Raw genomic sequence first — 72,089 nt, 5'->3', positions numbered from 1 at the left:
TTTGTTGTCGATGCTTACTTATAAATGTTGCTCCAAATTTTCGAATAGGAGCATTCCTGATAAAGGTATATCTAGAAAAGTGCATCGACCCAATTTATGAATTGACATTCAGTCATCACTTACTGAAGACCATATGATCTATATTTGTGTATTGTGTAGTGCAATTAATCACTTAGCAGCGGTCTGGTGAAATACCCATATTTTTGAAACATCATCATTTTCCTTTAAATGACAGTGTAACTATACTCACGTCAGTATTTACGTTTTGTCCATCTATCAAAACAAATAATAAAGTTAACTTAATTAATAACATAATAAATAATGCAATACCTATTAACTAGTAAATAATTAATATTTGATTATTAATATCCGAATAATCAATGATAACAACTTCGATTTTTTCCTCGGCACATGAATAGCTACTGTAAATGAAACGTAAATAATTGAGAAGAAAATCGGTTAATGATAATCACTCGGCATGTAGAAAATATTGCATGATACTCGAAAAATAGTCAAAGACAATCATTTATGCGTAGTTCATAAAAATACTAAAAGATATGACCTTATACTTTTAGTAAGGATAAAATTTAAGAAGTAAACACAACGATATTAATCGTATCGGCACAAGGGATGACAAAATGGGATGACTTTGCTATGTACAGAATTGATCCGGAAACATTAATGTTCACACATGAATAAACTCATCATAGATACCAGGACCAAATTTTGTATATACGCCAGACGCGCGTTTCGTCTACAAAAAGACTCATCAGTGACGCTCGAATCCAAAAAAGTAAAAAAAAGGCCAAATATAGTACAAAGTTGAAGAGCATTGAGGACCAAAATTCCTACAAGTTTTGCCAGATCCAGCTAAGGTAACACTACAAAAGTTAAAAAGTCTGAAAAGACCAGTTTTTGTCTGAATTAGCATGAATTTTTACTCGACATTCTTAATTTGCCTGAATAATTTTTAAAAATTCTTGACATAGTATGAATTTGTCTAATAAGGTTCTTGATTTTTCTTAAATAGTGTCTTGACAGTATGAACATTGTCTTAAAATTTCTCGACACTTCCTGTATCATCTGATAAGAGTCTGGATTAGTCTCGACCAATTCTTGACTGTCTTAAATTTGTCTCGATATGTCTTGACATATTCTTGACATTCTTAATAATGTCTGAATATGTCTTGACATATTCTTTACATTCTAAATAATGTCTGAATATGTCTCGACACATTCTTGACAGTCTTAAATATGTCTTGACACTATCTCAACAGGATAAATTTCGCCTGAAATGTGAACAGACTTATTATTCCTGGAGTAGATGATAATTTATTTTTAATCTTTGGGAATTATTCAATTTGTTTTTATGTTAAAATAATTAATTTCATAATTTTGATGAAGAAAATTCATTTTAATTCAATTTTTCATCATCAAAATGATGATTTTCATTTTCATCTATCAACAAACTTTTTAAATTGTACTGGCATGGTCAGTCAACTGATAAGTTGTATGGCTGATTACAGGTAAATCAGTAATTTCTATTTGACAGCTGCATGTACTCTGGGGTGTGGAATACCTTAATTTTATGGGGAACATCCTGTCTATGTGTATTCCAACAGGTGACATTACACAAATTGTTCTTGTATTAAATGAATGATTTGTATATCATCATGATTTGCTCTTTATATAAACCACATTTTGGTACAATAATTATTTAATTACCATATAAACATTGAGTATTGTGAATGTTTAATGAAATATGTCTACAGTATGATTGGTTTTAATCATTTAATTTATAAGATTTAGGAATCAAAATTTGTAATTATTTAAAAACCCACATTTAAATTATTTCGTACTTAAGATTTCATAGCTATATTTGCATTTGTAATAATATTTATATGTCCAAATTTTCAATTATTTTACATGCCCAACTTTTATTTTTGTTGTAAGAAGTGTAACTTGAAACAACAGTATATCATATAAAGAAAAAGAAAATAAAGATAAAGTTATATCATGTATATTGGTCATGATTTGTAGAGCTCAGAACTGTCAAGTAAATTTTAGACACAATTCAAAATGTTCAGAATATGTCAAGCCATACTGATAAAAAATAAGAATGTCAAGAATATGTCGAGAAATATCAAGACAATATTCAAATGTCAAGAATTTGTCAAGAAATTTTAAGACAATATTCAGAATGTCGAGAATGTGTCGAGTAAATTGAATACAAATTTAATATAAATGAGAATTTGTCAAGAAAAACTAAGACACAAGTCATACTTTTGGAGAATGTCGGTAAAAGTTCATGCAAATCAAGACAAAAACTGGTCTTTTCAGACTTTTAGACTCTTGTAGTGTAATCTATGCCTGAGGTAGAAAAACCTTAGTATTTCAAAAATTCAAAATGTTGTAAAACAGTTTATTTATAAATATAACCATATCAATGATAATTCATGTCGGCACAAAAAGTGCTGACTACTGGGCTGGTGATACCCTCGGGAAAATAAATCTCCACCAGCAGTGGCATCGACCCAGTGGATGTAAATAAACTCATCATAGATACCAGGACTAAATTTTGTATATACGCCAGAAATGATATAAAGTAAATTTTCCGGTCTTGAACGGACATACGGGTTTAACGGTTTCCCGTCAGCATGAAATACGGTATCTTTATTGGAACGTGCTTGTGATTGTTTCTTTGTAGTGCTTCCAAGAAAATTTGATAACTTCAAGCGTGGCTTCGGTGAATAGGTGTCTCATTGGCAATCATACTTCATCTCTAGATAAATGATTAAATCAATATATTTCTGTGGGTAAAGTTGAATAATGTATATAAGATTACTCAGATGCTTTAAATAAGTTTAGATGGTACAATGACCTTGTCAACTCAGGGGAGAAGAATCCAATGTGCCCATAAAACGCGTAAATGACGCCAAGATTCGTTGTATATAGTACACAATTTTTGTCTGGAAATGGAATTGATAGGAAAGAAGTGTTATATTTAAGTGTAGAAGTAATGTAATATACTAACCTCCGTAAGTAGATCCATATGTAGAAGCACCTGTAATAGAAAACATCGACTGTAAACTATATATTAATATCGAAAAAGACGTGATTTTTTTTACATCTGTGTCTAAGGGCAAAGTAAGCGGAGATGGTCGTTACTACGTTAATTAACTCGAATAATGACTTTCTTATCTCCAATTCAACCGCTTTTGAGCAACCTTTTTATTAATAATGTTTAAATATATTTATTTAGAAGGTTTTGTTTAACTTCTAATTTCTCAATGCATGGAAGTCATTTATGGCTTAAAAATTTAACCTGTTATTTAGATAAGAAATACTATTAAGAGAATGCGGAGCATATCGGTAACGAGCCGTAAGCATTGCTAACACAGTGACAGCTATTTATACATTTATTATATATTACCTTCATTATTGTAGTTTTTAAAACGACCTAATTTAATTATATAACTGCGCTATCCGTGTTAAAGTTTTCTATGTTGTATTTTGAAGTTTATCTTTTGTCTTTTAGTCGTTTTTCGTATTATTCATGACATTTTCAGTTTGTTGTCTACTTATAAGTTTGACTATCACTTAGGTATCCTTCTCCTCTTTTTCTTTGGTAAAAGTGTGCTACTGCTGTAATTCACAGACAAAAGTTTATGTTTAAACTGTAACATTTTGTTCCCAACGGATATTTCATAATAGTTATCAATGGGAATTTGGTTACCATGTTTTATGTAGAATCATGACTCTTGAAGCGATATGTGAAGAAGTGCTTCGGATGACACAATATATCTCTATAAATTCATATCTTAAAACGGGAGGCGGAAGATACTATAGGAATATTCAATATCATCAACTTCAGCAGCGTTCAAACAATCTTTGTAGAACAGTGGCTTGTAATCTGGTGTTAGTTATTAGGTGAAAAGTCATATTTGCTTCACTTTTATAATGTTATTGACTAAAACAATCATTTCATTCATGTTCTATTACAAATTAAGGCAACAGTAGTATACCGCTGTTCAATTAAGCAAAAACAAATCCGAGTAACAAACCAAAAAAAATGTAGAGACCCGATACCTTAATTACTCATCGCATCCGATCAACTAGACGGTATCGTATTATCAATTAATTAGTCATAACATTTCCCTTCCGAAACAATAAAGTGGAGATATTACTGCAAAACGTATACGTATCGATGTATTTCTTTCAAATACTATCTTAATGTATATAAAATTCTGCCTGTTATTTCATATAGATTTTTTAAAATACAGCAATCTAAATAACCATATGAGATAATATGGCAAATTATCTATTTTACCTTCGTCTTTCAATCTACTACTAGACAAATCTCGTGCCATTCCAGAGGGCACTCCATGTGGAGCTAAATGTAATGTAGGCGACTCCTCTTCTAGACGTTCATGCTTCATACTAGATCCATAAGAGAAATGTGCTCTGTTTCCAAAGAAACGATTAAGACCCACATAAAAGATCAAGATTATCAAACAGGTTATTCCATAAGCTCGGAAAGTCACTCTAGTACCTGAAATTGTAATCTATTACAGTATATATTTTCGAAATGTTATAGCTTGTGAATAGATAACTTAGTTCAAATGTGCAAAAGATAAATTGATAGTAGTCCGTCGATATATTCTTCACATGCTAGGCCCGTGGTGAAAGATTGAAAAAATAGGGCTTGTTTTTGGAGGGGGTTCGTGTTTCTGTATTTAGTTTTTTGTTTTCTGTTTTATAGAGATTTTTTCAGTGTTTTGTCTTTAGACGTGGTGTTGTCTGTTTTTTTTTTCATGTTTTATTTTTTATTTGTATAATCTTCTTTTTTATACTAGTACTAGTATTATATATATATTTTCTTGTATAGTAAAATTCTTTTAATAAACGTTTAAAATATAATTTTCAGAGTGGTTCAATACATAATTCATATATCTTTTAAAAGTTAGTTAATGAAAGATCATGTCGAATTAATTATATTATCATTAAGCACACAAATGATCCATACATACCATAGCTATATACCATGATACCACCAAACACAGCACCACACCCTCTTCCTAGCCCATGGTGTAATCCTTGTAATATCCCCTGGGCAGAAGAACGTAGCTCGGAAGGAATTGCATGTGTGATGTAGGAACAACAGGCAGCCCACACAGCAGCATGGGTAACTCCTGCGTTACAAAAAAGTGTAATGTAGAAAAATGAATACGAGTATACACAAGGCAATTACTGATTATTTTAAGAAAAAGGAAAAAGTTGTTTTCAAATTTAATTGTTTTTTCACCATGTAATATGTTTTTTTGCTGTGTATTTTCGCATCGTGTATTTATTACCTCCTGAAGTTGAAGTAACATGGTAGACAGTTGAAAAGTAATAGAACAGTGTCATACAATCTGGAATCCTTTGATTTAATGATAACTTTAAAAACACAGGTTTAACTAAAAAATGAAATAGAACTAACCCTAATGTATGGCGTTTGAATATATAAGTTTACCCTGCACATTATTTCAAACAATGCAAATTTTGTTTATACCTAAATTTTCTGAAACATCATCATTTAAAACTTAAGGCAAGGACATCTGGTAAGTCTGGTGCAGAAACCAATAAGGAATTTTGGAACTATATCTCCTTGCTTCAATAAACAGTTATACAATATTGCTAGCTCCTTATTTTTCGATTTGCTCGACCTTCGACATATGAAATTTCAGGCATGGCTAGTATATTAAAAAAAATGAGCTATTATAAACAAATTTCACGTACATTTGATATTTGGAACACAGCGAGATTCTCTAGTTATAGATGAGAGCCGGTGTCAATGTTATAAATGTTTCAAAATTATATCAAATAGTGTGGTGTATTTCAATACCACTAGTTTAATGAATAGATGCTCTTAGGAAAAATGTATTTTATCTTATCTTTCTAGAGAGTGTAATGATCGTACAGAATAAATGAGTAACTACTTACCCTGTATAAGTTCAAACGGAAGCACCCACCATGGATTCTTGAGTAACGAGATATAGATAAATCTTGCAACATTTCCCAACAAACCGGCATAAAGCACCCTTATATGTCCTGCAAAAAACATTAAAGATTAATATTCATCATCAAATAAGCCTTAAGCATCCCTAAAAACAGACTGCTGCTGGCTACTTCATTGTTCATTTTGAGTTTGTCGCATCTCATGATTACAGACAACTGCATGATCAATGGATTATATATATATGACGGTTGTTATCCATTCGTTTGAAGTGTTTGAACTTTTTTTTCCATTTGATTGAGGGCTTTCCGTTTTGAATTTTCATCGGAGTTCAATATTTTACTTTTTATTTTGATTTATATATGCATCATTTGTGAAGTACATATAAACGACACTTGCCATTACCATCATGGTTTTGTTACATTGCACATGATACGATGAACGCGAAGTTTTAGGAAATATGTATTCTATCACATATTCTATAGTCGTTAATTACTGTGTCATTCAGGTCTCTTATGGAGAGTTTTTTTTCAATGGCAATCATACCCCATCTTCTTTTTTCTATATTTCATTTATAAAATCAAAATAATTACCTAAAATAAAACAAAAACATACATGTACAATGAGTTCGAAAGCTTGAAAGACTCAAATATGATTTTAGAAATCCACATTAAAACAAAAATCTTCAGACTGATATACAAGTTTCACATTCTTAATGATCATATATCGTAGACGGGAATAATATTTCAAAGATCGTTCAAAATATTAACTTAATTGTATCCAAGAAGTTTTTTCTGCGTGTTGAGTAATCGCCATACATAGTAAAAAAAATATCAAATTTAAAGTTAAAAAAGATTTGATTCTCAAAATATTATTCTTCGGTTAAGGGCAAGGCTTATATAAAAAAAAAATATGGCAATTTTTGACTGATATATGAAGAAGCGATTCTAGAAAAAGAACTCACGGTAAAACGAATAGCCTTAGTCGTAGAAATGGACTCAATATAATGAAACCAAAAACCAGACTTGCGATAACAACACTGGTACCTATTACATAACAAATTCATATAGATTGGTACCAAAAATGAAATTTATGGTGGGATAAATAGAAAACGTGCATTAACCTTACTCTACATTCAGTTTTCATCTTTACAGTATCAAATTGACATAAAACCAAGTCTTACTACATGAAAGAATTTAAATTGGTATTATCTCAAATATTACTATTTTCGTCATTAGTTGTATTTCTTCTGAATAGACTTTTATTTGGTAATAATCGATTGTGCAACGTTATCTGTTAGGAAAAATCCATTATTTTCTAGTTAATTATAAAAGACATTATAATTCCATGTTGTTGATATTAGGGATCAATGTAAGGATCACATAAGATTCTTATAACTTTTTTAGAATCTTCAAACAGCTTCCCAACAGTCTTATTGATTTTAGCACCAGTAATATAATTAGGCAAGATATTTATTTTATAAAGACTTTTAGGAATCACAATGAATAATAATCAAACTTCGCTCACAGTATTTTTTAAAAACTTATGTGATACTAATGGTAAAGGTCCATTAATTTGGAAAGATTGGTTGTTATTTCTTTAGTTCAAGTATCTAATTGTATTGGTCTTATTTGTAGAATTGTTTTATTGACAATCATAATAAATCGTGAAATAGATTCTTTCCTGGTACTCCGACTTCTTCTGCCAAAAAAAGACAATAGTGCTGAACGTGACGTTAAAGGGGCACTAGCTACGAGAGATATTAAAAATCTAAAGTTTTTGTTCAATCAATAATGAAATGAGAAAGTGAAATAATAATTCGTTTTTAGCAGCTAAAATGGTTCAATTTTGTCAAATTTAGCTAAAAAATATTGATAATGGATTATTCACTTGCAAGTGAATAATTCGACCTCATTAACTTTGTATGCATGTGAACTTCAATTTAACCCTTTAACTAGAGATGGACAACGCATGCATTGTACGTGTACTGGTTATTTAAAGGAAAAGAATGTCAACATTGAAAGTAAAACAAAGGTAAATCATTTGATGACTGATTCGACCCACAATTTGTTTTTCTTATACAGGTAAAAACTATGAGAAACATATATGTTTAATCTATAAAATAAAATTCAACAGACCTATAAAAATCCAATTGCACGAGTTGGCTCAATCTATTTATATCTATATTAATATTTTCATCGTTTATATGGTCATCTGAGGTCAACTCGATATTTAATTAGATGGCGTTTAGACTAAAATACACACGAAACGAAACTACATATTATCGATCCTATGCTCTGTAAACTGTTTACTTTAGACTTTTGATAGTTTGGATAAATTTTTTATATTGTTATAAATAAAATATGAGAATTTGAGTTAAATCAGTGAACATGAATTTGACAGCTGGTGCCCCTTTAAACATGGACAGTCAATCAATCAATCAGTGGATCATAGTCTCTTTTTTTTTTTAAACATTATAATCTTAATATTCAAAAATTGTTTATTACAAAAACTCAAGATTTAAGCTGCTCTTGCCGTACCCTGTAACACCCAACTGAATATACCCAGGGAATGATCAATTGATTAGATTTATTGATATATACATTTTGTAAAGTTTACACTAGAATAAAAAAAAATATTCCTTGATTATGTTTTTTTTTTTTATTTTTAGTAACATTGGACTCCTTATCTTTTATTTATTGGTGTTTTCTCTTAGTATATCCATTCACCAAAAAAAAATTTCTGCTCAGACGCATAGTATGACTTATGTATAGAATAACTAAGTATAGTAATTATAAATCGATAATATTCTTAAGAGAGGTGATTTATTACTGATATGACTGTCTACCAGAGATTTTTTGCATCATGAGTAATACGACATGCGCTAATAGTTTACTTTAGCTTTACTCTTCAAAACCATTAGAGTTCCTCTCCCCCAAAGTATCATGTAATTTTTTATGCGTTGTTAAATTTTAATTGGGTGGTATTCGATTTATTAGCAATTTAAATATCACCATTGCAAATTATGTATTACCATGTTTAACAAGAAAAGATGTTGAAAGCAAACTTTTCGGCTAGTTCAAATGGGCATCGTGTTCAAATTAAAAAAATGATTGATTAATTGGTGAACGGATGTTTCACTCTCAGCATCAAATACGACATACGTTTTTTTAGAATATAGAAAATGAAATTAATAAGTTAGACATGTATTTGATATACAACATGAATAAATGAATAGATAATATACAAACAATGAATTATTATTGAAAATCTAACGTTAACATAATAGCCTGACAGTATTTAGATATGTGTTCGATATCTAACGACCAAATAAGTCTATATCAATCGCTAATCACTCAATACGTTGACGCTATGGCGACAATCTACTCAACTACGTATCATTGCCAATATTATTATTAGTTATCTGTTAAAATATTATCATTTGGGAATACACCAGTTTAATAACTATAACGCATATATCCAAGAACTGGATATTGCCGGATTAAAAACATCAAAAACAGAGTGTTCATTCGACGAAAATTCAGAAACCATTAAATTGTCAATCAATTATTTTTTTGTATTCGGTATTTGTATCGAAAATGCTATTTTCTTCGTTATAAAGTACTAGGTCTACATGTATAAAGTGTACTTGCTTGCACTTGTGTGTGAACGAAAAAAATAGATAAGCAAAAATTAGAATAGCGTTGATCATGGGAAATCCTGGATAAAGAAAAGGTGGGTGTCACAACAATGATTTCAGCGATCAATTGCAGATGCTTTGTTTCAAAGGGGAAAACATGGTTTATGATTAGACTGACTTCAAAGCAACAGGCTATCAAAATGGACTAAAAAATGATACTTAGATTTAAGGTTCCACTTAAGTCAAAATATAGGACACTGCATAAACATTAAAACTTTGCCTGTATTTTTCAACATAAAATGAATAAAGTCCTACATTACATGTAACAGTATTCATTCATAACAATTTTAAACAAATTAAGTCGTCTAGTAGGCCTCAGATTTTTTTGGAAAATTTAGTGTTCACCCCCAAAACCGGTTTTACCATAACACAAAAAATTCATTTTTTTTTTAACAATTTACACAGTGTGTATATGTTACGTATGTTTAAATGAACATATGTTTCCATAGTTCAGGACTTTACAAATACAGGCAAAGTTTTCATGTTTATGCAGTGTCCTATATTTTGACTTTTGTGGAACCTTGATAACAGCATGTGTGTTGTATATATATTGGTACACATGTGAATTAGTATTATTGGGCTCCCAGTAGGATTTTTGTAGTGCAATTAATTGTATATGTCTTCATACAGTTTTGATCTGTTTCTGTAAAACTTAATCAAACATAGTTTTTTTTTGCCAATAATGTATTGGATTTATCTTAAAAAATTCTATTTGCATCATAAGTTATATTCCCGTTGTAAGCGCTTTTGTTTGTTTATAATCGATTATGCAACGGTTTTTTTCAATATTTTCAAAGTTATTTGTGTTTCGTGATATTCAAGTGATCGATATAAAGATCGCATTGGTGATAGAACCTTAAACAACTTTTAGACAGTCATATTGATTTTTAGCACCAAGATTCGCAATACAGATATATATAAAAAATAGAGAATGACAAGGAATAACTACTCCGACAATAATGCATTAATTCTGTCATAGTCTAGGTTTATTTATTATTTAGCCTATTTGTATTTCGAAATATCTTTAATATTAAGATTGATTAGATGATAGCAATTGGTTACACAACCATTATCAATATTTCTGCATATTAAAGACCTGATCAAAATATTGATAAATTCAATAGGTTATGTCTTTAAAGTGGACAAACCGGAATAAAAGACGGAACTTTATACTGCCAGTAGGAAAAAAGGGTTTGTCACGTGGAAGCAAATTCATTTATCGTACAAAACTTTACGCTATGTCCTATGCACATTGTAATCCTGGCCTACAAAAGACTTATCAGTGACACTTGAATCGAAAAAAGGAAAATGACCAAATAAATTACGAAGTTGAAGAGCATTGATGACCAAATTATTCTCAACTTTTTGCAAAATACAGTTAAGGAAATCTATTTCTGGTATTAAAAAAATAATAAAAAATCTTAGTATTTAAAAAATTCAAAGTTTTATAAAACTGGTAAATATGACATTACTGTCATTATGTATTAGGAGGTTACGTGAACTGAATATGACTATTTTAAAGATTTTATGCGTTTTGTGAGCAACAGGACAGGTCCCATAAGTATTAATACTTATACATACAACAAAGTCAATATAACGACCACAACAGTCTATGTCAATTGGTTATTACTTAACATGTAAATGTTGTCTATTCCACTTAATGTAATTGTAAATAATTAATTGTTTTTCGAAGTATCATATATATATAGTTGTCAATAGTCATGTTTTATGAAGTTCACACATAAACCAATGATTTGTTATACGTCGATGGATAATTTCAAGTAGTGACCATGATGGCCCATTTGACACCGGAAAAAGGTAAATGGCAGTAAAAGTCAACGACAGCAACCTAATTGCCAAGATACCTCTATAATGTCTCAATAACATTCAAGTGTTATTGATAAATAAACAAAAGATGATAATCAATTTTACAGCTATACACCGTCACGACTAAAGTCGTATTTTGTGTATTTTTTGTTACTTCATTTTATAAGATATTGAGTAAATATGACTTATTCTAAGTTTTAAAAAATCAACCCAGTGACCTCCTACTATTTTCATATCTTTACACGGAAGTGTGAATCAATTATATAATCTTGTTAAACAAAATTATATGAATAAGTTTGTCAGACATTGCTAATTTAGTCCCTAAAAAGTCGTATTTATGACTTTCATGCTGCATTTAGTATCATATGACGTTCTTTTGATTATCTCTTATAACAGGCATCATAAAATTGATCGAATTTATATGCCCCATGGGATGCAGGAGGTAATATCAATGTGTCTAGTCTTCCGTTTAATAACATTTATACTATCAGCAAATAAAAATCAGAAAAAAAGACGAGATAGAACAGCTAGCGATTCATATGGTCATACAAGTTATCCATTTGATGACAGAAAAATAGATGCAATTTCTAATTTATTTCGAATCCATCTTCTTAGAGGGTACCTTTTATTGTTTTATCAAAACACATTACTATGTTTATAATAAGTAAGAGAAAAGACAAAATATTTTCGTATTACTACTACATGTATATAAATTAGATAAGAATCGTCTCATATGCCAGATATTAGTGACTAACAAAAGTTAACCAAACAAAATACATATTTAAATTCCAAATGTTATTCTTAAATTTCAAATTGAAGGACATTTTGCAATAAGGAATGCTGATATATGTACCACTAAAATTTGGTTTAAGTCTGGAATATTATTATTCTGTTTGTTTTGATTAAGACAGACTGAGTATGTAACTAAAATTGCAAATTAAACATTTATAATGCACAGCATATATTGTCTTTTAAAGTATACACATTAACTTATAATTGTAGTAAAGAAGAAATTGACATTAAATTGAAATAAAACTAAGGAAATTAGTTCCACGTCTTTGTGAAAAACGTCATCAGTTATGTATAATTTAAGCAATTATAATTGCTTTCATGTACAATAAACGACACAAAATTGATATTGAGCACGATCATTCTTATTTATGTTGCTCAAATACTTATAAACTCTTTATTATGATATTTATTGATTTTACTCCCAAAATACATTGTGTTAATGACGTAGTTATTTGATAATTATTTAGTTAATGCATTATGCTGACATTTTTAATACGTTTATTCTCACTGTAACATTGTGTTAATGACATAGTTATTTGATAATTATTCAGTTAATGCATTATGCTGACATTTAATACTTTTATTCTCACTGTAACATTGTTTATTAAGACTTCTATGATTATCTAGGATAAGTCCCATTTTTTCTTTTGAAAATCTTTTTATAAGAACAAATGGAATAATAGGAAAAGTGACATCTGTTATGTCGACCAAAGTTTAAAAAAAAGAATCCTGTTAAAAAATGCACAAGAGGTAAAGAAGGGAACACTAGTATAACTGTGTTGCTTCACAAAAAAAGAACGGTAGCGTCTAGATTCTACACACTTGGTAAAGCAGGAAATGAAAATATACGTTAACATTCATGCATTTCTGCAAGAAACATACACAGGAACTTCTATTAGTTGTTTAAAAACATTCAAATTGTTACTTAATATAGTCGTATGTTTCGGGATGTAAAGACTTGTTGCACAATAAGCACGTGGCAATTGTTTACATACACTTTCTACATTTTACACGTGGTCATGTTATAGGAGCTTTTTGATTGGATGCAGCGAGTTTCGACTGCAACCAATAAAAATCATTACCGAATTCTATCTCAGTCCGCCAAGGGTGGAGAGGAGGGAAGTGGATCGTAACCCTAGGCTAGCGAAGATGGCAAACGAATGGCTTTAGAATAAATGTGTTTATTTAATTTCCAAAGCAAAGACCCTTTGAGTACATCAATATAGACACTACGACTTGGGGAAACACTTGCTGTTATGTAAAAGTAAACCGTGTTAATTTTATATCAATATTTAAAATAATCAGTAAATCCTTAATCAGTCACACATATCCAACAGTTATGTTCTTATGAAGCCATCCATTTATAAACCCCGTGTTTGCAAGCAATATTTCAGTTTCTATATTGATTTCTTGCTTTCATTCTTTGCATTGTATTGATTCACAGAGAAAGTGGACGACATTGATTCAATTTCATTTCAGACTCCCACATCATAATTTAGTATCTATAGACAGAGAGAACTTGTACATTAAAATGACAGTGATAAACTGAACAGAATTGATCATCTATACTTTTGCGTCGATTAACACTTGTAAAAAATATTACAAACAACAAATGGATTGACCGTTTCCGCTGAAGTCATCCCACACAAGTTGGTTTTATTAGCTTTACAGATCATATATTTAACATACTATTTGAGGAAATCTTCTTTCTCAGAGATATTTAAAATGGCAGTTTTGACACGTGATCCGCTTTTATAAGATTTGAGATACGGAGGGCAGTAAAAAGAGTCTGGATATGGTTTACAGAATATAGATTGACTGATTGTTGGTTTTCAGAATACAGAATAAAGCATTTAAAAGAATGAGCTATTTAATATACAGCATACTTTAATTTATTAGATTACAGTATACATGACATATGCATACTTATGTTGTAAAATATTATAACTACTAAATAACATTAACAGTACCAATTGCAATCCGTATTTTCATTCCAGTACTAACCGATTCATTCGTGGTTTGATTCACCAATCCTCTATTGTATAATGCGTTATTAACGGATATGACTCATCTATTTGTTAAGGGAAGAACACAACCAGTTTCGTTATTTGAGCAAGAATTACTGACCCTTCCATGGCACGAGAGTTATTCACAGGTTTTTATGAGGATCGTGTAGCTCCAGTTTTCTGTGTAATGATTTATGGAATTTGTGTCTTTTGTCGTTTTGGAGAGAGTGCATGCGTTTCTCTTTTAGTATAGTTTTTTTCTGTATTGTCCCTTTGGTGTCTCCTGTTGTTTTTTGCTTTTTGTGGCACTCAGGCGAATGTTGTGTGACGCTTTGAGGTGAAACTTAATCATAAACTTTACATTTTTTCTTTTAAACATTGTTTAACGACATGTTAGATTGTCATTTATATTGTGAACTGAAATCTTTAAAACAAAAGCTTGTGTTAAGGTTTCTCATTTTATCACATAATCAGATTTTCAAATGATAACAAATATCATTTGATATTCCAAAAAAGGGCACTTAGTACAAAGCGGGAACAAACTGTAATCGATTTTTCGCTTCTATTCTCTTCTTTTAATTGCTTTGAAATTGACAGAATTGCTTACACCCACGAACAATACTCGTATATGCTACCTACACTAATTTAAATGTCAAGTTGTCCACATGTTTCATGTGATGTGAAGGGAATATACGGCGTTTTTGAATCTAATTAACAAATACTTACCAAAAGAAGAAATTATTTTACGACTAAAGAAGAATGCTAGCAATTCAGACACATGATTGAGTATAGAGGCCACACCAAATAATGTAGGACTTCCACCAATGTCTTGTAAGTGCCAAAACAGGAAAGTGAATATCAAACCAATACCAAATCCCATAAACCAAGCCACAAATAGTACTGAAATATACTTGAATGTTGCAAGCATCTTTATAACAGCAATCCATTTTCCTAAAAATGGTTCTTCAATGGCATCGTCTGTTGGTTTATATACAGCATCAGTGACCATATCTGGGCGCTTGTCAAGAGATATTTGACAGTCATTAACTTCCTGTTGCCCTTCCGGTTGCTCCGATGATTGCTTTTGAACAGCAGCTTTTGATTCTAAGTAGTTTATATCACTGTCAGCATCGTCGAAGAGCGGTCCAGAATGAGGACGCTTCTCGCCTGTGATTTTCTCCATCACCCTATCTTTTACCCGAACTACAATTTCCATAAGTTGAATGTCTCGACCGCCTTGATGGTGTCTGAATTGGAGCTGAGTTGCAGTTATCAAAGCACAACTCATTAAGACAGAAAAGACGGCAAAACAAATTGTATAGTTCTTTTCGGCAATGTGCTTTATACCACATGGATGATCTGGAAATGTTGATGAATGGTCTAACGCAAGACCAACGAAAAACATTGCTAGACCCCAACCTAGCGAGCCGAACATACGTTGACGACCATAATTGTCAATATCTTCACCGAGATATTCAAGTGTTACTGAATCGACAAACGTAATGGCCGGTGCACTAAAGAATTCGCCAATGACAATCAATAAAAGTAAAGTGAAAAATGTGTCCTGCACGTCTTTCTTGTCGTAATATATAGAACTAAACATAGGTTTGATAGAATCGTCAGATTTTCTATTTATCGTTGTTGTCTCAAGACCCTGTGTTGGCTTAGTGGTTGACATGTTTAGAAGTTTGTGCATTCCTTTATGGACCTGAACAATAATCGGGTGGTGGGTACTACCTTTTATTTCTGATGACTTATTGATGTTTTGAAGTACACTGTGAATGCCTTTGTATACATGATGAGCTACTGTATGTATATGAGGATGAATAGTAGTCTTACTTGCATGAATTCCGACTATGTCAACTGGTTGAATCGTAGTTGAGCTCGGTATGATCTTGTATCCGGGACCTTGATTAAGAGCACGTTTATACCTGAGGACATATCCAGGTGGTATCGCATGAGTGGCATTTCCAGTCAAACAATGGTCATGGGGTGGTTTAACAAATGCTATAGCAAGAGTGAATACTATCCAACACAACAACGAGAATAGAAGCAGTTCTTTGGCTTTTCTGTACCTGTCAGCAAGACTTCCCCAAAATGGAGCACTGCAAAATTCTATAAATGGTCGGAATCCCATTAAAAGACCACTCTGAGTCGGATTCATAGCCAACTGCTTGAAGTAAATTGCAAGCAGTGGGAAGAGTGATCCAAATGCCGCGAAGAAAAAGAAGTAAAATAATTTGCATATCAATAAATCTCTATTTACATACGTGAAAAGTGTATCTATAAGATCACGCTTTGGTTTCTGATTATTATATCCGGAATCTAACGAATGAACTTTATACTTTCTACTTTCTCTAGACGGTGATCTTTCCTCTGCGTCACTTTCATCCGAATCAAATTCCAGTGCCATGTCGAATTTTTGTTAATCCTATAAAGATATTTTTATTCGAAAAGTGCTACACTTACACAGATTATTTCCTGACCGTTTCAATCAAGTTAGATAATTGCTAGCGCATAACTCTCAATGAATTTTCCAATATCTGGTGCGAAAATGCTTTCAAATGTTTATAGTAGTCAAACGTCGGTTATTAAATGTAAAATTGATCCTGTTTATCTTCTAAGATTTTTCTTGATTGCATTCAAGTCTAATAAATCCCACACAATATGTCCAAAAAGCTTCAACATAGCTTTAACATTGCAGCAAAACTGTTTCAATACAGATTAAAACAATATTGCACATAGTAAACTATTGTAGTCTGTAGCACACTGTATGAACGCGTAAATCAATGCATAATAATATGACTTTTTGTAAGAGTTTCGTCCGTATGCAATAGAAATTTTATATATGTAATCTTTTCCTAATTAGCTGGTCGCACTGTTAAATCACTTGTCAGGAAAAGATATTTTGAAAGCCTGTAAACTATCCTGTATTCAAATTGTAAACTCTGAAACTGATCAATATGTTTCTGTAGCGAAATACCAATAATCAAGCCTGATTGATCATCTAAGTCGACTAGATTCTTTCTAGTATTGATTTGTTTGGAACCTTTTACAAACGCGGCAAGGACGTTATTAATGCTGAGTGTTCACAACTGACAAGAAAATTCAAAATCACTATATTTTGGGAACTGCTATCGCAAAGAAATGGTAAAACATTCAATGTACATCAGTAACATTGATTTTTTTGTTGCCCAGGATTATTGAGTTTCTACCGGCGAGAAGCGGAACTTTGTGTGACAAAACATATTCTGGATGCTATCGATAAATATTTTGTTCATCTTTATCCAGTTTAATTATAAGAAGACGTTATTATTAGACATTTATTTGTATTTGACTTCTATGTTTGTTCCATTGATTTTGCATAAAAAGATTAAACAAGATGGAACAAATCGAAAAATAATTAATGACTTTTTTTGCACATATTTCACATTTCAAACCAAGTTCTAAAAATTGATCTTGACTTAAATAACATTCGATGCGAATTGTGTCTATATATAACAAAGATTTACAATATAGCATGTTATAATTCTTTCACTAAATGGTCCGTTTAATTGGATTTGTGATTTCACCGAAACGTGTATTTTGTTACAGAAACAGAAACAAACAAACAAAACGTTGTAACAGGAATCGATCGCAAACAATTCAAATCGTCTTTATTTTCTTATCTTGGTCCTTTCATCCTTTCAGTTTTCTTTTTTAAAAAGTAATTCGTCATATGTATGAATAGTAGGTTTTTCTTCGATTTTTTAGCAAAGTTTTACAGTTGCAACAGTGATACGAAGTAGTGCATGGTGTTTAAACTTTCACCTGTCACCTTCCTTTACGTCTAATCATCGGAAAAGCAAAGAATATGAGCTTTGATTAGACAAATGAATTTTTGATCTTAGAAGTTGTTTTTGTAGTTCTTTCTCGGTGTTGTGTAAAAAAAATTAAAATTCAGACATAGTTAAGAAACAAAGCATAAGTTCGGGGAGATGGGGTAAGTTTTTTTTAAAGGGTGTACAATAAGAGGAAAATTCAAAGGGGTGTAATTATAGTTTGTTTATTACATCTTCTTTTCTACGTGTAAATTCAATACGCTAATTTTTCGTTGAAACCAAACAGTAACAATCACTTTCCAAAAAGCATAAGACATTTCATTTGAAAACCTACAACGAAATTTAATTAATTGAAACTGTAATAGAAATAATTTTTGAAATACTAAGGCTTTTCTACCTCAGGCATAGATTACCTTAGCTGGATTTGGCAAAACTTTTAGGAATTTTGGTCCACAATGCTCTTCAACTTCGTACTTTATTTGGCCTTTTTAACTTTTTTGGATTCGAGCGTCACTGATGAGTCTTTTGTAAACGAAACGCGCGTCTGGCGTATATACAAAATTTAGTCCTGGTATCTATGATGAGTTTATTTATATCCAATCTATGGACCACCTGCAGACATTTCATAAAGTAATTGAAATAGTTCTCTAACACGAAGATCATGGTACTATCCTCCTTTGGGTCACCAAATTTAGTTCATCATTTCAACATAAAGGATAAGCAAGGGTTTTCCTGCCAGAACAAGACTATATTTCATTACCATAGTTAACCATGATAATTGGAGTACAAACGAGAAGAGAAATAAAAATATTGTTTAATACCATATTTATTCTAATTTGATACAATGTTATAAATCCATGTTTGCTTTTTTTCAACAGCCACCATACATAAAAGAAACAGTGGATCAATTATTCTTTATCATTGATTAAAGTTATTCTTAACTGAATAATGGTTCATTATAGAAATACTTATAGTGACCTAAAGTTGTTAACGTCTATTTCATTTAATCTCTGGGGGAGAGTTGTTTTATTGGCAATCATATCTTCGTATTTATAACTGTACTGATTATTACATAGATCAATTACATGATCCTCTAAAAAGCAAAGTATGACCAATGAAGAAACAGAAAAATGAAAAGAAATACAGACTAACATAAGAAAAGACTGAATAAAAGACTATTGTTTTGTTGGGATTATTTTTTAATAACCTGGCCCCGATTTTGATAAGAGGAAAAAACAAAACAAATAACTGGACTATATAGATGCTAATAATATTATGTCGTTCAGTTAAGTATATGAAATGTATGATGTTAATTTTATTTTTTTTGGCTGATAATTAGATTTAAAAACGAAAAAATATTCTTGCTATGGATTGACTAAACAAAATCTTGCTTTGCATGCTGAAATAAATATGGCTTGATATAAAAGTCTCAATACTAGAATTGAAATAACACATACATATGTCTGTTTCATTTTATTTTAATTCATTACCAATTTTCTAATTATATCTTTTTTTTATATAAATTTAATTAAAATATATAACAATACAACAATAATTATAAATTATATACACTATTCATTTCATTAATTCATTACAATAATAAAAAATATCACAAACCTTGTCCAACATAATTTCCTTCCCCCGTTTTCCTTATTTATATGTATTTTAACAATAAACAATACACACACACACAGTAACTGAGTACAGGGAATGATAGGGTCTTTTTATTTACAGATGCAGAAATAGCACCCACTCATTTAAAATATGGTAGAAACATCCTTTATTTAGTTTGCAATTTTAAAGAAAATCTGAACCAAGCTTATTGAAAATTGAAAAAAATACTGTAAATTCATAAATTATTGCATTGGTTTAAAAATGGGAATTATGCCAGTGGGTGGTTATCACAATAATAAGACTTGCGATCTGATATTTAATGCATATTTGGAGATTTCCTAATATGGCAATAATTTATTTCATTTGTTTGTCCCTTCTTAAAAAATTTAAATGATAAATTCAAACACTCTGACTTTTACAAATAGAAGATGATATTTGTATGCACAAAAAAGAAAGTATGGCACCATACATATCTTGGACAATCATATAAGATGCATACAGGTTTAGACTAATAAAGCTTCAAACATGTATATAAAATTGACAGACTTTCTACACATAGTTTGTTTTTTCACCAGTTCAGATAATGTTACTATAAAATTTTAATCCTGGTATCTATGATGAGTTTATTATAAGACATCATCATTGTTATCATTTTACACATTTAAAATAACAAGATTGAAAAAAATACTAATTTGACATTTTCTTAAGTTTTGCTTAAAATTCAGGTTGTTCAACAAAAAATGTAAGACAAAATTCTACAATATTAATATTTATACTGTATATGATAGGCAGAAGAATATTATTTGTTAGATATATAAAACTCTTTGATTTTAGAAATTCAAGAGGTCAACAAACTTAATTCAGGGTAGCTTCTTCTACATAACATTTACATCAATTATATAAAAGATTCTCACAGATTTTCACACTAATCAAAGATATAAAAAATGTTTATCGTTGACATAATTTTTTTTTACACTTTAATGTCAAAGGAAGGTGTACATGTGAGAGCCCTCAGAATGATATTGTTTTTTATATTTAAAATTCAAAGGGGCATAATTCCCTGGAGGTTTTATTTTTGATGAAACTGGTCCTGAATGTAAATTATCATTTTTAATTTTATGATGATAGAATTTAACAAAGGAAAAAATTTGACAAAGATTACAGGAATATCCTGAGATGACAGACAATGAAAGTCGTCAGATGACAATATCTCATACGTACATATTACAATGAATGTGCTAACAGGTCCTTCAATAAGCTTGAGCTACGTTAAATAAGTTTCAACTTGCTGGATTTTTGTGTATGCTGGGTAATGCTATCTGGACCATGTGCTATAAAATCTTTTTTGTATATTTATTTTTACAATAGAGTCTGATTTGGTCTGTCTTATTTTCTATTAATTCCTGTTCTCATTTTAGTATATAATAACTGAATCTTGAAATATGTATCTTATTATCAAATTTAACAATTTACATAGAAAGAAGGGATGGGAGTGGTTGTAATCTGGATTCCCTAAAAATAAATTAATCTTGACATCTCACAAAATAAACAGTGAATACTGCAGTCCCAAAAAATGAAATCATCCATTCTCCAGTCCAGATAAGTGTAAATTCCAATCCCCAAAAGTGTAAATCCCAAATTTCAACAAATATAAAAGCCCTTCATCCACTTCTTAAAAAGGTCCTTCAGGCCTTGTAGAAGAAGGTAATTGCAAGAATTTATTTCCAAAATGTTATGTCTGGAACATCATATTTTTGTCTTTATCCCAGCTTTATCCAACATTACATACCAATGACCTAAATAAGAACATTCATCAATCTCTGTATTACTTAAAATTCACTCCTGTCTCCGCCTGTCTCTTAATTCCCAATCACATTACAAATTTACATAAAACACTTATTAAAATTCAGTATTACATAACAAAAAGATGTGACAGGAAACTAACTGCTCATTGTCAATGCAATTATATCTCTAGAGAATTCAATTAGATGATAATTATTCAATGATCAACAGAATGGAGAAATCAATAGAGTAAAATGCATTATTAACTAATTCATGATCTTTAAATGATGCATACAAATACAGAAATCATAAAATCATAATGTACTGCTCTATAAAAAGACTGATAGTTAATTGTTAATAACAGTTTATTTTCAAAATAAAATTATTCTTTATACAATATAAAAGAACGACCATTTAAGGTGGTACCCAACACTTTCACTAAAAATAATTTGGCTCGTTTAATTTTCATAAAATTTTGTCAAAGTATTTACTTTTCTTCCTAAAAAAAAATTTTGAACCAACCGTTTTGTCAGAAATATTACACTGGTTATATAGCAATTAAACAGAAACCAATTTTGATCATTGAGAAGCTTAATATTCCTTTTACAACACAAAGTAATTAAAACGTTTAGCTGACTTTACAGAGTTATCTCCCTGTAGTGTTAGGTACCACCTTAACTTGCAGGGGAATTATGGTTTTTTCCTTAAAAATATAATTTCTGACTAAGACAAAAAACCCATACCCCCTCCATCGCCCACACCCTTGAAACTAAATGATCGATCCTGAAGACCAATCTCATATAGCTACCTATGATATAAAAATTTACCCTTACTGTTATGACTAAAAATTCCTGTGATGTTACCCATTTTATTGTTGCTTTTCTTCATCATATCTCTATAAACAATACAATATAGCACCAACTGAATCAATACGAGACATCTAATCACAACAAGTAAATAAAATTATATATTTAAAAATCTATCAATCAATGATACATATTTCATTAAAAACAATTTTTGAGTCTTCCTTGCCAACTTGCAGAACAGTCAATTTATGCAAAAGATTCCGAAAATAATTTTAGAATATAAACTGACTAATTTTTTGTTAAAATAATATAGATAAAATACACTGTGCACCATTTTTAACTTGAACTTTATAAAATTTCCATATTCAGTGAACCATGAAATCTGAGACAAAACCTTTACTTGGAATATATATAAAAAATGTTCACATCCTAATGAATTCAACTGTGAACTAAGTTTCAAGTTGATGTGTCCATATATTTATGGTTAACTACCCAAAAACCAAATCTGTAACCTGATGTAGGACAGACACACTGATTAGAAAGTATGTCCCCCTACTATCATGAGCAGGGAATACACAATTTATTACATTATACAAAAGAAGGGATAATAATAATGTAATCTAAAACATTCATCTGCTCTCATCTGCAACCAACTCTAACTTGTCTTTTTAATAATTATAGTGGCCATATGCATATAGACATGTTTCTAATTTCTGTTTTATGAATGAAGTGCTGTGGTTGGCCTGGGGTAATTTTGGGGCAGTTTTTTTATATGACATTATAACATCAAGATTTTTGCTTTGTGGCATCAAATTTGCAAGGGAACAATTGGCTTTTGGCCATTTTATCTTTTAAGTCATACATTTTCAGTGTTTTGCACAGTTTGCTTAAATGATTTCAATTCATTTACAATTGAATTTCAAAGCAATATAAACAACAAACAAGAGTGCACACACTGAAATGTCTCGCCTTCTTTACTAATCATTGATATTATGTTGATAGTCCTAAGTATAAAGCTTTATTACAACTGTCACATAAACTTAACATTAACCAAGATAGCTAAACAAAGACCAATGAACCATGAAAATGAGGTCAAGGTCAGATGAACCATGCCAGGCATGTACAGCTAACAAAAGTTCCATACAACAAATATAGTTGACCTATTACTTATAGTTTAAGAAAAATAGACCAAAACACAAAAACTTAACACTGTGCAATGAACCGTGCAATTGAGGTCATGGTCAAATAAACCTGCGGGACTGACATATAGATCATAATATATTTCCATACACCAAATATAGCTGACCTTTGGCATATAAAATTAGATAAAAAGACCAAAACTTAAAAACTTAACTTTGACCACTGAACCATGAAAATGAGGTCAAGGTCAGATGACATCTGCCCGCTAGACATGTACACCTTACAATCATTCCATACAACAAATATAGTAGACCTATTGCATAAAGTATGAGAAAAACAGACCAAAACACAAAAACTTAACTATAACCACTGAACCATGAAAATGAGGTCAAGGTCAGATGACACCTGCCAGTTGGACATGTACACCTTCCAGTCCTTCCATACACCAAATATACTAGCCCTATTGCTTATAGTATCTGAGATATGGACTTGACCACCAAAACTTAACCTTGTTCACTGATCCATGAAATGAGGTCGAGGTCAAGTGAAAACTGTCTGACAGGCATGAGGACCTTGCAAGGTACGCACATACCAAATATAGTTATCCTATTACTTATAATAAGAGAGAATTCAACATTACAAAAATTCTGAACTTTTTTTTCAAGTGGTCACTGAACCATGAAAATGAGGTCAAGGACATTGGACATGTGACTGACGGAAACTTCGTAACATGAGGCATCTATATACAAAGTATGAAGCATCCAGGTCTTTCACCTTCTAAAATATAAACCTTTTAAGAAGTTAGCTAACGCCGCCGCCGTAGCCGCCGCCGCCGCCGCCGCCGCCGCCGGATCACTATCCCTATGTCGAGCTTTCTGCAACAAAAGTTGCAGGCTCGACAAAAACTCAGTACTTGATTCTTTTACAACCTTTTGGTATTACATGTACTGGCAGTTTTCATTATCATTTCACAACCTCCTACTAGATCTAAACTTACTTAATAAATTTTCTAACATGTCAAATACCATTCCTCGAAATTTGGTAATAATGGAAAGAAGTTATTTTTTTTAAAAAATCACAATATTTATAGAATAACTAATGGAAGAATTCAAATAGAGAAAAATATTCAACAAGTGATTGAACAACACATTAATTCACGAATGCGCATAGCACATGAGTTAATTATCAGTTTTGTTTGGTCATGAGTTGAATATTTTTCGATATTTGAATTCTTTAATTAGTTATTCTTTTTATTATATTGGCTTTTTTAAAAGAAATTAATGTAAAACTTGTAAGGAACTATATCTTTTTTTCTACGCATTCACATTTTGTTTTGATTCGCCGTTATCGACGTCTTGACAACGCCTATTGTCGTATGACGTCAAAGAGTGAAATAACCATGTTAATTTCACATGTGAAATTATCGGTTTTTATTTAACTGGGAAATCAATGTAATTCATTGCAACCAATGTAATAATTAGCAATATCTGTACATTTTTTGTATGATGATTGACAATGGCAGGGTTCTTGCTAAGGATTTTCCAGGGACTCATCATTTTTAGGTATCATGAGTCCAACAGCAAGAAGAAAATATTTTATTGCAATATAAAGTAATATTTTAGTCTCCATTTCCTAACAGAGCAATGAAATGAAATCAAATTCAGATCACTTTTAAACTTTTGCTATAAAATGATGATATTTGTGTTTAATTGTGTTCCGTTTATACAAAATATTTCAATCTTGATGCATCTGTGGACTCACCAGTTTTGAAAATGGTGAGTCCAGACAGATTTTGATGAGTCCAGGACTCATGGACTTGCCTTAGTGAGAACCCTGCAATGGTCTCATGTATATGAATGTTTTGAGGTTTATCTTGTGTTATATTCCTCAATACTGAACATAAACAAGCTGGTTTTTTTTTATTTCAAAAAAGATTTTTTCAGATAAATTGGAAGCAAGTAATACTACATGTAAAAATATTAACAATAATTAATAGTCAATCAATTTGTCTAGTTTAAATACTTTATAGAAATATGCAATGCTAATAGTAATTACATAAGGACAAAGCAGTATGCATGTCTTCTACAAGAATATAAATTCTAACTAATTACAATTGTCATATAATTGCTGGTTAATAAAATAAAGATATAAATATACAAGTACAAATAGATTCCTTATGTCCACATATAATTGTGGCAGATCCATGATTGTCAGAGGAGGGACAAGTGTGTAACTATTTGCAAATTGACTTTATTTAAGAATCTTGTAACACAGACATACATCTCTTTTATATTTCGTATTTGAATCTTCAAAAACCAAGCAAAGTCTTATTCATATACATGTGTACTTGCATAAGGTCTATTTCTATTCGACACAGCTCATTTCTTATATATATTTCCAGATCAACAATTGTTAACAGACCTTTTCATGTAAATATATCTACTTGAGCAGTTATTATACAATATTAAAAGTTAACAGACCTTTTTTGTAAATATCTCTAAGTGAGCATTTATTATTCATAATACAATTTTATATCAGTTATTAATCATTATTTTTGACAAAAAAAGCTTAACAGAACATGAAATTTGAATTTAGTTGCGTAGCTGCAGTATAGCATTGTAAGAATGTCCTAAAAATAGTTTAAGCCATTTTTTTTTTAATAAGAATTTTACTATTATCACTGAGTTTGTGGGGATCTGCCATTCTCCGGACCCCTTCTTTACTATTTATTTCCAATAGCTGTGCCACTAGTATTCATTACATAGTTACATTATAAGATTTACCAGAAACATCTAAAATTGCACACATATCTTTCACTGCGAACTGCTCAATTTGCATTTAATACGCAAATAACTCACTGGGAACAGTTGAAATTTTTGAAGCACACAGGTTTAATACTAAGTTATATATAATACTTGGAACAGCTCAAATTTCCTTTCACAGGGAACTAAAACTGGGAACAGCACTTACTGCCTTACACTGGTAAGTCACACTGGAAACAGTTCAAATTTGTCTTACACATGTATGTAAGTCGCACTGGAACAGTTCAAATTAACTTACACAGGTAAATCACACTGTGAACAGCTCAGATTATGAACATGTTTCTCTATTTGAATTGTCGTCTGCCTGAAGTCATATTTCTTCTGCAGCATCTGGTTAGCTCTTTCTAAAACACTTTGATGTTCCTCATTTGGACCTACAATATAATTTCATACTGATTGGTGTTAAAGATTCCTATTTTCAGTAAATCATGTGATTCTTCATAGTGCTTTATTTTGCATTTTTAGCACATACATGTAATATTAATTCTGAGATTTTATGGTCTAAACATTTATAAATCACAAAAAAAATAATGATTAAGGATGTACACCTCTGAGGAGCCAAAAAATTCTAGAATTCAACTTTCTTTCTTAACCTGATTTTTTTGATTTACAAGACTGTAAAAAAATAATTGGTAGAAAAAATCATATGGTGGTGCACTTCTCTTAAAGCTACGGCATTTGAAAGTACTCAATTTTGATGATTTTCCCATTTTTCATCAATTTTTACCTAGTATTTTACCTATTTAAAAAAATCACAGTTCCACAATTAAACTTTTTGTCATACTTTCAATAAAAATGAAGTGGACCAAACTATAGGTAGGTGTTGATATAAGAAAGTTTTATCATATTTTGATGCTTTTTTGTGTCAAATTTACCATGCTGTCAATTTTGTAAATTTGTGATTTTTCTCTGTTTTAATAACAAAATGAATATTTTTTCAACTTCTTTGTTATAAATGATTGAAAAAATACATATCTTAGAAATTTGAAAAGAAGAAAAGGATGTGGGATGTGCATGTTTCTGGTAAAATTATTTCTTGTATCCCTCACCCATTTTCTCAAAATTTTGGCTAAAACAACTGACTTGATTGGTAACAAAATTTGAAAAATTGATTGCTCAGAAACTACTCATTGTAAATACACAATTTTTTCACAAGCTTAAGTTTGATTTTAACATTTTTTAAATTCATTGATATTTTCCATTTGTATCAAATATTTTGGAAATAATTCCAGAACGAGGCAATCGTGTTATCAATTTTTTTGGTCTTTTTTTCGAATTGCATTGTAAACTAAGTAAAACTACATGAACTTGCAATTCAACATTACATCTCTCCCACCTCGCCTTAATAAAATACTATAATTCTATAAATACTGTCATCTTTCACTTAACCCTAAATCAAGAGTGTACGAAAAGAATACTAAGCGTATGTCATCCTAAACTTCCAGAAAAAAAACCATTGAAATGGCATAATGTTTCATCTAATCACTGAAAAATCATAGAACTTACCAACTGTCAGATGAACAGACATTACATTTTTGTCTATAGTCAGGGACCATATCAATAATGTATGAGCTGATTTGACACCCTCCACTCTCTTTAAATCTTCTATCACAGTTTTATAACACACATCTCGTGGAACTCCTATAATTATATAAATATTTTGGCATAAAAATAATTCAAAAACGGGTTTAATTTTAATTTTAATTAAATTTTTCATGGTCTATTCCATAAAAGGAAAAAAACACAGTATCTTATAACTTATTTGTTAGGGATTTAAAATGACATAATTCAGTGAATTATCTGATCATGTCACATTTATGACCGGAAATGTGTTGATGTTAAAGGCAAAAGTTTGGGTCATAAAGATCGTGAATTATGTAAAAATGACCGAAAAAGCCTTGAAAACTAAAAAGTATATGACCGTTTCATGCTTTGCCCAGTCGGACTTTTACCGGACATTATACAAATGACCGGAATATATGACCGTTTTGGAAGCCCTGGTCATAAGAAATTATATTAATTTTAATCATTACATGTGCAAAATGTAAAGTATCTTATGCATGTGTTGAAGCACAGTAATAAAATTATCTTGCACCAGATGCGCATTTCGACAATACATGTCTCTTCAGTGATGCTCATTGCCAAACTATTTGAAATTCAAAGCTTATATAAAAGATGAAGTGTACTTATTGTGTGTACTGTGCACAGACTTACCTTCCATCATGACTCGTAAAGTATCTCGTAGCACAGTTATTGTTGTAAATATCACAAGCACAGAAAATATAAATGTACAAATGGGATCTGCTAACTTGTATTTAGGGTCTTCCTACAATCAAAAGAGTATAAAAATTATATTCAAATCTTATAGCCAATTTTAACTTAAGTGGATAATGCAAAATTATAGATTTACATTGAAAAATATTTGATAATCTTATTATTCATTGGAATTGGAAATACATATATGTGACAGTTTGAAAAACATTTCCTCTTATTACTACAGCTGCAATGTGGAGAACAAAAAATAATTTTTAAACTCATTGTTGAAGTCTTACCTTATACAGATAAAAGAGAGACCACTTGTAATTCCAAATTTTTGTTCTTTAAAAAAAGCTGTTTTATGCGACTCCAGGTTGCTTGTATTGACCACTAGCTACATGTAGGTACATGTATGATTTTTAAATATAATATTGTATCTACATTTAAGGTATGCCAGTCTCATAAATTGGATTTTCAAAGTCTTCCCTGACAGCAAGTACTTTTAAACATAATAGAATTACAAATGCATTTTACAATTCAACTCACATACCGTAAATTTAATTATGAATGATGCTATAAGAACTCCCACACTCTGTATAATGTCACCTATCACATGTATAAAGGCAGCTCTGACATTTATATTTTTATGGTGTACATGTTTTGGTTTATCTGCGACTTGAGATTCCAGTTCAATCTCCTGCTCATGATCAGATCTATCATCTATCAGAGGTGTATATGAATGTTCTGTCCTACTGTGGTGACTGTTACGTTGATGACTGTGTCCATGGTGACCAAATGATTGTCCTTGACTTTTACAACATACTTCAGAATGAAGAACAATTCCCATTCTACAAACAATTAAAGAAAATTTAAATAAAACTTAAGTAAGGCTTCAAAGTAAGTTTATGGTTCAAATATGAAATAAAACTATTTACTGAAGATCCACTAAAATGATAACCTTGTGATGTCTCTTTTCTTGTGATGTTCCTTGTATTGTAGGGTTGCTGTCATAATAACTTTCACCTGATATCATTTATCCAATTTAAAAATCTTACAATTACACTGTACCAATATATGTAATATGTAAACACACTCAGCACCCATTTCAAAGATAAAACATTTAATTTACTAAAACTGAATATTAAACAGAGTACAATTTACATATTTAAAACAATATGAGAAAAGCTTTTGCACTTAATTACTTCATTCAGTATAAAAATTAGGAGATATGGCATGTGTGTCAAATGATCCCAAATGTGCACCCAAAATCATCAGATGTTCTTAACAATTTTAGTCAATGTACAGCTTTGTTCCTTAGTCTACTGTTACACCACTGTCCCAGGTTAGGGGAGGATTTGGAACCAGCATACATGTACATGTTTAAACCCGCCAAATTTTGTATGTGCCTGTCATGTCAAACCTCTAATCTGTATGATGTTATTTGAAACCTCAAATCTGTATGAAATCAAGTCACATAAAAAAAATATCTATGTGAGGTATATGTATATATATTAAAGTGAATATGATATGGCTTTTTAAATATCGCACACCATATCAACCCCCAACCATTATCATCCCTGTAGCAGAGCTCTTGGGATTAAATTGGTGACTCAGGTTGATAGGATTGTGATATTGAAAAAGCCATATTATATTCTCTATATACAGTAAGCTTTAAAAGACATAGAAAGTTATTGTGCATAATATCAATATCATCAAAAGATGAATTTGTAAACTGGAAGTACTGTGGATTCATTTATTTTTTTGTGGGTACCAATTTTCTTGGTTTGAGTAAAACTTGCATATTCGTGGATATTTAATTTCATGGTTTGGGCAAAGTCTGCATATGTTCCTTTGGAAAATTTTCAGTTCGTAGAATACTTAAATTTGTGGTGCCCCTGTACCAATGTGTACCTGCAATATCCATGAAAATTAGGATCCAACAAATATCAATGAATTCACAGTATAAGTTATCATACTCACACAATATTAAAGGCTACACCCACACTTGCAGTAACTAGCATTTCATTAGGATTGACATTTTTATAGTGATTGTGCTGTATCCTTTCCACCGCCATATAGCACAGAACACCAGTCACTAACCATATAATGAACACACTGAATAAAGCACCTATAACTTCTAAAATGGAAAAGAAAAAAAAATCAATAAACTGCATTACATTCATATATATACAAAATGTTTACATAATTTATGTAATTTCTTTGTCATTTGGTCTCTTGTGGAGAGTTGGTGGAGAGTTGTCTCATTGGCAATCATACCACATCTTTTTTTTTATATATATTATATATATGAGAATGGATTTTTTTACAAATTTAAACAACATTGTAACAGTGTAACATGTGCATTTCATGATTGATGTCTGTATTCAATAATAAATGTTTTGGTTCTGTAATTGAACATTAGATTTTACATGTTTTAGTGTTTGATTTAATTGTATCATTAGAGCACAAAATCCATTGAAACAGAAGCACAAATAAATTAAATAAAATTTATAATTCCATCTTTTATAGTAAATCTCAAATTTAAAGAATATGTGTATTTTACAGGTTTGTTGTTTCCAATTGCCATGAATTTAAAAAATTACAACAGATGTTCAAAATGTGAAAATCTATTTTAATTTATTCATTTTAATATACAATGTAACTTGATGACTATATTTTCATCATTCAGGTATATTCTTTGACATATTCCCCCTTTTCATTCTAAATTTTATTGAATGCATGACTTTTGCACACTTAAATCTGGTTCAACCCTACCACATGTTGTGCCTTAGTGACTGTTCTAACTCAGATCATGTCTTAACCATGTGTTGTTTAGGGTTCTTACTAAGGAATTTAGACTCATTTTTTTTTTTGTCATGGCAAGTCCAACAGTGTGAGGTTGAATTTTATTGCTACACATGTAGTATTTATAAGTTCAGTCTCAGGATTCTAATTAAGGATTTTTCAAGGGAGAGTCCGGGGACTCCTCATTTTTGGCCATGTTGAGTCCAACAGTAAGAAGAAATTATTTTATTCAAATATCATTTATTATTTTAGTCTCCATGACCTAATTATAGAGAAATGAAATGACATCTTACTCAGGTTACTTCTACACTTTTTCTATAAAATGATATGTGTATTAAGTTTATACAAAATATTTAAATTTTGATTCATCTTTGGACTAACTAGTTTTGAAAATAGTAAATCAAGACATCAAGAACTCATGGACTCGCCTAAATGAGAACCCGGTAGTCTCCATGACAAAACAGAGGAAGGAAATGACATCATTATTTAGATAGTTTTTAAACTATTAATGCTATTTTTATAAAATGATGATATACATTGTATGTACTCGGTTGATGCAACTTAATACATTTTTGGACTATTAAACCAGTATAAAATGGTGAGTCCAGACAAATTTTCTTGAGTTTTGGACTTGTGGATTCACCTTAGTGAGAACCTTGGTTCTTCATTTTTGTTTGGCTTTGGTATATATGTACATTGTTGAACATCTATCATGTCAATTTTGTGAAAGGAGGTTTTCGGTTCGTGTGTTCTGTTGAAACATCTGTTCAACATTTTTGGTTATTGTTGTTATCCAATTTGCTTCTTATACTATAAAGCTTCTAACCTGCTCTATGGAAGCCAAACGACATGGTCTTGGTAGCTGGTTTCTTGGACAGATACATGGCTAAAAGACTAATGAGAAAACTTATCAGATCACTGGCCAGATGAAGAACATCAGTAAACAAGGCAAGGCTGTTGGATAATACCCCTCCTGTAAAAAACAGATTTTTGTTATTAACATGGTAAAGACAAGTTTAAACTATACATCTATATATAAACTTTCAATTTCAGCAATACTGAAATAAGCAAGTGGTTTTTCAATGTTTTATTCCCTGAAAATAAGAAGGTAAAAAGCATTTATGCAGATAAATAAAATATATACATGATATATAAATGTACAAAAAATGTACATGTACATGATGTGTAGCATTTTTTATTGGCACTGTCTTTGTTTTTATTAAATGATTAAAATACAGAAGCAAGCAAAATCAAAATAATTTCAACACTTTTTCCATGTTTTTGCTTAAAAAGTTTTGAGTCAACATTCATGTATCATATGTAACATTATTTTTATATATATGATATATCTTCCAAAATTTAGTCATGTTAGTGTAAGTTTAAAGAACTAAAAATCAATTTGCTGGTACCCTACATACATGAACATTTGTTCTTTATGTCATGTTGTGCCAACTGTTATATAATGTATTAATTTATTCTCCATCAGGCATCATGTGCATACATGAACATGTACATAAAAAACTTTCTCATGTTTTACATGTTTTATAAGAATAAAGGAAATTATAAAAAAAAATGTACATCATGTACAAATGATGTACATGTAATAAAAAAACCTACATCAGATTTAAACTCAATTTCAAATCAAACAGTTTCACATTAATTTTATAACTATTTTGTTTTTAACTAAAAAAGGGATAACAGCAGCTGTAAGATTAAAGAAATAAAATCACTAAATATATATCATGTATATGGATCCAATAAAAGTTAAATATATATACATTATAGTTCAAGTAAATTTTGCATTTGAAACTTAAGCATGTTAAGTTTTGGACAGAAAGAATAACAAGAATGTGTCCATTAGTACATGGATGCCCCTTTCACGCTATAATTTTCTATATAATCAGTAGAATATGAAATTAGGGTTAAAACTCTAAATTGGCATAAAAATTAAGAAGGATCATATCATAGGGAACATGTGTACTACATGTACATGTACATGTAAGTTTCAAGTTGATTGGACTTCAATTAACTTCATCAAAGACTACCTTGACCATGTTGACCAAAAACTTTAACCAGACAAACGGACACACAAACTGGAATATGATAATGGCGCTAGGTGAGGAATAAAAATGCATTTCAGCTAAGTACAATAAATGTAAATGTTGTGTATACATCATGTACATTGTACATGTAAACATGGTAAATGTATCATCATGATTATACAGATAATTGACAATAAATTTTAAACTTATAATTTTGTTCTCTACATGTAAATGTTTATATAGATCCAATGTATTGTCATGAATGCAAGTTATTTGCATGTAGTTATTCATGATGTTTATTTGGATATGGGACAACTTTATCAGACCTGGTCTCAGCTTGGACTTTCAATAAGTTAACTTGGATTTTCTATACAGTCAACTACCTTTTAGCTAGGCCTTGCATGATTTAGTCAAGTCTATTATGCAAACTAATTTAAACATTTAAAACAAAATAAAGAAAGTAAAGGCTGCTTTAAAACAAAATGTTTTATTCATTTGTTTAAACCATTATTTGTCACAACATTTTTTAAAGACGGGTTAGTTGTATTTATAAGCATGATAATTGTCCTTCTTCTTCTTCTTCTTCTTCTTTAGTTACGGAATACCATCAACTTTTTGAGGATTACTTGCCGGCGCATGCCTGTATGAGGTCGTTTTAAGTTAATTTCATTTTTTTTTTATTACTTTTATATTTTATCTATGAAATTTACAATATTTTAAGTTTCAATTTTTACATTTTTTATATATATTAATTCTATAACTATAAGATAAAAACAATAAGCACATTTAGTTCAGATGAGAATATGTTTTAAGGAGCACCTCATGAGTGAGTGCGTCCTAAAAGTTGTCTGTAGAGGTTTGGTTTGAGATATCGGGTGGTAATTTGTTCCAATCTTTGATTGTTTGGCTGAAAAAAGAAAATTTAAAGGTGTCGATCTTTATTACACTGAAGTTGTCTGTATGTCTGTTAATTGGTAGTTCTTGTTCTAGACTGGCTTTTTATGAGTATATCTTGCGATGGTATTGCAATTTCATTGTTGATGACTTTGTGCAACATTTGGAGTCTGGTTTTTAGTCTGCGTTCTTGTAAGGATTGCCATTTTAGATGTTCTATCATTTCAGATACACTGCTGGTATTGTGATATCTGTTGTAAGTATATCTTGCAGCTCTTCTTTGTACTTGTTCCAATTTATATATATTTTCTGAGGTGTATGGATCCCAAACTGTACAGCAGTATTCTAGTTTTGGTCTGACTATTGTTTGGTAGGCTCTTTCTTAACTAATTTAGAATTTATTTTTAGATTACGTCTGATGAATGCTAATGATTGGTTTGCTTTTGTTGCTGATTGTTGAATATGTTTGTTCCATTTGAGGTCTGAAGAAAGTGTAATGCCTAAATATTTTGCAGATTGAACTTGTTCTAAGATATGACCATGCATGTTGTAATAAAAATGTATTTGTTTTTTCTTTGTTGATACTCTAAGGATGTTACATTTGTCCGGGTGGAAAGACATGAGCCAGTCTTTCTCCCATTTTATAGCTGCTTCTATGTCTTCTTGAAGCTTTATGCAATCATTTTGGCAGGTTATAGGCTGATAGATTATGCTGTCATCTGCAAAGTGTCTTATTTGGCAGTGTTTAAGATAGTCTGGTACATGTAGGTCGTTTATATATATGAGAAAGAGTATTGGACCTAGTACAGTCCCCTGAGGAACACCTGATGTTACTGGAATTATGTTAAAAGTTGTGTTTTCGAGGAGTACTGTTTGGGTTCTATTGAAGAGGAATAAATCGATCCAATTAATTTCTTATCAGAGATGCCATAGTGTTTTAATTTGTAAAGTAGGAGTTTGTGTGGCACTTTATCAAACGCTTTCGCAAAGTCCATGATTACTAGGTCAGTTTGAATATTTTTGTCGTTGTTTTGAGCAAGTTGGTGTACAAGAGAAATTACTTGTGATTCACATGATCTTTTAGATCTGAAGCCATGTTGTAGTTCATACAATATTTTGTTTGTTTCTAGGTGTTTCATCATGTTATCCTTATAGATGGTCCAGAATTATCTCTTTTGTAGTCTACAATACAAGGTAATCATGGTAATAATTGCCTTCTTGCCATTAGGCCAAAATGGCTTATGCCCCCTTTTCTGAAGAAAAAAAAAGTTATATGTACATTTTGTACTGTAACATATACTGTACATATACATGTATGCATTCCACAATTGCATGTGTGTGCCCAGATTCTTAAAGAGGGTTTAGTGCTAATTAATACAAACCAACAGCTTCTCCAATCATGAACATAACACACAGGGTACAAACAGCAATCAACTGATTTCTCGCAGTTTTGTCATTGTTATTGTTATCATTGTTATGGCAGTGCCATTGGTCCAACAATGGGCTGTCACTGTCCGACCGATCAAACTGGACTGGGACAGCCAATTGTTCTTCATGGTTTGAAATACTCTCTCGACCAAAGCTGGAGTAGCCATTACCAAGGTCAGAAATATTGTCATGATCTTGATTGTCTGGAATGTGGTTTATAGAATTTGTGTTGGAAGACTCCTTTTCTGTTTGAGAAGGTTGGAAATCCACTAATAATTCTGATGTTAATGACACTGTGTTATTGTGAGTTGATTGGTAATGATTATGGTCTTTGTTTCCACCCTCAGCAACATCATTGTAGCTGCTTACATGAGTCATCACAGTATCCAAGTCAAATATTCATATCAATCTGACATATATTCAATTTCGTGACAGTCCTACAGGAAGTGTTGATTTAATGTGTATGTCATGTGATTTCTTAAAAAAGAAAGTCTGAAGACCGAAATGAACACTAACTTTTGTGTGTTCAAAAAGTAAAATCAAGATTCACAATTGTTTTACTCTCTATATATTATGTATAGTTATATTTTTTATTTAGTGTGTTATCCAGTTTATTTATAGATACATGCATATGATATGGTATAATTATCAACGCGTAAATAGACTAAAAACAATAAATAAGAAAAATTATATCCGGAATTTGTTCGTGTCTTTTCGATGACAAATCGACTTTGTAGTTTATTATTCGAATTTCCGTTTCAGTTCAATCGTAACTACTCGGCCATTCTCGCTTCGTGCAACCAGAAAGGCCGAGTTGTTCCGATTGCGTTTCAGTTGTGAGGATAAACAATTTTTCTTTAAACAGTTGAATCCTTTGTTCAATGTTTTAGAAAAGAAATGGAATGTGAATATACCAAAGACAGATTAAGTGAAGCACTTGTCCTCGCAAGAACTAGAGCAACTGATTTCGAAAGCGTGAAAAAGCTCAACTTTTGGTATTTTTTTAATTATTTTTAAGCATGATGAGTGATGAGTTGAAATGATGATTCAATTTAAATAGAATCACACACCCAAAAGTTCTCACTGCAAGAAACATACAACAAATATTTTTTTTTAAATCTACCATTTTTCTTCTTAAAACTGTATGGAGAGAAAGAAAAGGAAAGATTTTGTACATTAATCTTATGTTATGGGTCACTTATAAAAAAAAAAAATAGTCCAAATAATTATGACGTCTTGAAAGGCTATTATATTTTTTTTTCTTTGACGCCTTACTTCTACGTAAGGCGTCAAAGAAAAAAATTATAATAGCCTTTCAAGATGTCATAATTATTTGGACTAATGGGTCACTGTGAAAACTGTCTAAATAGCCTCAAGGGACACAATTACAAACGATTTTTGAACTGAGATTAATATTTTTTTATGTTGACTACTTTTCTTGAATTGTTTATACCATAGAATTTAAGATGTATGAAGGCTTTCCATTTTGCATCATATCCCACATAAATTTTTATTCACGTTAAGATACTTAACAATGCTTAAGTAAGATTTCCTTGACCTCGTTTTACGAGTCAAGAGAGCCACATACATGTATGGAGGCAATTCCGAACAGCCCTATATTGATATATCTTGCAGAAGAAATCAATGACAACAGTCTAGATTGATAAAGCATACATTTATCTTTATCTCAAACACATTTTCATAGGAAAATAAGATGCACAAGTTTGTGTTTTAATTTACTTCAATTACTTCAGCAGTGGTTGCAGACGAAATGTCGGTCATGTGTAAAGGAAAGATTTCTGATTTATTTTGTTTTTAAATGTAAGTTCCTCCTTTAAAGGAGCACTAAATTCAAGTTTATCCATTTCGGCATGTTCGGTGGTTGTCTTCATGGTATTATCATTCATCTATGAATTTTTTTTATATAGGTCAACATTTCTTTCAGAGTTCTCTGCACTTTTCAATAAAATTAACATATTTTCTTTTTACCATAAATAGGGTCACATGAGTCTAAAAAACGTCAATTGTGGGGTTATTAGGGCAAGATAAAAGGCATCACGCATATTAACAGAATCAGGAGATATTTTTCTTTCTATATATTGTATATTAACAATAGAAGCTTAAGGCAATATGCACTTACCTTTATTTTTTTTTTTATATAACTTGCAGGCCAGATTGCCGTTCTTATATTTTTAGAATGATTTTGTCATCGTCATCATTACATTCACCAAGTGCACATAAATTGTATTATCATGAAAACAAGGGAATTTTAATAGGGTTTTTATTTATAAAAACATTTATTGATAAATATAAATAAATATGATCTCAGAGGGCAATCATTGGAAATCATTCGTAATTGTGTCCAGTTGTAATTGCGTCCTCTGGGGCTATGAGAAAATAAAGGGTGGAAGGTATACAGAATACAGAAGGTTACGGTGAAACTTACATAAATGAAGAGATAATGAAAAATGAACAAATTGATACCCGATTTATATAATTCCAAGACTGTCTGTTGGCACCAGAATCGACTAAGCTTGTCTGGCAAAACAGCCGTTGGACGTCAGAGTAATCTGGGACTAGTATCTTACTTACATGACTAACTTGAAAGTTGAATATATGAATCTATATATGAAAACAGGATTTTACATACATGTCACCTTTGCTAGCCAGGGGTCACGATCCACTCCCACTCTGCATCCAATCAGAAAGCAACTATAACATGATCCCCTGTAAATGTAGATAAACAATTGCCATGTGCATGTTGTGCAACAAGTCTGTACCCTCCAAAATAAACGACGATTTTAAGTGACAATTTAAAGGTTCTTAATCAACTAATAGACATGATACATTGCAGAAGTTCCTGTGTATGTTTCTTGCACAAATGGTCGAATGTCAATGTGATATGGGGACGAAGTCCCCTATTACGGAAAAAAAGAATTAAAAAATTAAAAATTAAAATCGGGAAAATATCCCAAATTTTTCATTCTACAATGTTCTACTAATCATCTATAATGAACTCAAAATCGTTAACTCTTTTTTTTTTAAATCCCTGCATCTGCACAGACATGACAGAAATCAACTTTCTGTTCTGGTCTTGTTTGCATGAGCTTTTGAATAAAATATATATTTATCAGTCTAGTAAAATATAAAGAAAGGAACTCAATACTTATTCATTTTTATACGACCCCAAAAAAAATTTGGGATCGTATAATGGTATGATGTTGTCGTCTGCGTCGTCTACGTCGTGGTTGTCCGAAGACACTTTGGTTTCCGGGTAATAACTTTAGTTAAAGTAAATAGATCTTTATGAAATTTTTTCAGAAGGTTCAATACCACAAAATGAAGGTTGGGATTAATTTTGGGGATGATGGTCCAAACCGTTTAGAAATTAGGGGCCCAAAAGGGGCCCAAAACAAGCATTTTTCTAGTTTCAGGATAATAACTTGTGTACAAGTATTTCAATTGCTCTGAAATTATATCACAATGTTTAAAACCACAAGTAGAAGGTTTGGATTCATATTCAGGGTTATGGGGCCAAAGTCTAGGAATTAAGGGCCAAAAAGGGGCCAAAACAAGCATTTTTCTAGTTTCCAGACAATAACTTGTGTGTAATTGTATGGATCTCTCTGAAATTGTACCACAATGTACCATATATCAAAGGGGAGGCTGGGATTAAGTTTTGGGTTAATTGCCCAAAATATGTAGGATTTAGGGGCCTAAAAAGGGCCAAAAAGAAGCATGTTTCTAGTTTCCAAACAATCATGACGATAACTTGTGTTTAAGTGTATGGATCTCTCTGAAATTGTACTACAAGGTTCAATACTACAAAAGAAAGCATGGGATTGAGTTTAAGGGTTATTGCTCCAATGGGGATTTCAAAAAGTGGGGGGGGGATTTTATGTTTACCATTTTTAAAGGGATTCCTTTTTTTTCAAAAATTTTCAAATTTCAAATTTTGAAAAGTTTCAAGAGGGAAATATTCAATTGCACAGTATTGTGCAATAGATTTGTTAGATCTTTGACCACATTAATTTTGTAACAAAAACCCATATTATGTAAAAAAAAAAATTGATCACAATCCAAATTCAGACAGTATCAATCTTGAATATTTTGACCAAATTTGCTCCCACTGTTCAGGGTTCGACCACTGGGGTCGTATATAGCTGCGCCCTGCGGAGTACCTGAAAGTTGAATATATATGAATCATTTATATGAAAACAGGATTTTACATACATGTCACCTTTGCTAGCCAGGGGTCACGATCCACTCCCACTCTGCATCCAATCAGAAAGCGACTATAACATGATCCCCTGTAACTGTACATAAACAATATTGCCATGTGCATGTTGTGCAACAAGTCTGTACCCTCCAAAACAAACGACAATTTTAAGTGACAATTTAAAGGTTCTTAATCAACTAATAGACATGATACATTGCAGAAGTTCCTGTGTATGTTTCTTGCACAAATGGTCGAATGTCAATGTGATATGGGGACGAAGTCCCCTATTACAGAAAAAAAAAATTAAAAAATTAAAAATTAAAATCGGGAAAATATCCCAAATTTTTCATTCTACAATGTTCTACTAATCATCTATAATGAACTCAAAATCGTTAACTTTTTTTTTTTAAATCCCTGCATCTGCACAGACATGACAGAAATCAACTTTCTGTTCTGGTCTTGTTTGCATGAGCTTTTGAATAAAATATATATTTATCAGTCTAGTAAAATATAAAGAAAGGAACTCAATACTTATTCATTTTTATACGACCCCAAAAAAAATTTGGGATCGTATAATGGTATGATGTTGTCGTCTGCGTCGTCTACGTCGTGGTCGTCCGAAGACACTTTGGTTTCCGGATAATAACTTTAGTTAAAGTAAATAGATCTTTATGAAATTTTTTCAGAAGGTTCAATACCACAAAATGAAGGTTGAGATTAATTTTGGGGATGATGGTCCAAACCGTTTAGGAATTAGGGGCCCAAAATGGGCCCAAAACAAGCATTTTTCTAGTTTCAGGATAATAACTTGTGTACAAGTATTTCAATTGCTCTGAAATTATATCACAATGTTTAAAACCACAAGTAGAAGGTTTGGATTCATATTCAGGGTTATGGTCTAGGAATTAAGGGCCAAAAAGGGGCCAAAACAAGCATTTTTCTAGTTTCCAGACAATAACTTGTGTGTAATTGTATGGATCTCTCTGAAATTGTACCACAATGTACCATATAACAAAGGGGAGGCTGGGATTAAGTTTTGGGTTAATTGCCCAAAATATGTAGGATTTAGGGGCCTAAAAAGGGCCAAAAAGAAGCATGTTTCTAGTTTCCAAACAATCATGACGATAACTTGTGTTTAAGTGTATGGATCTCTCTGAAATTGTACTACAAGGTTCAATACTACAAAAGAAAGCATGGGATTGAGTTTAAGGGTTATTGCTCCAATGGGGGTTTCAAAAAGTGGGGGGGGGGGGATTTTTTGTTTACCATTTTTAAAGGGATTAATTTTTTTTCAAAAATTTTCAAATTTCAAATTTTGAAAAGTTTCAAGATGGAAATATTCAATTGCACAGTATTGTGCAATAGATTTGTTAGATCTTTGACCACATTAATTTTGTAACAAAAACCCATATTATGTAAAAAAAAAATTGATCACAATCCAAATTCAGACAGTATCAATCTTGAATATTTTGACCAAATTTGCTCCCACTGTTCAGGGTTCGACCACTGGGGTCGTATATAGCTGCGCCCTGCGGAGCACCTGGTTAAAAATTGTTTGTTATGAAAAAACGTTACCTGATGACAGCGTTTCATTGTTCAAGCGCTATCATTGGTCAAGAATAATGTATTTTTAGAATGTACATGTATGTAACTTTAATCAACCAATAGATGGCCCAACATTGTTAATACAAATATTGGCTTAATCTGCCAAGGATGAAGTGCAGGGGAGTACATAATGTAGATCGTAACACTTGGCTTCTGAAGAGGCATATATGTATGAAATCAACTGTTCAGTAAAATATGTAGTATAAAAAATAAAATTTGGTATGATTGACAATGAGACAGCTCTTCAAAAGAAATCAAAATGACACAGAAATTATCAACTATACATGTACAGTTATTGTAGTTTACAGTATGGCCTTTCAATAATGATTAAATCCATACTGCATATACATAAATTTGTAGTCAGCTATAAAAGGCCATGAAATTACAAATGTAAAACAATTCAAACGAGAAAACTAACAATTTTATGTACAAAATAGTGAATGAAAAACATATGTAACACAGCAACAAGCAACATCCACTAAATTACAGGCTCCTGACTTTTATAAAACGACAAAATTTATATAGCATTGATAATGGTTCATATACATGAAAATTGATATAACATTAAATTTGTTGTTTTTAATAAAGTCAGGTCATTCATCAGCATCTTCATAACATTAAAGAATTGTGTGCATTCGTGTATTTATGACATTTACATAGTTTTATTTTTTAAAGGGGTTCAGGAATTAGAGATGTGAGTGTTGTGAAGAAACTTCCAAATTTAGAAGTATGTAGCTTAAGGTAGGCCATATTTCCTACATGTATCTATAAAAAGACTTGTTAAAGTACTAACACAAAAACAGGGGTGGTGTTCTGGAAAATATCCTAAGATTCATCCTACATATAGGACACATAGATCCTTATACCAATGTTAGGATAGACTCTTAAGTTTCATTGCATGTTAATCTTCACTTAACCATTTAACATGATCTTAGGACACTTAATTTCAGAGTCCTAAAGTTAGGAGGGAAGATGCAATATCTTAAGTTAAGAGATGGTTGAGAACATGAAATACATGTAGGACAAAGATGTGTCTGTCATAAGATGATCTTAAAACACATGCTACAATGTAATCCTAAGATACATTTGTAGTTTCAAGATCACCACCCTATTATAAATTAAAGCTAGATTTTCAAGATTTTTGAATTAAAATCTACATGTACTGTGAGTAATATTGAATCTGACAGTGATTTAAAATGTTATGTTGTTTTGACAACAATGAACCTATAACATGTATAATGTGTTTTTTTTATCTTTTCAATGACACTTGCTTAAGCCAGCAGGTGTAAATGTGGTCTTTGATCAATGTAAAAATTATAAATAATGAAATTCATATCTAGAAAGTCAAATGAATGTACAACCTGATTTTATTTATCAACTGACAAATGTTTGATAGTTCAAAATTTAAACCGCATGCTGAGCTTACTGCATGTTCATAATGAAAGTTGATAAATATATATTGGTATATTTTTTTGTATATTCTTAATTTGGGATGAGTTATAAAATCTGTTTCTGAGCCCTTCAGAATCACAAACACCCATGGAATTTTAATGGAGTTCCTGTTGCTCAGAATCTTTAGCTTTCTTTGTTGCATTTGGTGTACTGTTTATTGTCATGCTGTTGTCAATTGATACATTAGATACAAGAAGATGTGGTATGAGTGCCAATGAGAAACCTCTACATCCTATTCGCAATTTGTGAAAGTAAACCATTATAGGTCAAAGTACATTCTTTAACACAGAGCCTTGGCTTCCAAGCTATAGAGGGCCCCAAAATGACTAGTGTAAAACCATTCAAACAGGAAAACCAATGGTCTAATCTATATATAAAAAACGAGAAACAAGAACTTTTAAGTTGGAATGTCTCTTTAGAATGTGTTGCCTCTCTTTCTCTTATGATTGTAAAAAAGCTATGAATATAATAATTTGAATACTATATATAGCTGAAATAATGATCGGCACAATAAGGGACAAATGCCTATTCAATCCATTTCTGGGGTTCATAAATCCTGTATCCAATTGGTGAAATCTGACGTTAATGCATTTTTCAAATGCATTTGTTTTTTAATTTTATTGGTTTTCAAAGACAATTCAAGTATTGACCTATCATTAAAATGAAATTATTAATAAATTAGCTTCTTATTTTCTTTGCAGTGTGAATAACATATCAACATTGGAGGACTTTTCAGAATGTGAAAATCTTAGGGAAATATTCATTAGAAAAAATAAGATTGAAGATTTATCAGAAATTTGTCACTTAAAGACATTGCCAAACCTGAAGAATTTATGGTTGGCAGACAACCCATGTGATCAGACAGAAAACTACAGACAAACTGTGTTGAAAACTCTACCAAATCTTCAGAAGTTAGACAACATAGGTAACCCAATTTTGTTATTTGATTGTAGAGCATTAGAGTGTTGTGTCATGTAGTGATCTCCCCCACACACTGTGTATCAAGACAAGAATCTTGGTTCACAGCAAATTTTTAAATAGCTTCATGTATCTAGATGATCTAGACACAATCTTTATGAAATCATATCAGATACATATAGTATCACATTCAATCAATATACATGTAGTATCACATTCAATCAATATACAATATACATGTAGTACATGTATCACATTCAATCAATATACAATATACATGTAGTACATGTATCACATTCAATCAATATACAATATACATGTAGTACATGTATCACATTCAATCAATATATAATATACATGTTATATCACATCCATAACTTAATCTGAAAAATATCATTTCAGATAGCTTTTCATTCAATCAATAAAGCATCACCTTATCATAATGCTAAAAAGCCCGGGTAAAAACATTTGAGTATTGATGTTTTTAGTCAAATATGTGATTTTTTTCATGTTTATGATGCCACAGTGATAGCAAAATTACGAATACAAATGTACATATGATATCTCATCACATCTGCACCGAGAAAAAGTTTCCAAAGATTTGCAGCTTCTGGGGACTTATTATTAATCTTATCAATACTGTACAATTACATGTACCTAACCAATTTTTCTTGTTAATATCCTTTATATGACATGTAGAGGTACATATAATTATAAGACAGTTTTTTTCCATTTAATTTCAGTGTTCTCCCCAGGCCCTTAAAGGACCACGGGCCCGCGATGTATAATTTTCTACCGTGGTGGTATCGGTCTTGCCGCGATGTATAATTTTTCACCGTGGTGCTAAAATTATCGGTAAAAAAAATCATATAACGGTAAACCTTTCCGTGGGGTATAACATTTCAGATGAAAATTGACCAGTTCAAATCAGTTCAATCCAGTTCTGACAAGAAGATTGTTTACACCACGTGATCGATTTACCTTTTGAGGTTAACCTTGATGATTAGATTTAATCGATGTACATGATTTTTGTGTTTTAATTAATTAAGAGATCATAACTTAATGATCACAGACTTATGAGACTTTTGAAGGACAAGCAGACATTTGTTAATAAACTCTATTACTCCAGCCTTTGGTCATAAATGATTTGCGTATTTTTAAAATTTGAGTTACTTCCCCTGATTTAGCTTATTACAACAATGTGCTCCTAAAATATTATCCATCATTTGAAATAGAAATAAAGTACAAATTGAATGCAAAATTATATAAGGATGTTACCTCAAGGATAAAAACTTTCTTTGAATATACCAACAAAAATATATTGCAAATTATTTTTGACAATCATACTTTTATTAAAGCACAAACATATTATATTAAATAGGTAGTATATCCAATTATATAACTACTGACTGAGCTAGGGCTGTATGTTGTTGAAATCATCCATTTCATATATATAGCTGAAGAGTATAAAAGAAGTTTAATGATTAACTTTTACAAAATAAATTTACAATGATTAGAACTCAGCTAGACATAAGAAATTATTTCTTAATACATTATTAGGTTTAAGTTATTACTATTATTAAAATACATGTACATGTATCACTAATTTCCAATATTTTAGCTGTGTCAGAAGATGAGCTTGCTCAAGCCCAGGAAGATGGTGTAGACTTGTCACTTGATGTAGATCAAGATGAAGACGAAGAAGTCCAAAATGAGATAACACATGAAACACAGCAAGAAATTAATAAAAATGAAGAAGAAAATAAAGTTGACGCAACAGAAAGTGAAATTGACACTAAGTCTTCTAAAAATGAAACTCCTATTTCAAATGGTGCTACTAAAAAAGATATTAATAAAAAGAAAGAACCAAAAACGAAAGAAAAAGGACTTGCAGATTCCATGTTAGACCCTGTAACATTGTCTTGGGAGGAAACGAAGTAAGTTCAGTTGAGGCCTGTCCGAGATTACTCTGATGTCACACAACTATTTTGCCAGGCAAGCTGGGGCCTTGTCCGGCAAAACAGCCGTTGGACGACAGAGTAAACTCGGACTAAGTTGAGGCAGATAAGAGGGAGGTGAAAATAGAAAAAAAAAGTCAGTTGGCAAGATTACCCACCAACACATTTATTATAATATGTACATGTAGTTGTAAGCATGATCTCCCACAGCTAAATTCTAAACAGTAAAAACACTATATCTAGCTAGTGGTATATATGGAACCGATTTCTTTTTCTCACCTGAGCATATTGACTATATACATGTATTACAATGTATTTATAAATAAAAACAAATTCTTTCCAGCTTCAACTCATAACAATGTGAATGAAAAGAGTTACTGCCAACTTTTACTTTTTGAGATAAGAAAGTTAACAAGAAGTTGCACTTGGATTTTGTGCAAAGTAAATTTCCTCTTGAAAAATTTCATGCAATCTGTAAATTGTTAAAAATTCACAGTGTGTTAAAACAGGGAGTATTTTAATTACAAGCTAATTTTTAGCTCACCTGGCCCGAAGGCCAAGTGAGCTTTTCTCATCACTTGGCGTCCGTCGTTGTCATTAACTTTTTACATTTTGAACTTCTTCTAGAGAACCACTGATTGGAATGAAACCAAACATAGCATGAATGTTCCTTATGAGGTGCTGACCAAGTGTTGTTACTTTGTAGCCGATCCAACATCCAATATCCAGCGGGGGACTTAGTTTAACATAGGATCCTATGGGAAATGCATACAAATGACTTCTTTTAGAGAACCACTGAATAGAATGAAACCAAACATGGCATGAATGTTCCTTATGAGGTGCTGACCAAATGTTGTTACTTTGTAGCCAATCCAACATCCAAGATGGCCGCCAGCAGGGGACCTATTTTAACATAGGACCCTATGGGAAATGCATACAAATGACTTCTTTTAGAGAACCACTGAATGGAATGAAACCAAACATGGCATGAATGTTCCTTATGAGGTGCTGACCAAGTGTTGTTACTTTGTAGCCGATCCATTATCCAAGATGGCCGCCAGCAGGGGGACTTAGTTTAACATAGGACCCTATGGGAAATGCATAAAAATGACTTCTTTTAGAGAACCACTCAATGGAATGAAACCAAACATAACATGAATGTTCCTAATGAGATACTGACCAAGTGTTGTTACTTTGTCACCATTCCAACGTCCAAGATGGCTTCCAGTGGGGGACTTAGTTTAAGGGCAATTAACACCTGGCTATTTAATCTCTTAATTGCCTTTAGTGTCCGACTTTAAGGGATTACAATTAAAGGTGATATAATTTTTATGATCATAATCGATAATAGATGAAAGTTCAAAATTGAGGACAAGTAAAATAGCATCTTCAAAATAATTTTAGCGTTGCGGGAATAATTATAGCGTCGCGAGAATTATTATAGCATCACAGTGAAAAAATATAGCGTCGCGGTACCGCAACGCTAAAACGGCCTGGGGAGAACACTGATAGGACCCTATGGGAAATACATACAAGTTTCTTCTTATAGAGAACCACTGAATTGAATGAAACCAAACATAGCATGAATGTTCCTTATGAGATGCTGACCAAGTGTTGTTACCTTGTGGCCGATCCATAATCCAAGATGGCTGCCAGTTTGGGACTTAGTTTAACATAGGCCCCTATGGGAAAAACATACAAATGTCTTCTTTTAGTGAACCACTGAATGGAATGAAACCAAACATAGCATGAATGTTCCTAATGAGATGCTGACCAAGTGTTGTTACTCGTTGTCATTGCAACATCCAAAATGGCCGTCAGTGGGGGGACTTAGTTTTTAACATAGGACCCTATTGGAAATGCATACAAAAGTCTTTTTCTAAAGAACCACTGAAGTGAATGAAATCAAACATAGCATGAATGTTCCTTTCCTTATGAGGTGCTTGCCAAGTGTTGTTACTTTTAGCCAAATCTTATATTTTTTTTATATGATTTCAAAAACCCAAGTAGAATCAGGTGAGCGATACAGGCTCTTGAGAGCCTCTTGTTCAATGTTGCACCAACTCATCATTATAATTTTCTACACCAAAGGAGAAGGTTCAGTAAGCCCCTTTTTGGCCCCAAAATATAGCAGTTTTAGAAAATTGTGAATATGTAGTCGTAAAGATATTTATTGAAAAGTAAAATGCTTCTGCTACATAAATATGGGCTGTTTTTGACAATACAATGCATATATATCGAGTATTAGCATCATTAAGTCATGCTAAATTACTGAAATCTTCAACATTTTAGCATTTTAGTTAAATTTTAGACGGTTTTCGTCTTAAACGAAAGTGGCCGCATTCGTGTTCATCCATAATATTGAAATATAAGTTGTATTTGATAATAATACATAATATATATAAAGATTGAGGATGAACACCGATGCGGCCATTTTCATTTTTGACAAAAACCATCTGAAAAATGAAGATTTTTGGCATATTTGATAGATTTTTCATATTTAAGCTTCAATCGGAGCGTTTTTAATGACTTAATCAGTTAAAATCTTTCACATAAACTAATTGAATCAATTGAAATAGACACTAAAGTGTTTAAAACGTGTCTAAAAGCTTTCGTTAGATGAACTTGAAAATTGAGGCCGAAATCAGCCCTTACCGGCCCTACTCCTTTCAAAATTATTCCATTGAACAGAAACTGAGTATTATGTCATAAGATATATGGACAAAACAGACATTGGATGTAGAGTTGTCTCATTGGCACTCATACCACATCTTCTTATGTCTGTGTGATTAGACAGACAGATAAACAAAGTATATGTAGTATATCGTTGACTCTGTGATAAGGATTTTAAAACCAAACTTATTGTATATATATCAGAATATACTCAACTAACATTTAATTATGTAATCTATTCTTTCTACCTACCTGGATTGTACCTGGATTACTGCAGCGATTTTTAATAAGTTGAAAACTTCTTTAGCTGCCTTTAAATATGTTTAATTAAACTTTATTAATAATTTATACTAATAAACTGTGAGCTGTCACTTAGTAAGGTTATTTTATTTTATAATGATATATGTAATATTTGCCATTTCATGTGAAAAACTTTTATTATGTAATCAATCAGTTTATGTAGGTATATTTGTAATGCTTTCAGTAAAATCAGAGAAGAGTTGGGATTGAAACCTTTGCCATTAGAGAAGATAACATCTCCAAGACCAGTGCGGAGCACTAAAGAAAAATCACGGGTATAAACTGTTTACATTCTAAATACTACTAAAATATAGTGTTATGATACTCAGAATGGTTGGTTTTATTTGTACATATACTTATGACATCAATTTCAATATTTCACTGCTTCATATAAAAAAGAAGATGTGGTACGATTGCAAAAGAGGGGCGAAAGATACTAGAGGGACAGTCAAACTCTTCAATCAAAAATAAACTGACAACGCCATGGCTAAAATGAAAAATAAAAACAGACAAACTATAGTAAACATGACACAACATAGAAAACTAAAGACTAAGCACAACAAACCCCACTCAAAACTGGGGTGATCTCAGGTGCTCTGGAAAGGTAAGCAGATCCTGCTACACATGTGCAAATGAGACAACTATTCACAAGAGACAAAATGACACATAGATTAACAACTGCACCAAACCTTCCTCCTTACCTGGGACAATGGTGTAACAGTTACTGTACAATATAAGAATGAACTATAAAAATCAGTTGAAAAAGGCTAAAATCATCAGAGGGATACAAATAGAAATACATCTATTAAAACACAGAGTAGACGTGGTCAGTTCTCTTTATTATTATTAGATCTTGTGGCAACATTTGGATCTCAATGGTCTACTTTTCATACTTGCATTTAAAAGTTTTTGTTTTATATTATAGATCTTTATAGATGTTGGTCACTTATTGTTAAAATTACAGCAAAACAAAGTTCTTGAAATATTTACATACCATTATAAATAGCATACCTGTATATATTATTTTTTGTGACTTTGAAGTAGTGCCCATTTTGGCCTTTTCATTGCTGTAGTCTAATATTTCATACACAAGTTAAACAGTTTCTTAGAAACAAATAGTTCTGCTTTTTCAGGAAACTGTTAAGAAGGGCATTTTACACCAAGGGTAGAGTTGTATATAGAAGATCTATTGAAGTGTGTTATTTTGAATAACTAAGCTAACTAAGCACATATTGCATATATTTATATCTTTTTCAGAATGCCCATGTGTTACAAGCTGTTTTACTTCTTTTAAGAGATCTGGATAAAGACCATCTTGAGATTGTTCAGAACACAGTACAAAGGATGCTCTCATCGGATTCTTAAAACAATGATTAATTTTTACACTATAAATCATTCACATGTTAACCAATTTTCTTACAATTTTTCAATGTTATATTGATTGTTACAGAAGCTTTCATGAAAAATCTGTGTTATTCAAGTTTGTGTTATTAAATGGCTATATCAAGGTAACTACACCTAATATTTTCCACTGGACGTTGAGTTAGCAACAATAATTCAGTCAATGACCGTACATTTTTCTAGAAGTTTTCTAAAGAATTATTTTTTCAGCATCTCATATTTTTAAACTGATATTTTATTATTCTAAATCTAAAAGAAAATCAGTAAACATATAAATGATTTATTTTGTATTATTTGCTTATAAGACTACAAGAAATAGATTCTGCAATTGTTGCATGCAACTTGCATTTATGTATTTATTCCATGTTACAATGTACTAGAATGATATATATTTTTTCTTAATTTTTTGTTCATTTAAATCATCATATTTTTGTACTCTTCCTGAAATTGTTAAATGTATGTATTAACTAAGAAGGCCTTTTTATACACATAAGGGTTGTGATTGGCTGGGATATACAGAATATGGAATACTGTGTGATAAACAAAAGGCCATATTAAAGGGCAAAAAATAAAGAAAAGAGAAAAATAGATAGGCAAAAAATAAATAATAAGAATAATCTGGTGCTAAATTAAAAAGAATAGTGGGAAAATGCAAAAAATATAAAGAATGGAGAAAATTGACATAATAGAGAAAATTTACCTACAAATTAAAGAATAGAGAAAAATAACATAAGAAATTACATAAGAAATTAAATAATAGAGAAAAATAACATAAGAAATTACATAAGAAATTAAATAATAGAGAAAAATAACATAAGAAATTACATAAGAAATTAAATAATATAGAAAAATTACATAAAAATTACATCAGAAATTAAAGAATAGAAAAAATTACATAAAAAATTAAAGAAATTAAATTCAGAATATAGAAACGCAGGACCGTCATCCAGACCCTCACACATATCACCGGGTTTCAAAGGTTTTGGATGTTCTAATAATACTATAGAATCTACATAGCTTTTGTATTGATTCATTATGTTTAATATAGGAAACAATGATTAAAAGACATTTATGTTTTCATAAAACTACAGAAGTTAACATTCTCAAAACAAACAAAATTTCAAACGGTTAATATAAATTTGTTTTATTCAATATAGATTTTTTGGGCATGATTTTGTACGGTCAAAAATGGATCAGAATGTCTTTTTTACCATTAATTTATGATCAATAATAAAAGTATAAAAATTGAAAAGTAAACCAATTATTATATCAGCATCACAACATATAAAATCTTTTTAAATTTAAATTAATTTAATTTACCATCATACATTTTTTTGCTATTTGGAAAGATATTTTTAGTGCAATAATTAGCATAGATCTTTACACATCACATTTTCACAAATTATCGCTACATAGAGCAACACGATTTGTATTCAAGGATTCCAAGTGTTGCTTATTTCTAAAAAATAAATCCAAATTGTTTAAAAAAATAAAATAGAAGGAATAAACAGTGATCCTTATAGCATTCAATTTTTTCTCAATCATCCATTATAAATCTAGAATGATATAGTATTGATGTCATATGTATTATTGATACAAAATTTCAATAAAATTTGTCTTGCCATATATATTTTGTTGTACCTTTCAGCTGTAATGATTTCTTTAATCCTATGGGCCACTTATCATTATCAATTGTTGAATATAATGTGTTGTATTTTTAATCAAATTGTTGAATGTGGACATTTTGTTTTTAGCATTTTTCCCTTATTTTGCAAACAACTTTTTTTCTATTTTTCTTAATCAGAATTAATTTACAGACCAGTCCTTTCCAAATGATTCTTAGCACTTCTGTGAGCATTTGCCATTACATGACATTCATCGTCTGTTGTTGTTCAAAGTTTCAGTTATAAGTTAGCTTTACAAGGTTCATATCCTCTGAAAAATTACTGAACAGCCAGTCTTGGCCACACTCAATGTTTATGGTACAAATGTATTTCTAGTTTTATAAATGTGTCTGATGATGGACATGGCTGAAAATTCACAAATAATATAAGGTGGTCTTGAAATATAGATTCTGGGTACTGACGTTGTTTGTCATCTTAATAACGTGTTATAGTATTCTTTTGTTTTGTCTGAATTATGAATATTACTTTTTACTGTTTAGTCTGTTTTTGGTGATATCCATTTGATGTGGCTTATATAAGGTGCTTCGTCTGTATAACTTTGTTCTTCTTTGTTTCATATTTCTTTGTTTTCATATTGTTTTAGTTTATAACACAATGTTGACTATTTTGACATTTTTACCTATTATAAAATTGAGAATGGAAATGGAGAATGTGTCAAAGAGGCAACAACCCGACCATAGAGCAGACAACAGCCGAATTATGTCTGGGCTTTTTTTTTTGTTCACACATCATTGTCAATATAATGGAATTTTATGTGACTGTTATAAAAGTGAGAGGTTTAGCTAGCTAAAGAACCAGGTTTTATCCACCGTTCCTACTAAAGAAAATGCCTGTACCAAGTCAGGATTATAACAGTTGTTTTCCATTCGTTTGATGTGTTTGAGCTATGTATATTGCCATTTGATTAAGGACTTCCGTTTTGAACTTCCGCAGAGTTCAGTATTTTTATGATTTTACTTTTGAGCATATTAGGGTAAATTGGAATTTATGTCTATTATCTTGAAAATAACAACAAATCGTACAAGACAAACTACCTTCTGTCTATTTACTGGTTCCATATCAGAGTAATGATGAATTTTGGCATATTACCATAAAAACTATAATCAATAGACACAAATTTTAAGAAGGAAAAATGATAAGTAAGACAAAAATCTACATTTTAGTTTATTAAAGTCATAAGAAAGAAACCTCAAATCAAAAAAAATAATGCATATGTTTTTTTATAACTCAATGGATAGTTTTCATTATAAACTTATGTACATATTTTTTTCTGACGAAATTCTTTAATTTATTCATATTTAGAAGAAGTTTACTTTATTTTAATTGCTTCCTTCCAGGAAGCAATTTCCCCGACATATTTTCCGTATGCAAAGTGACCTCAGTGTGACCCATCTCGTAAAAATCCGATGATCACAATACGCATGGATGTCCTTTAAATAAACTATTATCTGAATTCACATGTTAAACACATGCTCAATTTCCATGCTTTTTTGTTGATTTTTTGTCGATTGTTGACAAACAGGTGACAATCGTTAAACTTCGGCTTCAAAACACGAACTTTAATTACCTGCCATATTTTCACAAAAACACTGACCGATTGAAAAAAATGACAATTATACGAAATTTACACGAAAAAAAGTGATAAATTCGTGCACAGAAGACTAAGTTTATGATGTTTGTATGCATTGGTTCAAGAATTGGAAGAACATTATTTTTCACCGGTCACTCATTTCTTATGACTTTAAGGAAATATCATTTGACTTCTTCCGGGAGTTATCACTCTTATTGAATGACTTATTTATTCTGTGTTTTCATATTGTCTTGAAACTATAAAAGAAAGATACAATCTCTTAACCCTTGTCGTGCGGGGGCCGTAATATTACGGCCGTACCCAGAATACCGTTATTTTGGCATCAATGGCGCTCCATACATTTAGAGGTCATCGTAATACCATTTATTTCGTAGTGTATGAACGTTTCCTCAATCTGAAACTATTCATGTCATGTTTCTCACTTTAAATATTCATTTTGAGCTCAAATACGAACTTCAAAATTTGATATCGGACAAAATTGGGTTTTTTGGAGGGGTGGGCTTACCTTCAAGGTCTGAATCACGGAGTTCAGAGGATTGAAACCTTGACAAATACCGTTAACCTAAAGGCACATAACGACTGGTCGTGTCTATTATCAAAATACGCCGAGGAAACGACTACTTCCGGTTGCAAGTCCAGTTAAAGTTCAAAATTGGAAAAATTCCGAAATTAGGTGAATTTTGGTGCAAATGACCCTCTTTACACTGATGAACCCAGATCAGTTTCACTCCGACCTAACAACTGTTGTGATAAAAGTGTTCACTGGTGTCCACGCTACATGTAAACTACAAATGGATGCATCTATTAGCATCTCTCGGACTTACAGGTCGAGAAAAAGAACGAAAAAAGGTCAAAATTGACGCTTTTTGTACCTGAGGACCAACTTTGGGGCAAATTCCCCACAAAAAAATAACGCCTCCTCACCCCGACCACCCCACCCCGTGATCACCTATTTTAGATTTATTGTAATCAGTATGCATCAGCATCAGGGTACAGCTCATTTGCATATCATTTGCATATTTTTGCAAATACTCGAAATTTAGACAATTTCTGAAAACAACTCAGCATGGTAAGGGTTAATAGACAAAAAATGATAAAAGACATCATATCCAAATAGGTCAGGTAACATGTAAATGAATTTTTCAGATATGCTCTAAAATGAAAATTCATACTTTTTGGGGCAAAAACCAAAGAAGATGAAGAGAAACTGTAAACAACATTTTATCAGCATTACAGGTTAAAAAAAAAAGAATTTAGTCGTGAATAATTATATTCTTGTATAAAATGTTGGAGAGTGTCCATTGACGAAGATGCATAGATACCTAGGTGAGTTACACAGGCTCTTTAGAGCCTAAAGTTAGGTTGTTCTCAGATTATGCTATCATACAACTGTCCCGGTTAGTTAGAAGGATTAAGTGCTAGAAAAAATCAGCCACATTCAATATGTGCCTGTCCCAATTTTGGAGTCTGCAATTCAATGGTTGTTACTGGTTGCTATCTGTCATATTTGGATTTTTCCATTGGTTTTTTTATTCAATTGGTCGTTTGAATTGTTGTCATGTTGGTGCTTTTTATAGCTTACTATTTGAGTATGTGTTGTAAAATAACCATATTTGCTTAAACCAATTTTATTTGGACTCTGGTCTATATTTAACCAGTGCTGATCATACTAGGCGTCTAATTTCAAAAGAATTAGAAACTGGTAGATCTCTAAAACAAATATTGAATTGTTCTTAAAAATTATCATTTTTTTTCTATTAAATTTTGATTGCTGGTTTTTTATTACTATTGATTTTGATTATAACCACTGCATGGGAATTTTAATTCTCCTTTGAGGCTACCGTCATCCAAATTTATAATAACTTCATAAAATCGACAGGTAAAACCAAACCAGGAGGCAATTGGAAAGAATTTGCTGTTTCCTAAAAACGTTTTGCATTCATGTTTATTAGATAAGATAAGATAAGATAAGAATTTTATAAATATAATCAAGAACCCATAAAGGGCATCATTTTACAACACAATATGATTGGAAAAAGCAAAACAGAAAACTAATACATACTATAACGTTATGGACAGGATCAGAGCCTAACACAACATGTGTTTTATATAACTATTATATTAAATCTTATAACAATAAAATACTAAATTACTTCATATATTTTGTTTACATCTGGATCTTATTTCTAAACCTTTAATAATGTAATTTCCTAGGCACATGAGAGTTGGTAAATGCTCATTTGTGAACAGCCAGAAATATTTCTTATCATTAGGTAGTTCTTTAAAATTAGTACAAAAAGTGATAACTTTATCAAATAATAATTTCCTCTGTTCATCATATAATGGACAATTTACTGTAAAATGGGTCTCATCGTCAATAGAATTTGATCCATGTGATAAGCAGTGATGACATAGACGTTGAGTTCTCTCTATGTATTTTTTACTATATCTATCTTTCTCAATTTTAAGATCATGAGCACTTATTCTCATTTTACATATAGCTCTTCTTATACTAAAATCTTTAATTGATAAATAAGCCTCCTTTACAAAGTCAGTCTTGAGGTTGAAATAATTCTCTAATTTACTATTACCTTGTGATAAGGTTTCAGATCTTTTGACCAACCAAAATGTTTTAAAACTATTACAAAGTTTACATTTTATAAATTTAATTAATTTATTGAGCTTTGTATCTAAATTTTGTATATCAAGTGATTGAAGTACATATTTCATAGATGAATACCAAATATAACGTCATTGGTTTTCTCTGAATTGTTTCATTATTTTATCAATGGTCTTTCTATACTATTGGTTTTTTGCTTTTTATTTCAGTATTAAAGACTATAGTATAATGATGACATGTAGTTGTTAGTACCCTTGTACATTAGTTGATTGGTTTCCCATTTGTAAATATAGCACTCTTTATTATTACAGTTGACAATTAGACTGAGGTTACAAGTTCACACCAGTGATCCTAAAACAATCTTAAAAACAGAGCTTTGATAATTGCGAAGAGTCAATTTCGGACTGGACTTCAATGTTAGATGCCACATGCTGGCAAAATAGAAAATATAGTGGTTTACTGATGTTCAACTTGTAAATCGATTTAAAAGAGATGTCAAATAAAACAAAGGGAAATTCTAACTCATAAGTCAAAAATAAACAGACAATGCCATAATTAAAAAAGAAAAAAGACCGACAAACTAAATTACATAAAACAAAACATAAAACGAGAAAACCTATTCCAACCAAAAGATGGGATCTCTGGTGCTGCAGAAGGGATATCAGATCCTGGTCCAAATATAGCACTTGTCGTAAAGTTCTTTTTAATACACACCAATTGTTAACTTTAATTTGGAAGGTCACAATCCGGAAAAAGAGACGGGGCATTAGGAACATATCCGCTATCATCTGTGAAACGGATATTCCATAATGGTCAACCAAGGCGTGATGTCATCGGTAAAATTTACTAAGGGATGATTTCAACTGCACCATTTGGAACTCATGGTTTTATAGCTTCCTTGTGGGCAGCAACCCTCTATCAATAAAATACAAGCACTGGGATGTTGTATAAACTGGAATATATATAGCCCGTATGCAGGTGCTGCTTAGATGTTGCTACATAGAAATAGAATCTTCACAATTGGGAAGCTGAAATAATCCCTTTTATCGTCAAGTTTTGTTTTCGACCGACCCTTATTGTCCATTTCTAGATGGAAGTCAACGTATGGGCCAGACCTAACTACATCAGTTGTATCGATATCCTCGATAGAATAATTGTAAGTTCGATGAAATAGATGACATTGTCCCCAAATTTTGAATTATTTAGTGAGAGAACCAGATCAAGTTGAAAAAATGGTGACGCTGAGGAGGGAATAACATGAACTAAGAAGAAAGTGTCAAAGCTAATTCAAAGACACGGATTACAATTCATCATCGGCGCTCGAATTAAAACGGCAGGAAGCATATACATTACATCTTACAAAGCTAATACATTATAATCTACAAATTACTTGCATGTTCGGATGAGACATTTAACAAATGAAGATAAGACAAGGTAGTGTTGATGGCTTAAGAGATACGTAGAAACCGAAATGTTTACATCCGAACGTGCCTGAGACGAAAAGACGACATATTGCATTCATCATACTATAAGCTGAGTGTTGTATCTTTATTCTACTTAATTTCAATAAAAACAATATTGAACATTGCTAATAATAAAGTTACGTTTATCGTTTAGGGTGTATGTATTTTTTTTAAGTAAAGGTTCAATATAAAATCTGATTTGTTTTTAAATGGTTGAGATTTGAAACAAAGGATTATCTATTTTATATTTTTAAATCATTATAAATTTTTTGAAGGACTTAAAATTATATACCTAAAAACTAAAAATTAGATCACTTTAAGGTGGTATGGGAGTCTAAAATAAAAATGATAGAATTTATTCATACTTTGCCAAAATGTTGTATCTATTGATACATGTTGAAAAATATAATAAAAATGATAGGTCACCGCGCATTTTCTCAAAGGGATAGTAGCTACGATTTTGACAAAATTATGAACAAGTTTTAAAGCTGCTAAAATCAAAGATATGTACTAAATATAAGCAATAAGATCGCTAAAATGTTTTCATAAACTACAGAAGTGTTAATAATTGATAATTCATATCGTGTAGTGTGCCTATTCATCTCATTAATTATGCATCGGGTTTACTTCCCGAACTTTGCCGACATAGCGAGTGAGCTAACCAAGATATATATAGATACGAACACGTGCTTTTTGTTTTCTTACATATTTGATAATTACTCTTTATTAAACGTACATATTTGACGCCATTTATCAAATTATGTAAATAAAAAATATAACAAATACCGTCATATTATTCCAACCCAAGATTCTCCAACAATGGCGATATTATACACTTGTTATTACATTTGTATGACCAAACCATGCCGATAATGTATACACGTGTTTGTGTGTTAAATCGGGGCCTCCATGAAGGATACACTTGAAGAATAATACTTAAGTTTAGGAAGTTGATTTCTAATTTCTTCTAAGGTGGGAGATTACTGCCCGTAAATTTATAAACATATTTTTGACAATTATGAACACGTTGAGATTTTTTTTCATGTGATCTGGAAAATTTAAGAAATGTAAACATTACGCAAACCGTCGGCTACTTTTGTTTGACTTTGCCTGCGTCGCAGGTGTTTCGAGTGATTTTAATGACCGATCTCATCGACGTTTTTTTATTTTTAATTTACAATAACTTGTCTGCACCTCTTTTTTGTTTCTTTTCTCGCTGAAACTGTTAATTCGCGTACCATTTCCGCGATAACATTCCCCTGTTCGACCATTTTCCCTTCGAGGCACAATGTGCGATTGCGCATTGGGAACTGACGAGTAAAGGTCACATGAATAAGGGTTGGGCTTAACATCGAATTATTATCTATAGATAATACATAAATGTAGGTGTTAAACGTTAAAAAACTTCTAAATGCTTAATGGAACGTAACAAGTAATTGTTTTAATCATAATTATTTTACTTTTTGTACAAAATCCGGCATATAGATTAAAAAAGTAATTTTAACGAAAATCGTAGCTACTATCCGTTTAAGCTACAGGACGGGACAAAATGACACATTTTGTATGGATTATACAGGAAAACACACCATTTTGTGATTATAAACTAAACAAAATGATAGAATTGTTAAATACTTCAGGAAAAGATAGCTTTCAGACACTGCTTTGAGAATATCAAAAGAAAAGATAGGGTCACCGTACGTTTTTTCCGGCTAAAATACAAAATAGGAAAATTCCATACAGAATCCTTCAGAAAATGCACTTTTTTAGAGTTACCTCCCCTGAAAATGCCAATTTAGAAAAAAAAATAAAAACAACCAAAAATAATTAACATTTGCAAAAATATCAATATTTAGAAGTTATATTCTTATAAATTGGTACTTTTAAATGAAAATGTACATTAAACATCTGCATTCCTGTATCAAATTTTGCTAACTTGATGGAAAATCTGGACCTTTGATTCTCTGTTTTTTACAATCCAAGATGGAGGAAGACACCCATACCACCTTAATTATGATTATATTGACAAATATCAAGCTGTTTCCTAGATCCATATTTTATGTTAGTGAATAAATCGTATATTTACAATTCAATTTTACTATTATATATTCCGATATAAGAATATTGAAGTACGTGCCAGATCAGCCACACCATTCGAAACACGGTAAACTATAAACAAATTCATTTATATATACAATACATATATTTTTTTTTTATAATACTTTGGATGATGAAGTATTACTTTATATCTAATAAAAGTTGAATTCAAAGTCAGTAAATAATTTTATAAAGTGTTGCTGTATAACCGTTCAACAAAACTAATGTGTTCGAGTTTATGTCATAATCTATAATTGTTGTCGGTTCGTTACGTATTACTTTGCCAACTTTGCCATCGCATGATATCGCCTTAACACCATCAGATTTATCAAAAACTAAAACGTTTCCATATTTGTCTACCACAAGAGATGACTGAAGACGATTAGTGTCCATTGCACAAAACCGGTAATCCGTTCTCGACAGATGCTGACGAAGAAAAAGTGAACTATAATAGTTATCATATGCATGAAAAGTGGAAACCATCCCTGGTAGCTGTTCATCAAGTGACTTTAAACTATCAATGTCCTCTGTACGGACTCGGATATTCATCCCCGACAGGTGTTGTCTTGCGGGCTTGGAACTATCCTTTCTACTGCCGAACTTCCACAGAGTATCACCTGTTAAATCAAAGCACACCACTTTTTCGCATGTTTTGCCTTTGTATGTATAGCATATTTTGTCTCCAAGTTGAGCCATTCGAAATGTTCATAGAGAATGATATTTTGGTACCGGTATACATCCTATTATTTTACCTGACATGGTTGATATAAGAATTGCATTTGTATACACTGAATTACTACCGAGAAATAATTTGTGATTATTAAAAACTAGATCGTATACCTCACAATGTCTGTCTATGTCGAAACTGCTTTTCTTTCTCTCATCGATTAAATTAATGACATCGATAGTCCGATTGCCATGTGAAACAGCTATTCTTTGAATATCTATAACTGTGATGCCAGAGACAGATTCTCCCTGCAAAATAATACCATTTTCCAGAGAGCCGTCTTCTTTGTGGACAGTAAGCCTTAAATTGCCAAACTTACAAAACTAAACCCTAATAATCGAAAAATTACTTGCATGTTCGGATTGGCCATTATGAAATTAAGATAAGATAATTTATTGATGATGGCTCAAACGATACTGTATGGAAACAGAAATGTTTACGACTGCATTTATCATAATATAAACCGAGTTTGACTTCGTCAAACGCTACGTATAGTGTTGTGATATTTATTTGATGTCATATCTTTATTTTATTTAATTTCACTAACATAATATTGTACACTTCTATTACATATATCCTAAAGTTAGAGTTACTGTTTTTGGATGTATTTATTTAGAGAAGGTCTAATATCAAATCTAACTTTTCTAAGTGATTGAGATATGAAACAACCGTTTATTTATTTTCTATTTTTCTTATAATTTCTTATCAGACGTTCCTTTCTAAAAACATACAAATTAAAGTGCAGTGGAACAAATATTAGTGGCCTTTTGCAATTTTCGCAACAGAAGATATCTCGTTACTTCTCAAATGTGTTCTTCTCAAAACATTTCTAAATGAATTTATATGTGATGGTTCTTATGAATCCTTACCTTGTGCACATGAACATGAACCTTCAACGGACTAAATATATATGTTCTTGAAAAATAAAACATTTTTCACTATATGTTGAGTTTGACATATATCAGGCTATATCCTAGATCTATTTATACTGTTTTTGAATAAATATTTTTACTTTATTCCCGATATGAAAATATATAAATAAGTGCGAGAGCAAACACAAAACTCGAACCACGGTGAAACTGTAAACAAATTCATTCAAATACAATACATTTATTTAAAAAAAAATGCTTATATTATATTGGTCTGATGAAGTTTTACTTTAGAGTTTTATAAAGTTGAATTTTAAGTCAGTAAATAATTTTATAAAGAGTTGCTTTGTAACCGTTTAACAAGACTAACATGTTCAAGTTCATGTCATAATCTATCATTGTTGTCGGTTCTTTGCGTATAACTTTACCAACTTTGCCATCGCATGATACCGCCTGTACACCATCAGATTTATCCGTAACTATAACGTTTCCATATTTGTCTATCGCAAGAGATGCCGTAAGGCTATCCTTATCATATACACGGACCCGTGAAGCCCTTCGCGACAGATGCTCATCAGGAAAATTTGAATAATAATCGTTGTCATATGTATGAAATGCTGAAACTGATCCTGATAGTTGTTCATCCGGTAACTCTAAACTATCGTTGTCATCTGTACGGAACCGGACATTTAACCCCGATTGGTGCCTTCTTGGGGACTTGGAAATATCCTTTCTACTGCCAAACTTCCACAGAGTATCACCTGTTAAATCGCAACACACTACTTTTTCGCATGTTTTGCCTTTGCATGTAAAGTATATTTTGTCTCCAAGTTGAGCCATTGTGAATGTTGATGGAGATTGATGTTTAGGTACCGGAATGCATCCTATTATTTTACCTGACATGGTTGATATAAGAATTTCATTTGTATACACTGAACTACTACCGAAAAATAACTTGTGATTATTAAAAACTAGATCGTATACCTCACAATGTCTGTCTATGTCGAAACTGCTTTTCTTTCTCTCATCGATTAAACTTATCACATCGATAGTCCGATTGCCATGTGATACAGCTATTCTTTGAATATCGATAACTGTGATGCCAAAGACAGACCCTCCTTGCAAAATGAGACTCTTTTCCAGAGAACCGTCTTCTTTGTGGACAGTAAGCCTGAGATTGTCTAGAACTGATACTACAAATCTTTTATCTGGCAGAATTCGGCAACAAGTTATTTTAAGATTTTTCTTCCTTCCACAATCAAATTGTATATCTTTAATTTTTTCAATTGTTTTTATCATCGGTCCAGTTTCTCCAGATTCTGTCTTCAAATCTTTAGTACAATATTCTACCTGTGGTCTGTAATCAGGTCTGACTTCCCCAAATGATTTTGCATTCATTACTGAAATCAGCTCTGGTGAAATTATAAATAGTAAATCGTTTGGTTGCTCTACGCGTATCAAAGGATTCACTACATTTTTTATTTGTTCGAATGGTTCTAGCACTCTACGACTGAAAATGAAGAGATGTTTATCAGAGGCATACTCTTTGGTAAGTGTTATGTTTCTCTTTATTTCTCTTGCCTCTTTCACCCTTTCTTTTAAAATATGATGGTTTTCTCCCGTTGACTGCACGTGTGCATTATGTTTCAAGTCCTCAATTGCTCTAGCTTCTAATTTATCAAGCTTCTTGTCAATTTTCTTTCGAATTTCTCTTATCTTCCAAATTATTTTATCAACCTTATCATCAATATAATCAGCAACGTGTTCGTGGCATTTAACTCTTTGTTCAACTTCTTTAATCAAATCATCCAGTTGTGTTTCAAAATTGGATACATAATCTTTTGTATTCGAACTATTTAAGGCTTCTTTTATGGTTATGATGTCTTCCTGGTTGCGATAAGTAAACTGCGTCGACAAACACTTAAAACAGAAAATCTTATCTTTTGAGGGACTAAAATATTCAAAATTCTCTCCATGCATGTTACATCTCTGATGAATTTTAGAGATGTCTGCTATTTTGAAATAATCGTCTATTGATATCACGCGATGATCTCGGAGTATCTTATGAAGTTTATGATCTTTGACACATTCGTTGCAATAACCCTCTTCGCACTCCGTACACCATTTCCATGCTCTTTCCAACTTGCTCTTATATTCACACGGACCACATTTAACTTTTGAATTGTCCGTCATATTACTGTAAAGTTTAAAACTGCAAATGAAAATAATTTACGTCATAAACAAAGAATAAGATGCGAAATATGCGATAATTGTTCATGTTTGTCAGTTAATTTTGCATTATTTAGGTGTTGCTGACTAATTATAGATTATGTCACGGGTTTTTTCAGAGATGAGGCTGCATGAAGGTGTTTAAAAATACGCATGATACTGATAACCATGTGCTTCTATCAGTTCATTAACGATCTATAGTTTTGAAAACCAGAAATCATCGAGAACAAAACCTAGACGGTCATAAACAGAACAGTCAAAATTTGTTTGAACTTTGAGTTCGCTTTTAGCTATAAGTTAATTTTTGGATTATTGTTATTATAATAGGTAGCATAATATAATTGATCATGATTATCAGTAAACTAATAATGAAAACGGGGAATGTGTCAAAGAGACAAAAACCTGACCAAAGAGCAAAATTGTATATTTAAACTGTGTGCCTTAAAACAACACGAAACCAAAGTTAAAATACGTTTTCTATATCATATCTGAATTAATTCTGTGTAAATATTTCCAATTAGTGAATTTTTGGTAAAATTAGTTTATTTTATTTGAGCGAGTTTATTTCGAAGTGTCACATTTTCAAACAATTACAATGTTCAAAGCAAACATATAGCACCATGCATTTATAGATATGTTAAGTCATTTAAGAGAAGCAGATCATTTGAATTCAGAGTACTAGTAGTTAAAAATAACTTTCAAAAAATGTACGAGTGAGTATGCGCAAAAGAAGGAATCAATACGTTACAGATACAGAACAACTGACTTCACTGGATTAATAAAAAAAAAAAGCACAATCCTTTACCTTTTAGTAAACTTTTCAATGTTGCAACGTTAAACAGAATGAATCCTAATTGTGAATGTGTTTATAAAATGTACTTGTATAATTCATAATAAAATATTGCTTAAACCAAACAAAGTGTTGTAACCTTATGCATTGAAAAAGATGACTTGGAAACAAATTAAACAGCATAAGTTATATCCTCAAATTATTACTATCTTAAGACCATCATAACACACCTACAAAGGTGGCATGAAATTGGAATATTTCATTGGTTGCACCATGTTTGATAAACAAACGTAGGACAGAAATATCGATGTCTCCTAAAATGGTCTTAAAGCCTGCTCAAATACTGCTTCTATAAACAGATCCCTGCAACCTATGTTATTTGTTATAATAACGAATTAAAAAATCGTATAATCCTACACCGCTTACGATTTTGAAGTGGTTTGAACATATTTGTCTTGAATAATTACCACTAAACGGTATTTCTATTCCCACACGAAAAGCATCTCAAATGTCGATGGAGAAATAATTGCAACTTTTCAAGTACGATAGAAAGCCCAGTATAATTCAGTGATATATTTAAATACGAGACCATTTCCGGTCTGAAGAAGTATATACTAGTATCAGGTGCCAAGTGTTTGAAAAGTGTCATCCGTGTAAAGTGAGAAAAAGATACTAAGTGGCCAAAAAAATATCGAAGAAAACATCGACCAACTAAAGTTTTGTAAAAAAAACCCAGACAACAGCCAAAAAAACTACAACATGTACAAAGAACATCTAGTTCAGCAACACGAACCCAACCCGAGTGAACGTATGCTCTCTTGAAGGGTCATAAGTTCCAGCTTCATTATTGACATCTTTCTATTTCTATTAGTCATGATTTATGTTATCTTATGGGCGTGGCCAGTTACTGTAAAAAAATCTTCTTCTTGTATCACCCCACTGCTTGAAATGGGATGCTGATAAAATAGACTTAACAAACAAAACGAACTAAAATGAGTTAAAAAAGAGGAAGATTAAAAAAAACTTACAAAATCATACGTAGCATACGACAAAATGCGTTAATCAAATCATGCAACATTTCTATTGGCTTTTCGTTAAGTCTTTGATGTTTTATAATGGGCTAAACAATGTACATTGCTTCCATAGGAACAGAGATATACCCGATTTCTGAAAAAAAAATTATACAAAATACCAATACTAAGTCGCTTAGCTGAAAGTTTTTTTTAGCTTAAAATACTTTTTTTTTTGTCAAATATTAAGAATATTATTTCAATTTTTTGCGTTGATGACGTCCCGGTCACATGACAAAATTATGTATATGAGCTGATAATAAAAACACGGTCAGCCAAATTAGAAGTCACGTTGCATCCAAAATAAAATTATTTGAGTTTGAAGCCGGAACAAAACATGCATGTGACGTCATACTGGCCTATTAAAAAAAACTAGATCAATCAGTCACTGCACTTTCTTCTTTTTTTAACACAAAGAGAATGTTTACCATATGAGAAACAGGTTTAACAACTCCTGAGAATTTGATATCGCTTGATATCCAGTTTCGTTATATGTTTTTAATACCAAATAATAAAGTCGTAAATTAGAGGCTCATTCATTATCATATTTTAATAAATAACTCGAAATGATAGCTTATGATAGGAATTTGATGATACTGTCGTACAAAGTGAGAGGTTTAGTTTAGTTATAAAACCAGGTTCAATCCACCATTTTCTACATTTGACAATGCCTGTACCAAGTCAGGAATACGACAGTTGTTGTCCATTCGTTTTTTATGTGTTTTGTCATTTGATTTTGCCATGTGAATAGGGACTTTCCGATTTTATTTCCCTCGGAGTTCAGTATTTTTGTGATTTTACTTTTTATTCACTCGTTATGAAACCTAAACAATAGTCATTCATGTCACCTATAATAATAATTCACACCAGGAAGTTATAACAAACAAAATCTACGTTTTATTTATCTAAATTTCAGAAAAGATAAGCAGTAAATGCTAGATATAAAATTTTTAATTTAAGGTTTTCGGAGTGAATTACAGCAATTCAGACAATTTATCAACAATTATTACCTTCCAAAAGCTTTTTGTCCTGAAACTATGAACAGCGTTTAGTTTCTGATCTGAACAGACTCAGCTGAAGTTGTCTCCCGTTTGCCATAGGCTTCAATTGTAACTAACGCAATAATGCAGTAGAAAATAAGTATTCATTGAATTAAAACTTTCAGAAACTATACACTTTATTTTACTAAATAATAATATTGTTTCGGAATAGCATCGAAGTATACTCTTTAAAGTAGATAGCTATTTTGTTTCCAGATGTCGTTGATTGCTAAATTTACACGTCCAATGCCAAATATGTCCTGCATGTTCGTACGAGAACAACTTAACAGCAAAAACAGTAGAAAGGTCCTGCAATATAAAGATGCTGTCTGGTAAGAAGGTTGGAGAAGTTTGGAATGTCCATGGAAAAATGAAGATATATTGGATAAAGACAAAAATGTTGCTTTGAAACGAGTTTGAAACAGGCTCGAAATATATTGTACAGTGTTTATAACGGGCTTACATGTGAAATGAAGGCTTGCGTAATTGCAGTTATTTCACTAAGACAAATATATATTTATAAATATATAACAACAGATAAAGACAAATACGTGTAACCTTGTGGTCACTGAATATGATCATTTAATATCATATATTTTTATTTTATTTAAGTACCAACCATTCCACGGCTGATTTTTTAATTAATTGCAATTAACATGATTAAATGATTCGAGTTGATATCAAGCGATTTCAAAATCTCCTTTGTTATGAATCCTATATAATAAGTATTATTATTATATTTAAGTTAATTGAAACTGTATTCTTTTTTTCCGATTTGTCTTGTTCTAACATGATACTCATTCATTGTTTTAATCTTCTGATTTCAGGCCGTGCACACAGTACAAATTCGCTGATAAGGAACACGTTTATCATCTAAACAATTTGCGGGACCAAATTACATTTCAAAGTTGGCTTGTCCAGAGTTGTGAGTATTAAAGAAGTTTTGTAGTGCAAAAAAAAAGATAGGTTATTGTATATCCTTTAATATAAATCCTTGCTGAAAAGTAACACGCATAAAATAAGATAAAAAAAAACAAGGCATGCATAGTCAAATAAGATGCTTGAAATTTCAATGATCGTGGGAAAAAAGTTGTGGGATACTTGTTTATTTCTTAAAGCAATGTGGTATACTTTTAAACTCATAGAATTCGCTTTAATCTATGCAAAATGTAGGTATAAATACTAAATTGTCATATTTATTATTTTGCTTATATGTACGATTTTGATATGAGATGGAGATACGACACACGGTTCAAGCTTAATTTGACAAATGTTTCTCTTAGGTGAAATTAATCACACAAATTGTATTGCTTACATATGTGATATACTATTTAATTCTTTTCGGGCATATTGGTTTATATTGATAAATATATAATGCCTGTAGAAATAAATGTCTATATTATACTTACCTGAGAAAGACTGGTATTAATATTGACCTGGATCAACAGGAACGCACCTCATCCTACCTATCCTCTGTATGCCGGTCGACATATAAGGTTCAGATACATTCTTTCCATTCATACTGTCTATAATTGTTGTTTTTTTGCTGTAATCTAGATATTCCATTCGAGTATCGTTCTAACTCACTATTCCATCTCCAGGTGATACCTTTTCCTTCTGGTTCCCATGGCATGCTACACCTTATGGAGTTTTCCGTAGGTGGTCTCTTGCATGAAAATAGTCCATGCCTTATCTAAAATACATTCTTTTCCAGTGACAGTTTAAACTGATCCCGATCGAACAACTTTTCAGCACATACCTAGTTGATTGATTGTGAATTTGTTCTCGTCCTATGCTTGAAATATTTGCCACTGTAAAATTAAGCATAATTTAACATAACACAACAATGTAGCATATTTGGATTTCAGACTTACCAATTGTCACCATAGGACAACATTGAGACTTTTAAAATGAGATCAGATATACGAGAATGTACGTTCTTACAAGTACTTCTTTTACTGGTAAAAAAGTATCCAGTTGTCAAATCACAGATCAGACATAGTCTTTATAACCATTTCTTTACAAGTGATTTTTCTTAAAGTAATTGTTGTTTACTAACTTCCAAAGACAAAAAGGTAATGCATAGTCATAGTCACGAAAGTAACAAACAAACAACATATGCACTTACCAAATTTAAAAAAGAAGACAAATTTGAGAATTTTATAAAAACAGTTTATAAGCAATATATATCAAATTATTAAAATAATCTCTGCAAACGAAAGATTCTAAGAACTTATTTTTGCTTATGATCAATATAGTAGTCTTTTTACATGCAAACAACTTTTACTCTACCATGACATAAGCTGTACATGTAATTCTTAAGAAACAAGAATGTGTCCACAGTACACGGATGCCCCACTCACACTATCATTTTCTATGTTTAAAGGACTGTGAAATTGAAATAAATTCTCTAATTTGGCATTAAAATTAGAATGATCTTATCAAAGGGAACATGTATACTAAGTTTCAAGTTGATTGGACTTCTACTTTATCAAAAACTACCTTGACCAAAAACTTTAACCTGAAATTTGCACTATCATTTTCTATGTTCAGTGAACCGTAAAATTGGGGTCAAAACTCTAATTTGGCATTTAAATTAGAAAGATCATATCATAGGGCACATGTATACTAAGTTTCAAGTTGATTGGACTTCAACTTCATCAAAAACTACCTTGACCAAAAACTTTAACCTGAAGCCAAAAACTTTAACCTGAAATTTGCACTATCATTTTCTATGTTCAGTGAACCGTAAAATTGGGGTCAAAACTCTAATTTGGCATTTAAATTAGAAAGATCATATCATAGGGCACATGTATACTAAGTTTCAAGTTGATTGGACTTCAACTTCATCAAAAACTACCTTGACCAAAAACTTTAACCTGAAATTTGCACTATCATTTTCTATGTTCAGTGAACCGTAAAATTGGGGTCAAAACTCTAATTTGGCATTTAAATTAGAAAAATCATATCATAGGGCACATGTATACTAAGTTTCAAGTTGATTGGACTTCAACTTCATCAAAAACTACCTTGACCAAAAACTTTAACCTGAAGCCAAAAACTTTAACCTGAAATTTGCACTATCATTTTCTATGTTCAGTGAACCGTAAAATTGGGGTCAAAACTCTAATTTGGCATTTAAGTTAGAAAGATCATATCATAGGGCACATGTATACTAAGTTTCAAGTTGATTGGACTTCAACTTCATCAAAAACTACCTTGACCAAAAACTTTAACCTGAAGCCAAAAACTTTAACCTGAAATTTGCACTATCATTTTCTATCAGTGAACCGTAAAATTGGGGTCAAAACTCTAATTTGGCATTTAAATTAGAAAGATCATATCATAAGGAACATGTGTACTAAGTTTCAAGTTGATTGGACTTCAACTTCATCATAAACTACCTCGACCAAAAACTTTAACCTGACATGGGACAGACGGACGAACGGACGAACAGACGAACGAACAGACGGACGAACGGACGCACAGACCAGAAAACATAATGCCCCTCTACTATCGTAGGTGGGGCATAAAAAGTACCAGATCTTCATAATCATCATAATTATTGTGCATGCTTGAAAAACTATGCAAAGTTTTCAATAAATAGAACTATACAGTACATGGAAATATTCTCTCTAAACTATACAGGTTTAGAACATTTGAAAAATATCTTTGTGAATTCTACGTCAAAATGTGACATTTACGTTAAAAAGGGATATTTGGAACAAATGAAATTATAGCAACATGTTCCTTTTAGAAGGACTTTGAAAATAATATTGTCTATAAGGCCGGCTATTTTACCAGATTTTTACTACCAGCTACAGCTTCAGCGAGTGTGACCTCTTGTGAAAACTTGTTTTTCCTATATCTTTTAGAAACCATTCGATCTTACTATGCTCCGAGTGCTACATTTTAAATGATACGAGAAATATGCATACAATTTTTTCCAAGGAAAATATGTGTTTATTTCGCCCCTAGAAGTTTTCGTGCCGATTTGTGATGATCAATCAACGTAATTAGGAAGTTAAGTTGTTTATGATCAATTAACATAATGATTAATTGATATGTCACGCGCGTGGAGTAGCCTGTACTAACGGGTAGAAGGAAATGTTATTTCAAATATTGACAGTACATATCGCCTTTACGTATAATTATGTACCCTTACACAGGAGCTAGTATCAGTGTGTTAATTGGTGAAGAAGTTGTCATATGTAATTGGTTTTGATTACCTAACCAGGGTAAATTGTGTTGTAAAATATGACTATACAAAAATAAGGATATATCATACAATTCTAGCACAGCGTCATTGTATCGCGATCGTTAACTGCTGTTAACGAATTTTCTTAATGTTAAAATAACTTATCAAATATAAAAATAAAAAGAAGATGTGATATGATTGCAAACTTAGACACCTCTCCACAAGAGACCAAATGACACAGACATAAACAACTATAGGTCAATGGCCTTCAAAAAAAAGCAAAGCCCATACCTTTAGTAGACTGGTACTACATTTAATATTTTGACGCGAAAATACGAAGGCACTGTTTGAAATATCGTTACGGAACCAAAAGGACGAAAAGTTTAATGTTCAAAGAAGAAACAGTTATGTTTTGCATGGCTTCGTTAGTATCAGAAGTTTTTTTTATATATATTAAACAATGCCACAGATTTAAATAAAACCAAAATACAAAATAAGGAGACAGACAAGACTGAAACAAAAGAAAAAGAAAACAAACAAACACACGTGAAAAAGAACACACGCAGTTTGAAACTAATGACAGACTTCCCCTTGTTGCCTCTTTTATGACCTTGGACACATTGCCGTGTTTAAATGTCTTTGACGTATATATCTCACATCACCGCGTATTTATATGCTTAACTATCTTGAAAGGACCGCCTCGCAGACTTGGCGGTCCAACTAGTTTTTAAATCACAAAAATACTGAACTCCTAGGAAAATTCAAAAAGTAAAGTCCCTAATCAAATAGCAAAATCAAAAGCTCAAAACTGAACATCAAACGAATGAATAACAACTGTCAGATTCCAAACTTGTCTCATGTAGAAAATGGTGTATTAAACCTAGTTTTAAAGCTAGCTTAACCTCTCACTTGTATGACAGTAGCATCAAACTCCATTATATTGACAATGAGGTATCAACAAAACAAACAGAAACAACAGGCAAAAATGTCAAAAATAGGGGTGCAGCAGTCAACACTGTGTTATAGTCTTAATCACTATAAAAGCAAACAAAAATGTAACAAAGAAGCACACAATGGCATATAGACCGAGCATATTAACAAAAATTAAAGACAAGAAAACCCAAATTTACTATAGTACAATAACACAACGACAAGATGTATAGAATGAAATTCAAAACAGTGTGGCTGTTGCCATTGATTGACAAATTAAATTCATCCATTGACTGGGACAATTTACGTGAACGTTTGTCTGTAACGACCACTGTTCACGACGTACCTACGATAGACATTTAAACTGTGGGGTCACCAAAGGTCTCTTAACGCCTTTAATTATAAAATAATTCGAAAAAATAATCAGGAATAACCTTTATGTTTTGATTTATATAATTGATATAAATCAAAACATCGTGTTATTTCTGATTAATTTTTCGAATTACTTTATTAAGGTGTTGAGA

At 31.4% G+C, this 72,089-nt stretch overlaps 3 protein-coding genes and 1 long non-coding RNA gene across 5 annotated transcripts in view; 1 reads left to right on the top strand and 3 right to left on the bottom strand.

Moving 5' to 3' along the window:
* Window positions 1-17,446, bottom strand: part of LOC143063589 (major facilitator superfamily domain-containing protein 6-like) — a 19,135-nt gene extending 1,689 nt beyond the window's left edge. Inside the window, exons 1-6 of the mRNA XM_076235806.1 lie at window positions 15,050-17,446; window positions 5,986-6,093; window positions 5,031-5,192; window positions 4,331-4,552; window positions 3,035-3,064; window positions 251-273 (exon numbers count right to left, since the gene is read on the bottom strand). Of these exons, the coding sequence (XP_076091921.1) occupies window positions 251-273; window positions 3,035-3,064; window positions 4,331-4,552; window positions 5,031-5,192; window positions 5,986-6,093; window positions 15,050-16,736 (2,232 nt within the window). The 5' untranslated portion in view covers window positions 16,737-17,446. The remainder of the gene's footprint in view (window positions 1-250; window positions 274-3,034; window positions 3,065-4,330; window positions 4,553-5,030; window positions 5,193-5,985; window positions 6,094-15,049) is intronic.
* A 5,830-nt stretch (window positions 17,447-23,276) lies between these two features.
* LOC143063588 (proton-coupled zinc antiporter SLC30A2-like) lies at window positions 23,277-36,184 on the bottom strand. The gene is made up of 7 exons (XM_076235804.1): window positions 35,688-36,184; window positions 32,196-32,342; window positions 30,545-30,701; window positions 29,115-29,412; window positions 28,523-28,634; window positions 27,815-27,949; window positions 23,277-26,682 (listed from the first exon to the last, which is right to left on the bottom strand). The coding sequence occupies exons 1-7, from the start codon at window positions 36,109-36,111 to the stop codon at window positions 26,543-26,545; spliced, it is 1,413 nt and encodes a 470-aa protein (XP_076091919.1). The 5' UTR covers window positions 36,112-36,184; the 3' UTR covers window positions 23,277-26,542.
* Window positions 36,185-36,473: 289 nt separating this feature from the next.
* LOC143063587 (cilia- and flagella-associated protein 410-like) lies at window positions 36,474-50,945 on the top strand. Its single transcript, XM_076235803.1, has 7 exons — window positions 36,474-36,502; window positions 36,568-36,728; window positions 42,233-42,298; window positions 43,711-43,934; window positions 45,549-45,864; window positions 49,043-49,133; window positions 50,116-50,945. Exons 2-7 carry the CDS (start codon window positions 36,631-36,633, stop codon window positions 50,221-50,223), a joined length of 903 nt encoding a protein of 300 aa, XP_076091918.1. The 5' UTR covers window positions 36,474-36,502; window positions 36,568-36,630; the 3' UTR covers window positions 50,224-50,945.
* Window positions 50,946-62,900: 11,955 nt separating this feature from the next.
* Window positions 62,901-68,234, bottom strand: LOC143063586 (uncharacterized). Of its 2 annotated transcripts, XR_012975054.1 has the most exons (4): window positions 67,847-68,234; window positions 66,408-66,746; window positions 65,356-65,494; window positions 62,901-63,520 (listed from the first exon to the last, which is right to left on the bottom strand). It is a non-coding gene; the product is annotated as an uncharacterized LOC143063586 (long non-coding RNA). The 2 variants fall into 2 exon arrangements; XR_012975055.1 differs by lacking the exon at window positions 65,356-65,494.
* Window positions 68,235-72,089: the final 3,855 nt, after the last annotated feature.

Source organism: Mytilus galloprovincialis, chromosome 2, assembly GCF_965363235.1.
Source record: "Mytilus galloprovincialis chromosome 2, xbMytGall1.hap1.1, whole genome shotgun sequence".
NCBI lineage: Eukaryota > Metazoa > Mollusca > Bivalvia > Mytilida > Mytilidae > Mytilus > Mytilus galloprovincialis.
Note: the sequence above shows the minus strand (reverse complement) of the source record. Positions and strands in the feature narration are given on the sequence as shown.

Bases quoted from the DNA above. Each gene is read 5' to 3' on its own strand.
- LOC143063588 (XM_076235804.1), bottom strand. From the start codon at position 36,111: ATGACTCATGTAAGCAGCTACAATGATGTTGCTGAGGGTGGAAACAAA. The intron at 32,343-35,687 runs GTTTGTATTAAT...TGTTTTTTACAG, and splicing joins CATGATTGGAGAAGCTGTTG to GAGGGGTATTATCCAACAGC. The intron at 26,683-27,814 runs GTAAGTTCTATG...ATTATATTGTAG, and splicing joins GTCTGTTCATCTGACAGTTG to GTCCAAATGAGGAACATCAA.
- LOC143063587 (XM_076235803.1), top strand. From the start codon at position 36,631: ATGGAATGTGAATATACCAAAGACAGATTAAGTGAAGCACTTGTCCTC. The intron at 45,865-49,042 runs GTAAGTTCAGTT...TAATGCTTTCAG, and splicing joins TTGTCTTGGGAGGAAACGAA to TAAAATCAGAGAAGAGTTGG. The intron at 49,134-50,115 runs GTATAAACTGTT...TATCTTTTTCAG, and splicing joins GCACTAAAGAAAAATCACGG to AATGCCCATGTGTTACAAGC.